This window comes from Furipterus horrens, unplaced genomic scaffold, assembly GCF_987537825.1.
Source record: "Furipterus horrens unplaced genomic scaffold, mFurHor1.1.pri manual_scaffold_5, whole genome shotgun sequence".
In the NCBI taxonomy this organism is placed as follows: Eukaryota; Metazoa; Chordata; class Mammalia; order Chiroptera; family Furipteridae; genus Furipterus; species Furipterus horrens.
Window position 1 is genome coordinate 76,481,815 of NW_028327175.1, and position 72,089 is coordinate 76,553,903.

Genomic DNA, 72,089 nt, shown 5'->3' on the forward strand with positions numbered 1-72,089 from the left:
TAATACCTACCCTACTAGTTATCTATTTTAGATAAATATCAACAGATGTATACAATGAGGATTAATCAATAGTATTTGATCAATCTTTGTAACAGCAAAAATCAAAAAGAACCTCCTAGCCTTGAGATTGGGAAACATCAGTGAAGATGGTGAGAAGTGGACAAATTCACAGTTTGGTTCGATGAGCATCATTAGCAAGATGTGCTGACTGATGAGCTAAGGGTGGAAGATAAGATGCAGAGTCCTGGATGTCTCAAGCACCTTTGGCCTATGAAACTTGAAGAATGGAACTACCATTTACTGATGGGGAAATCTGTGGTTAGAGCTGATTTGAGAGTAGTCATGGCAGATGGGAGGAATTGAGAACTACTTTTTGAACAAGCTAAGTTTGAGATGCCTATTAGAAACATGCATTGACATGTCAAGTAGGTAATTTTATATGAGTCGAGTTGAAAAGAGAAGTTTAGGCTAATGGCATAAATTGTGGAGCAATCAACAAATAGATAGTATATATAGGCACGTGATTGAATGAGTTTATACAGTAAATGTAGAAAAGAATCTCAGAAATTTAGACAAGAGAAAGATAAGCTGAATCTAACAAGAAGGAGAAAAAACAGCCAGGTAAGATGCAGAAGTTATTATCTTGGAAGGCAAGTAAAGAGTGAAGTACAGGAGGGAGCTATCAACTGTATGAAATCTTGAAAAGGCTAAACTGGTGTTAAAAGCTGTGTTAAATTTTAAAAACAGCTTCTTTGTTGTTTAAGATAAAAAATTTTTTAAAGTTCAGTCTTAGGTAAAGAATATGAAAAATGTAAAGTATTAAGGAGTGTAGACAGTTAATCTGTGTGACTCATGGCCTTAGAAACTTCCCTATTTTCAAAGCAAAGTGTGTTGCTGGAATTTTATTAGGACACTTACAAAGTTCATAATTTACTATGAAGAAAAGACAATTTTCTTCATAGCTTTTCATGTGATTATAGTTTTGTAACTACAGATTTAAGTTTCCTATTCAGTTGTTCAGAACGGTTACATAAATGAAATTCTGATATCTTGAAGCATGTCTGACATGTATAAACCTGCTTTTTTAGGTAGCTGGGCGAGCTTTCAGTATCAGGAGCTGCAGAGATATTTCAAAAGCTTCCAGTTTACCTGTATTGCATATAGGTTTACACGTGTCAACAGGGAGTCAGTGGTGTGTGTGTGTGTGTGTGTGTGTGTGTGTGTGTGCATGTGTGTGCGCGTGTGTGTGTGTGCATGTGAGAGAGAGAGAGAGAGAGAGTTTTGTTTTTTTCCTTCATATTTTGGTCCTATAGCAACTACTTATTTGCTTATTGATATGGGAGGAAACTGCAAAACTATGTAGCTTAAGGGCACTATAAATTTATATTCCCCAACTATAACTCAATTTTTGATGCTGCATAAGAATTCTTCTGGGTTTCCCAAGTAAATTATTGTTCCCATTTTCTGTAGTTTTCATTTGACTCAAATCTTTAATCCCTTTATAGCTCCCCTATTACTCTTCAAAAAAATCATCATATGCAGACTTCCTTCCTCACTAATTCTACACTTTTACTTGCATTTTTATCATCCTTTCTTTCTTCTCTCCTGAATGTGGAAATGATATCACCTTTCTATGTAATGTGCACTCTGACAACTATATTCTGGATGCCCCCTCACTCAGAGACCTCAGTTTACTGATTTTTACTTTTCTTCCCTGAATCTTCAACATTTTCTCTTTATTGGTTTACTTCTGTCAACATTTAAATATGCTGAAGTTCAAACCTCATTTCTTATTAGATGATTTGTTTTAGGCTCAGATAGCTTTAGAATGTTTTCTTTTTTTTAATCTTCAGTGCTCTGAAATTTTGTGAAGTTCTAAAATTTAGATAAGTGCATTCTAAGTACTGATTACTTTTTTAAATTATGGCATTTTTAACTTTTACAAACACTTTATTTTCTTATGTTTCTCCTTCTGGAAACAGATTTTTAAAAATATGGCTGCAATATCTTTTTACATCTTTTATAGCGTGCTGGGTATAATTATTTATAAGTTCTCTTCTGTTTTCCAGCATGTATCTACTTTCTACAGTGTTATTAATCTAATCTATCTATCTGTTCACATTGAACTTTATAATTTGTGCTGTATTTTTTTTCCAAGTAACTCATGGCCCTTGTTTTGCTGTTTTGCTAATAATGAAGGACTAGGTTTATCAATTGTGTTCCCTCTGTAAGTCTGTCTGTCGGCTCCAACAGCAGGCCTCTACCTGATTGAGAATCCTGGCTTTGAATTTGTGTTTGTGGATGGAGTTTATTTCTGTATCAGTCAGGGTCCAATCAGGAGACAAAAACAGCTCCACTTATTTTTAACAAAGAGTAATTAAATATAGAGAACTATTAACCAGATATTAGGGAACCAAAAATGCAAAAGTAAAACATTGAGTTATCACAAAGGTAATGACTTCAGTAAGCAATTATGACACCGAAGTTTGGGGAGAAGGGAAGCAGTTGAAATTGTCACGACTTCAAAGCTTGCAGGGCAGAGCCTGTGGCACTAAGGATTACACCTCTCACAGAAGGGCACTGCCCAGTTAGCACTGGTGCCTGGGGAGTTCAGAAGTTCCTAGGAGCCGGCATCCAGACCTCTGAGGAGGAAGCACTCCTCACCTTGTCCTGGGGTTTTGAAGCCAAAACCCAAAGTCTCTGAGGAGGGGATTTTCCACAGCTGGTGTCGAAATCTAAGGGGACACAATCAACCTCATTGCGTGAGTGCTGGAAAACCTGCCAGTGAAAACCAACAGCTACTACTGGAAGGAACTGCCGCTGTCCAGGTGAAGCAGTGCTGCTGCTGATGTCACCAGAAAGCCTTCCCGTCTCCCTCTACTGTCCCCTGTTGGCAGATCCTAACAGGGAAACATGCCAACAAAGAAGTTTGTAGTGTCTCAGTCCCAGAATCACAAAACGGAGGAGCATGGTTGGGTGGAGCTGAAACCAAGAGATCATAGCTTAATAGCCTGGATAGTTTAGAGAAGCTGTTTCTTAGCAACACTCATCCACCTTGATGCGAAAGTAAAGGGACTTCATTTTAGGTTCCATCACCCACATTAGGTAGCCTATCCCTCTTTAATCTGTTGTTCTGTTATTTTTACTCCTAGGTTATAGCGACATTTGTCTTCTCTGTAGTCACGGGAATGGAAGTGGTGGACTGTATGCAGGACTTTGCAGTTCAGTATATCGTTTTTGAAATAACCCCAATTATTATCACTGTCCCACACACAATCCCACTCTTCACATCTGTTAATTCCTTATGGTCCCCCAAGATACAGATGGGTTTTCATTCCTGCTCGCATAAGGCACACCTACTTAGGTTGCTTTACGCCTTCAAACTCTCCTGCCTATACTTCCTGTTCTCGATTCCCTTATTATTTGTTTCCTTCAGGACATTTTCATGTTCATCTCTGGGTCCAGGAGGGAGGATCAGCAAATGCATGTGCTCCATTTGTCATGGAGAATTAGAATCCAAAGGAATGCCATTTCAAGGGCATACACACTGAACTGTTGCACAAAAATATTTGCTCATGGTTGCTTATTTTATCATTTGTCATTTCAATGAGGTCTATTAGGAAAATTTTTAAATGCTATTGAAATTCTGAAAATCAATATCATACAATACTATATTGTTGTAATAAGACAGGCCAGATCATAAAAGACACCACACCTAGTTCTTCATTTTTGGTTTTTTGCTTTTAGCTTTACAAATAAAGGATAGCATGGGTAAGTAGGTCTATGTTTATCAACGAATTATTTATGTTTTTATTTGAAGGTCATAACAGAATGTTTCACCCAGTTTTTTACTTGATCCCACTGTACAATAGGTCCTCAAATAACATCTTTTGTTCAACATTGTTATAACATTGGTGAGAAAATAAAATCAATTCCCAGCCAGAACCATTGTCTGTGTGGAGTGTGTACCTTCTCCCCATGTTTGTGAGGGTTTTCTCTGCATACTCCAGTTTCCTCCCACACCCCAAAGCTGAGCACATTAGGTTCATTGGAACATCTAAATTGCCCCATTCTGAGGAAGTGTGGTTGTCTGTGAGTGGCCCTGCAATGGAAGAGCCTCCTCTCCAGGGTTGTTCCCCACCTGGCCCCCTGAGCTGCCGGGACAGGCTCCCACCACCAGCAACCATGAACTGAAATAAGAAAGTTGAAAAAGAATGACTTTATGCATATTTATTAATGTTTTTTAAATGTATGTATAGTTGACATTTATTTCAATGTTTAATACCAGAAGTGTTTGGGGTCTTTGTTTAGAAGTTTGGTAATGTTTTTGTGACCAGAAAATGTCATAGAAATGTAACTCTTATTTATATCAATTACCTTATGGTGAAATTTGTTTTGTTATACATTGTTTCATTTAAAGTTCCAGTTCAGAGGCTCTACTGACAATGTAAAATGAGGACTCACTGTAATTTGAGCAAATGAGTCCAAATCGGAAAATGAAACTGAGACAAAATTGAATGAAACAGGATAAAGTATGAAATGTGTTCCTCTTACCCGATTATGGCAGATATGTCATTTGGAATGTTTTCTGAAAACCAGACACATAAATATAACTGGAATTTATTGAAACTGTTGGTTGACTTTTCTGTTATTTGAGTCCTTCCAAAGAGATTTCAGGGTTTTATTATTGATCTGTAAGAGTAATATGGAGATTAAATAATTTCAATAGATAAATTTTGATGCAAGTTATAAAATTCAGCCCACATCACTGTAGTCTCAGAAATTTTAACTCTTATTTGTCTACGATTACATAAAACTTCTATAAATGGTTATTTTCACTTTGCCTTAATCAACATAATTTTAAACATTAATTACAGCTTTATTCTTCAACAAAGTACAATAAATTTAAGCAACTGGGCGATTCAGGTTGCCGTGTTAGAAGATAAATATCTGACTCCAACTTTTCCTTAGTAAGACAAAGGCAAAAACTAATATTAAAAGGTCTAGTTTATGATCAGTAATGATTACTGTAATAGAAGTAGAAACCAATGATGATATCTACTAAAGAAATAAGTATATTTCCATGAGTTCTCCTCGAGTTATTTTAAAGTTCCTAAGTCCCTATACTAAATGACTTGATTTTGCATTGCAACTTTGCCATTGCTAGTTAAGTGTCCTTAAGCAAATTACTTAACATCCCTCTGTTGAGTATCTTCATCTTTAAAATGAGAATAATAATAATACCTAAGTCATAAGGCTATTGCGATGGTTGTTTGAGGTAATAAATGTAAGCACTTAAAACAATGTTTGGAAGATAGTGAGTGTGGGGTAAATATCAGATCGCTATACTGCTGATGCTGATGTTAAATACCAACCCACTAAACATTACAGTACTACATGGTAAGTATATTGAAAGAGGCTTAAATCATTGGATATCTTTTTTGAATTTAACTGATACTAAAATGTTAAAAGAAAAGTTGACAATTGTGTCTATGAGTACTGTGTAGGCTGCCCTGACCATTCATTACATTGGTCACAATCCAGGCTGGAAAATACTTTGTTTGTTTGCTTGTTTGTTTGTTTCACTCTTCCAAGAGCCCCATCTTATTTAAGCATTTAACTGCCAGTTTAGTTCTGGCAGAATGACAAAAAGAATTGCAAAGAACACATTGTAGAAAAGTGAATTTTAAGATAATGAGGGTTTGTTGAACTATTTAAGAAGTTCAAACATCAATATTTCAACTTTAGAGTATTCCCTCACTTATCACAGGTATTACATTCCAGACCGCCCCCCACCCCGTGAAGTAGGGACCTTACATTTATTCTACACTCTTAAACCTACATAACTTTAACAACATACGTATACAGTACCAAAAAATCCCACAATATAGCAAAAAATCCGTGATAAATAATTAAATAGAATATTTTTAAAAATCCTGCAATACAGTGAGACCATGATAAGTGAACCACAACACAGAGAGGGACTACTGTATATACACAAGATGAGGATGTGAATTACACTGACCCCACTTTGGCTATTAATTTTTTTTCAAGTTATCTTTCTAAATGTAGCTATAAATTGAAAACCAGTCTTTGCCTAAGAGTGTTGGGAAATTGGTACTTTACTTAAAAATTTACAGATTATAAAGTACTTGTGCTTAGGGATTTGGTATTACTCTTTTACCGAGTACCAGGTACTCTGTGTAAATGGTTTTCCTAACATAGAGAAACAGTCTAAATGATATAGATTCAGAGAAAAGGGGAGTCAACATGGACTGCTAAGGCCAGAAAAGAGGAGGAATGAAGTTTGATTTGTTCTCTGAAGGGTGGGTAAAATTTATTAGTTGTACATGGAGACTGAATTTGAGATCTTGAGACCAGAATTAGCAAAGATCTGAATGAGTATGAGGAACAGTGAGAAGGCCAGGAAGAGTGTGGGATGGTGTAGAGGTAAGGTGATGAGCAGTCACTGAGATTCTGGATCTAATTTTACAGGCATGTCAGAGGTCCTCCAGCAAGGAAATAAGGAGAGGAAATAAACCATTTAAAATCATTCATTTGGTTAATTCGATAAGCAGGAAATTGAAGACAAAAAGCCCAAGAATGTGAATTAATCAAAAGTGTGATATTTTAAACACTTTGGATAGGGTAGAAAGGGAGGGATAGAGAGTTTGCAGGAGGAAATAAATAAACACTGATTAACTAAATATATGTTATCATAAAGCAGGAAGAAAGGAATCATTGAGATTTGAACATGGTTGTTATAAACAGAAGTGGGACAATTTAAGAGCAATAGACAATTTGTTTCTTATTAAATCTGTGCCTGTTGAAATATGGATACACTGAAGAGAAAGGGGTTTTTATCTTACCCTTCTCGGCATCTAGTTTAGTGCTATAAACACAAAAAATTACTTACATAGTATTTATTAAATATACTAATTTGAAGATTTTTATTTTTATTTGAATTGTGACATTCTATCATTATGTGTATAACATTTTGTATCAACAATAAAAGGATTTCATTTTACTGTATATGAAATTGGGTGGCTTACAAAATAATACGCCACTCAGGAATCATACATTTAAACTCCATATTTTATCAGATTGAGTTTCTTCATCGACACTCTTCATATGAAGCAATTTCCAGAGATATCACAATTTATACCAAATGAAAGGTTCTAAGATTTCATCCTAATCATTTTATTTCTGACCATGCAAGAGTAACTGGGAAGTGCTGGACTCAACTCACAACTATAACATTTTATTGAACAATTCACTAAACAATTTATGACATGTCTTAATTGTATACACATAAGATTGTTGTAGTGACAGTTTTTTTTTATTGCAGCTTATTTTCCTATAAACACATATTGGAATATGGTTTTTAATAACAAGCTTCAGATGAGATAGAAATCAGGCTGTGAAGAGGTTGCAGTGATTTGAGACAGGATGCAGCATTTGAACTCCATTTAAAGTTTCCTGGAAAAGAAAATTTCTTCAGCAAGCATCCTATCATCTTTCCACCATGATGATGTTATGTATTATTAGTGGTCTAACATTCTTGCAGTACATGAATCCTTTGATCTTTTTATAGGTAGTTAGTTATGTAGTGCCAAAGAGTATGCAAAAAAAACCCAAACCCATAAGCTGCAACCTAAAACTTGTCACTGCATGTGAGGAAAACTGTGTTTAAACAATTAATATGCCATGATTTTATTAGTTGAGCTGGCATAAATCTCTCAGTGGTGCAGTGTCATATGAAGACAAATGACAAGATTTTCTATTGCTGATATTAAGAAATTGATAAATTATGCTAATACATCTCAAATTAAAGGCTCAAGTACAAAGTCATAAAAACCACTGCTTTAAAAAATTATCCGATTAGAACATTCAATCTGACCTTACTTAAGTGCTTAAGCAGATAGAAATTAGAGGATGATTCATATCTGTGGACATTATGACCAAATAATATATGGTCAATACTAACCCTCAGGGCATGAATATCCTTCTGGATGATGTTTTTAAATGAAGTGTATTCCTGGTTCTTTTTTTTTTTTTTTAATTGTTTTTCTGTTACAGTTGTCCCACTTTTTCCCTCATTGATACCCCCTACCCAGCCCACCCCTTCTCCCATGGTCCATTCTGACCCCATTGTCCAAGTTCATGGGTTATTTATATTAGTTCCTTTGCTAAACCCTTCCCTTACTTACCCCCTTCCCTCCCTCCCCACTCCCCCCTGATAAATGTTACAATTTCTTGTTCAATTTTGTTCATTTCTTTGTGTTCTTCATTAGTCTCCTGTATTGGGTGATAGCATATGGTATTTTTCTTTCATTGCCTGGCTTATTTCACTAAGCACAATTCTCTCTAGTTCCATCCATGTTGTTGAAAACAGCAGCAGTTCCTTCTTTCTTTCTGCTGCATAGTATCCCATTGTGTAAATGTACCACAATTTTTTAGTCCACTCATCTACAGATGCGCACTTGGGTTGTTTCTAGCACTTGGCTATTGTAAACAGTGCTGCTATGAACATAGGGGTGTATAAGTTCTTTTGAATTGGGGTTTCAGGATTCTTCAGGTATAATCCTAGTAGTGGAATCATTGGTTAAAGAGGCAGTTTCATTTTTAGTTTTCTGCGGAAATTCCATACTGTTTTCCATAGTGGCTGCACCAGTCTGCATTCCCACCAACAGTGCACTAGGGTTCCCGTTTCTCCACATCCTCGCCAGCACTTGTTGTTTGTTGATTTGTTGATGATGGCCATTCTGACTGGTGTAAAGTGATATCTCATTGAGGTTTTTATTTGCATCTCTGATGGCTAGTAATGTTGAGCATTTTTTCATATGCCTCTGGACCCTCTGTATATGCTGCTTGATGAAGTGATTGTTCAGATTATTTGCCCATTTTTTAATTGGGCTGTCTGTCTTCTTTGTGTTGAGATGTGTAAGTTCTTTACATATTTTGGAGATCAATCCCTTGTCTGTGATGTCATTGGCAAATATGTTTTCCCATATGGTTGGTTTCCTTTTCATCTTGCTGATGTTTTCTTTTGTTTTCCAGAAACTCATTTGTTTATTTTTTCCTTTATTTCCCTTGCCTTAGGAGATGTATCAGTGAAAATCTTGTTATGTGGGATATCTGAAATTTTCCTGCATATTTTCCTCTAGAATTTTTATGGTGTCACGTCTTACATTTAAGTCTTTGGTCCATCTTGAGTTTTTTCTGGTGTGTGGCATAAGTTGGTGGTCTACTTTCATTTTTTTAGTACATCCCTGTCCAGTTCTCTCTACACCATTTGTTGAAGAGGCTCTTCTCAATCCATTTTATGATTCTTCCCCCCTTGCCAAACATTAGTTGACCATAGAAACCTGGGTTTATTTCTGGGCTCTCTATTCTGTTCCATTGATCTTTATGTCTGTTCTTATGCCAGTACCAGGCTATTTCGATTACAGTGGCTGTGTAGTATAGTTTGATATCAGGTATTGTGAGTCTTCCTATTGCGTTCTTCTGTCTCAAGATTGCTGTGGCTATTTGGCTCTTTTTTGGTTCCATATAAATTTTTGAAGTACTTGTTCTAGATCTGTGAAATACGTTGCTGGTATTTTAATAAGGATTGCATTTAATCTATAAATTGCTTTGTGTAGTATGAACATTTTAATGATGTCGATTCTTCTCATCCATGAACATGGTATATGCTTCCATTTATTTGTATCTTCCTTAATTTCTTTCTTCAGGGTTATGTAGTTTTCTGAGTACAGGTCTTCTACCTCTTTGGTTAAATTTATTCCTAGGTACTTTATTTTTCTTGTTGCTATACTAAATGGAATTTTTTTCTAGTTTCTATCTCTGGTATTTTATTGTTGGTGTATAAAAATGCCTTTGATTTCTGAATATTGACTTTGTACCCAGTTATTTTGCCAAATTCACCTATTAGGTCAAGTAGGTTTTTGGTGGAGTCTATAGGGTTTTCTATGTACACTATCATGTAATCTGCAAATAATGACAGTTTTAGCTCCTCTTTTCCAATTTGGATGCCTTTTATTTCTCTTTCTTGTCTGATTGCTGTGGCTAGAACTTCCAATACTATGTTCAATAGGAGTGGAGAAGGTGGACATCCTTGTCTTGTTCCTGATCTCGGGGGGAATGCTTTCAGTTTTTCTCCATTGAGTATGATGTTGGCTTCAGGTTTCTCATATATGGCCTTTATTATGTTAAGGTATGCTCCCTCTATTCCCAGTTTGCTGAGTGTTTTCATCATAAATGGGTATTGTACTTTATCAAATGCTTTTTCTGCATCTATTGATATGATCATGTGATTTTTCCCTTTCATTTTGTTTAGGTGCTGTATTATATTTATTGATTGTGAATATTAAACCATCCTTGCATCCTTGGGATGAATCCCACTTGATCATAATGTATGATCTTTTAATGTACTGCCAGATCTGGTTTGCCAATATTCTGTTGAGGATTTTAGCATCTATGTTCATCAGTGATATTGGCCTGTAGTTTTCTTTCTTTGTTGTGTCTTGATCTGGTTTTGGAATTAGGTTAATACTGGTTTCATAGAAAGAGTTTGGGAGTATTCCCTCTTCTTGGATTTTTTGGAATAGTTTGAGATGAGTAGGTGTTAGTTCTTTCCTAAATTTTTTGTAAAATTCACCTGTGAAGCCATCTTGTCCAGGGCTTTTGTGCACTGGGAGTGTTTTTTATTACTGTTTCAATTTCACTCGTTGTTATCAGTCTGTTCAGGTTTTCTGCTTCTTTTTGATTTAGTTTTGGAAGATTATATGTTTCTAGAAATTTGTCCATTTCATCTAGGTTGTCAAGTTTCTTGCCATATAGTTGTTTGTAGTAATTTCTTACAATCTTTTGTATTTCTGTGATATCGGTCGTGATATCTCCTTTTTTGTTTCTGATTTTGTTCATTTGGGTTCTCTCTTTTTTTCTTGGTGAGCCTAGCTAAAGGCTTGTCAATTTTATCTTTTCAAAGAACCAGCTCCTACTTTTGTTGATCTTTTGAATTGTTTGTTTAGTCTCTATGTCATTTAATTCTGCTCTAATCTTGATGATTTCCTTCCTTCTACTCACTCTGAGCTTTGTTGTTCTTGTTCTAGTTCTTGTAGCTGTAGGGTTAGATTTTTTATTTGAGATTCTTCTATTCTTTTCAGGAAGACCTGTATTGCTATAAAATTTCCTCTCAGGATCTCTTTGGCTGTGTCCCATAGGTTTTGGGCTGTTGTGTGTTCATTATCATTTGTTTCCAGAAAATTCTTAATTTCTTCCTTGATGTCATTGTTAAGCCATTCATTATTTAATAGCATGTTATTCATTCTGCATGAGTTTGAATGTTTTTGAGTTTTTCCCTTGAGGCTGGTTTCTGGTTTCAGGGCATTGTGGTCTGAGAAGATACTTGATATAATTTCAATTTTCTTGAATTTGTTGAGGCTTGTTTTGTGTCCTACCATGTGGTCTATCTTTGGAAATGTCCATGTGCATTTGAAAAGAATGTATATTTTGTTTCCTTGGGTTAAAAAGTTCTATATATATCAATTAAGTCCATTTTGTCTAGAGTGTTGTTTAATTACTCAATATCCCTGGTGTTTCTTTGCTTTGAAAATCTGTCCATTGTTGACAATGGGGTATTAAAATCCCCTTCTATGAGTGTGTTACTGTTGATATATTTTTTGTAGCCTTCCAATATTTTCCTTATATATTTTGGTGCACCTATGTTGGCTGCATATATGTTTACAAGGGTTATATCTTCTTGATGGATTGTTCCCTTAAGTATTATAAAATGTCTTTCTTTGTCTCTTTTTATGGCCTTTGCTGTGAAATCTGTTTTGTCTGATATAAGTATTGCTATCTTAGCTTTTTTTTTCATGTCCATTTCTTTGGAATACCTTTTTTCATCCCTTCACTTTCAATCTGTGTAGATCTTTTGTTTTGAGGTGTGTCTCTTATAGACAGCATATATGTGGGTCATGTTTTCATATCCATTCTGCTACTGTATATCTTTTGATTGGAGCATTGAATCCATTTACATTTAAGGTTATTATTGACAGGTATTTATTCATTTCTCTTTGTTCCTGTGTTCCTCTCCCTCTCTCTTTTTCTTACCACATTCCCTTTAACATCTCTTGCAATGCTGGTTTGGTGGAGATGTATTCTTTTAGTCTTCCTTTGTCTGGGAAACTCCTTATTTCACCTTCCATTTTGAATGAGAGCCTTGCTGGGTAGAGTATTCTTGGTTGTAGGCCTTTGTTTTTCATTGCTTGATATATATTTTTGCCATTCCCTTCTGGCTTGTAGTGTTTCTGCTGAGAAATCTGATGATAGCCTTATTGGAGCTCCCTTGTATGTTATTTGCTGTTTTTCTCTTGCTGATTTTAGGATTTTCTCTTTGTCTTTCAATGTTGCCATTTTAATTATGATGTGCCTTGGGGTAGGCCTTTTTGGATTCATTTTCATTGGGACCCTCTGTGCTTCCTGGACTTGGATGGCTTTTTCTCTCATCAAGTTAGGAAAATTTTCTGTCATTACTATCCCATGCTCCTCTTCTTCTTCTTCTTACATCCCTATGATTTGAATGTTGTTTTGTCTCATATTTTCCTGGAGTTCTCTTAAAGCCTCTTCATTGCTTTTCAGCCTTTTTTCACTTTGTTGCATTGTTTGGGAATTTTTTCCTACATGGTCCTCTAACTCACTGAGCCAGTCCTCTGCTTCATTTAGCTTGTTTTTGATTGATCTACTGCATTCTTCAGTTCAGAAATTGTATTCTTCATTTCTTCCTGGTTTTTTTTTTTTTTTTTTTGTTTGTTTGTTTGTTTGTTTATAGTTTCTATGTCTTTTTTTATGCTGGTGTAGTTTTTAGTAAGTTCCTTATAGCTTCTCTGGAGCTCTTTATAGTTCCCCTGGAGTTTGTTATAATTTTCTTTGAGTTTGTCGAGTTCATTGAGCTTCCTCGTTACTGTTGTTTTGAATTCCATGTCTGATAGCTTGCTTGCTTCTATGTCGTCTATCCTTCCTTCTGGGAATTCCTCTTTTTGGTGGAGTGTTGTTTCTGTTTGGTGGGATATATTCTGCCTCCCCATTTTGAGCACTGGTCTTGTTTCCACTTCTTAGATTGATCTGCTTTTATTTTCTGCCTTTATGGTGTGAACTTCTTGTATACGGTTGTTGAGCTGCTGTCTCTAGTTGACACCACTGGGAGGGGACCAGTCTGCTTAAGTGATTTCTCCTGTAGCACTTGGGATACTTCTGTACTGGGACCTAGTCTGCTGCTCTCCCAGCTCTTTCTCAAGAGCCAGCACCCAAAACTTATTACAAAGTGCCTCCAGTTCATTTCACTGTCCTTTGTCCTCAGCCAGAGGTGAGTGCCTTCCCTCGTGAAGTCCAGGTGTGGATTGACCCTTTGTGCACTTGGGCGGTGGGTCTAAGACAGAGCGATTGCTCTCCTGTTCCAGCAGAGGGGGAGGCCTTTACTCACTGGTGGGCAGGTTTCTTGTGGGCCTATTGGGGTGGGTGGTGCATTGGTTTCATGCCCATTGGGGAGGGTCTGGGTGGCACCTGTGCCCGTGTGTGGTGGCTGGTGAGTTGGTTTTGTGTCCGTTGGGGCCAGGCCACGGGCACCTGTGTGCAGTGGTGGTGGGTGCCTATGTTCAGCGGCCGGCCCATTGGTCTTGTGCCCACTGGGGCATGCCCAGGTTGCAACTGGGTACAGCAGCCAGCGCATTGGTTTGGTGCCTTTGAGGCAAGCCAGAGGTTCCTGGGTGCGGGGCAGTGGTGTGCGCCTGCATGCAGCGTTGGGTGTGCTGGCCTCGTGACCACTGGGTTGTGCAGCCATGTGGCACCTGTGCACGGTGGCTGGCGCATTCATTTGGCACCTATTGGAGTGAGCGGGGGTGCTTGCGCACAGTGGCCTGTGTGCTAGCCTCGCGTTAGCTTAGCTGCACCTGGGGAGTTGGTTTTTTGCCCATTGGGGCGGGCCCTGGACACCTGTGCATGGTAGAGTTGGGCGTTTGTGAGCTGCTGTGGCCATCTGTTGTTCTTGTGCCCGCTGGGGCATGTGTGAGTAGCACCTGGACAACTGGCAGGAGCATTGGTTTGACACCTATTGGGGTGGACCAGGGGTGCCTGTGCATGGTGGCCTGTGTGCCCAGTGAGTTGATTTTGTGCCCGTTGGTGCGGGGCTGCAGGCACCTGAGCACAGTGGAGGTGAGCATCTGTTCCTGGTGGCTTGCGTGTTGATTTTGTGTCTGTTGGGATGGGCCTGGGGGGCACTTGGGCGCGGCAGCCAGCAAGTTGGTTGTGCACCTGGGCCAGCTTATGGGGGCACCACCCTGTCTGTGCTTGAGCAACCCAGGGGGAGGGTTGGGGAGTGGCTGAGTGTGCTTCTGCACCTGTGCTCCTCAAGGATCTAGTCCCACCCCTAACCTCTCCTCCCCTCTACGCAAAAAACAGAAGAGAAAAAGAAAAAGGAAAAACACATTTATACATACACGCAGTACGCTGTTTCTTGCCTCTCAGCACCAGATGCCACCTGGCCCACTGCTGGCTCTGCCAGCGGGCAGAGCCCTGCTCTCCTCCTGATTCTTCTCTGGGGAAGCCTGTGGTCACTAGAAAGTCTTTGTGTACTTCCAGCCGCAGCTTGGGAAGCCAATCCAGTCAGAAATCCCGTCTCGTCCCTTTCTCCTCCACTATCCTCACCAAACATGTCGCTCCCAGATGATCTTCTCTGATCCAGCAGTGTCAAGGCTCAACTCCTGCCAGTACCCAGATGTTAACTGAGATGTTCTTTCTACAATTAGTCCAAACTACAGACGGGTCTTGGGAGCAAGAAAGCGCAGCCTCCCCTCACTCCTCTGCCATCTTCTCGTATTCCTGGTTCTTTAGGAGGAATATTTTTTCATTTGTAGATTTAATAAAGCATTTTAATTAATGCATATTTTCGGTCTGTAGCAATTCTTAAATCGATTATTTTTATTTTATCAGTATTTGAGACAAATAGCACTTACTTTCATTAATCAAAATTTACCTCACTCAAGTTCCAAATACTGTTTCTTTGAGTCATCTGAAAAACTTTCTATTTGCCTTATTTGTCTTATTAAGGTGTCTAAGTTTCTGCTATTGATACCCTTCTCCTATTATGGCTACTTTAGCAGGGCTGGACAGTATGAAGAAAAATTCAGGTGGAGACTTCCGGCCAAGATGGAGGCTTAGACGGACACGCTAGGTCTCCCTCTACAACTAGAGAGGAATACAACTACTTCAAAACAAAGGATAACTAGAAATTCCAGAAAATAAAACTACACGGAAGTCCAACATATGAAGTTATAAACCAGCGGTGCCATTTGGGCAGGTAAGAGTTAAAGTGGGCAGTGCTGTTTGCGGTGGCACCCGGAGCCGCAGGCGGCGAGGAATCCGGGCTGCGCAAGCCCCTGGCGGTGCACGACTCCGGAGCTGGGGAGAGCGGCCGCCGCATCGCCTTGAACAGTGAGGCCCAGGGGGGCGGGAGGATGGATCCCGGTCTCCTAGCTGAATAACTGTGTGAATCCATCTTGGACCCCCGCCCCCAAAGAAAGCACCACAGGGCTGCGAAATAGGTCGCGGACAGGCAGGCGCCGGCCGGTCGCTGATTTGTGACGCATACACAGGCACTGCCCCCGACAGCCAGCCCAAGAAAACAAAACGCATCTGTCAAAATGAGGCAGGCAACTTTAGAAATACCGGTAACACAACTCACCAGGCAGCAGATAGAGAACCTGACAGATGAACAGATAAGAAACCTGTCAGAGGCTCAGTTCTGGGCCATTGTTATCAGGTGGCTTACAGAATTCACAAAAGAGCAGGAAAAAGATATGAAAGAAGCGAAAAACTTTCATAACGAAAGGAACAAAACAGCATACGAGACAGAAGGAAAGGAAATAAAATCCAGAGTTCATTTCAACAAACTGGAATATGGAGAAGGAACAAGCAGTCAACCAATGCAGAGAGAGGAAATGGGAAGCAACAATGAGAGGATCAGAAACCTCTGGGACAGCTATAAAAGGCCCAACATAAGAATCATTGGTTTGCCAGAGAATGAGGAAGATGAACTAGAACTTGAAAAATTGAGTGAAAATATAATAAAGGAGAACTTCCCAGACTTGGGGAAGGGAATAGACTTGCAGGTCCAGGAAGCAAGGAGAGTTCCCAAGAGACTGGACCCAGGGAGAACCACTCCAAGACACATTATAATCAAAATGTCAAAAATTAAAGATAAAGAGAGAATCTTAAAAGCAGCAAGAGAGAAGAAAAGAATTATGTACAAAGGGGTCCCAATTAGACTATCAGCTGACTTCTCAAGGGAGACCCTACAGGCAAGAAGGGACTGGCAAGAAATATTCAAAGTAATGAAAATCCAAAACCTACAACCACGAATACTCTATCCAGCGAAATTGACATTCAGAATAGAAGGACAGAGAAAGTGTTTCCAGGACAAAATAAAACTGAAAGAGTTCATTAGATCCAAACCACTGTTATATGAGATGTTAAAGGGACTGGTTTAAAAAAAAAAACAGAAGCCAGGGAGATGAAACAAAGGCAAACTAAATAGGCAACGAGAGTGGAAGAGGAACTGTGGGTACGGGAAGCATATTGGGGGGAGGTCAACAGGGAGGAGGAATGGGGAAAGGGAGGGAGATGATATAGGAATTGGGGATCAAGGTAGGAGGGAATGGAATAGACGGAGAGAGGTTGGGAGGAACTGTATGCACAACTAATGGACATAATCTAAAAGGGGGGACAACTGGAGGGAGGGGGGCCACCGGGTGGAGGGGAGCAGAGGGAAGGGAAATTGGCACAAATGTAATAATTTAATCAATAAAACACATTAAATCTGAAAAAAAAATTCAGGTGGATTATTTAGCCACAAAACATATTCTTCCCTGTTTTCATGGTAGAAAACCAGCCCTATGTCAGGGTCAATATTTCAGTATAAATAACCCTTGTCAGAATGAGGTCTCCTTCAATTGCCAACATTCTTCGTCAGTAGCTTGAAATGTCAATGAGGCATGAGCTTTGCAACTTACTTTGAAATAATTTCAGAAAAAAATTATAGTTTTCCCTTTGGTAAAGTTGTGATTGCTTTACACACATACTATAAAATCAAATGTGAATGTCTTGCAGCTGCTTTTATTTTTTGGAAGTTTGCATAAGGCTGTTATTTCTTTCTTAAAATTTGTGTAAGCTTCTTATTATTTCTTCCTTAATATTTGTGAAAACTTGTTATTATGTAACAAAATTCAACAGTAAAACTATCAGAGCCTGGAGGTTACTTCTGAGTAAGGTTATTGGTTTTTAATTTAATTTTTCTTCATTGAATTTAATTTCTTTAATAAATATAGAGCTTTTCAGATTATATATTTCATATTGTGTCAGTTTTGGTTGCTGTTTCTCAAATAACGTATTTGATTCATCTAAGTTTCAAAATATATTGGCAGCAATATTAATAGTCTGCAGTGATATCATTTTGTTCATTACTGATATTTCTCATTTGTGCCTTTTCTCTGTGTAAGTAAGGGTACAGTCACAAAACAAAACCACAAGGAATCTTATAGAATAAGTGATTTATCCTCTAGCACAATTTCAGTGGATTGGAGAAATAAAAGTCCTAAAAGTTCTGTTAGTGGGTCAGAGAGGACTCAACTTGTTCATCTTCCTATAGAAATGTCATGACTAGAAAATTTGGAGCTAGCAAGGGAATTTAATGAGCTGGGCACTTTCAGCTGCTGGATCTGATGACCTTCAGAAAGTAATCACTATTGCTTCATTTCTGCTTTCCAAACTTTGTGCAAAATTCTCATTTGGCCAACTCTAACTCAAAGACACATATAGAAATAAATTATGGGGAATTATGTTGTAGATTTCATTGTGTCACCCTAATGAAAGCATGCACATAAAACACTTAACAAATGTTCATGACACCTGGTAAGTGCCTCAGTACTTGTAAGCTGTCATTACAATTTGTTGGGGCTGACTTTCACATAAGGATACATCTGTATGAGAGGAGAAAGAAATTTTATTCAAGTTAAAGGAAACTAGGGAGCACAGGGACTCACAAGGTGACAGATACTATAGAGTCCTTGAATATCTAAGGATGTCATATGTCGAATGTTATAAAAGGGCCTAGTATCACCTCACACTACCACCTGAATCTTTTCCCCAACCCAGCCATTTCATTCATGGCTGCATAATACTTGAACTTCCACATAAATAGGAATAGAAGAAAGTAGGGTATAGTTCGGCAGCCGTCCGTCTCGAGAGACGATGGTGTAGCTTCTTAAGAGTCTATCTGCACCGCCGAGAATGGCTGTGCAGTCCGACTCAGGAGTGACACGGTATCTGTCTCCTCCCGTGTTGAATCGACATCTGGAGTGTCCTCTCCAGTGAAGCTGAAGCTACAGAGCCTGGGCAGGGTGATATGGAGGGTCTGCTGTTGCCCATGCAGCACACCCCCCCCTCTCTTCGCAGCTGAAGGGTCCAAGGGAAAGATGGAGTCGATACAGCTTGGCTTCAGGTGCGCCGCAGGAGTTGCCGGTGTTGACTACAACATCAAACCGCCTTAGGGACTCCGGCTCCGGATTTTCTGTCGGGGTTTACTCCCTTAGCCTTTCCCCTGAAGAGGTATGCCGCAAGGCAGCGGAGGATTTTTGGAGTCAGAGTTTTCCTTCTCTGATGTGCCCTGACTGGAAGATCGAACCAGCGACACTTAGCTCGCAGGCCGACGCTCAATCCACTGAGCCAAACCAGCCAGGGTCTGTAGGGTATAGTATATCTCCTGAAAAGGGGTGAAAGTGAGTATAATCAAGAATGCTTCCACAGAAGGGATGAAAAACATTACAGAACAAAAACTTTCAAAACTTATGCTGATAAACAAAAATAATAATGATGAATTAAGACTGGCTATTAAAATACATGGGTATGTGTCAGGGCAGAGTTAGGCTATATACATATATAAGAAGAGAATATATAAGAGAGAGAAAAATGAGGGTATATAATCTGCTTTAGGCTATTAATGAGAATTTATTTTTTCAAAGGAACTAATGTAAAAGATCATAATTATGGCAGAGGTGGCTCACACACCCTAGGCTCAGTAGGAAGTTGCTCTGTCTAGCAGAGGCTTCGTGACCACAGTGGAACAAATTTTTACCTGGGACACTTTATGTCTGGGGAAAGGAAGGTGACTGCCTCTCTAGTGGAGAACAGCAGCTAGACCTTTGTCCCTTATGCTTTTTATTGAGAAGGATCCCATGGGAGATACAAGATCAACATTCATAAATCATCAATAACTTTCAGGTACCTAGGTTACAATAAACAATAACTGATTACAAGTTCCAGTACAGCAGATACAACTAATAATCTGTGCCAGGGTCTATTAAACATTTTGACCCCACATTGGCACTAGGTACAAGGTTTCAAATACTCCCTGCTAGAGATGGTTTATACTTAATTATAAGATAAAGGAAAGCAGAGCAAGTTCTAAAGCATATTAATATTCTTTGAATCCAATCTCCACAGAAACCCTCTGAATGGTTTTCGGGTATGTCTCCTATGCAGCCATTGTTAAGCCTTAAAGACAAGCACAGCTGGGGTGCCAGCGGCAGGTCATATTCAGGCGGGGGCTACAATTCCCTAAACCACAAGGAGCAGTTCCCCACACATAATAAATACAGTAGCTACATAGATTATTAAACAATATCGCATGGCCCTTTTACACATCAACAAAGAAAGCTCCATACAAGCATAGGGTTAGGAAAAGTACTATCAATGTTCCTCCACACCAGCAAGCAAATTGTGATAGAGATACTGGTCCATCAACCATTTTTTGTGTTTGTTTGTTTTGTGTTTTTTTTTAAATAAGCAATTCAATTTTAAATCAATTGCAATCTGCCCTAAGGTCAAGTTGGCTGTCAGCTAATGATTTTCAACATAACTTATAATTGTTTTCATTTCCTTTGGGTATCAACTAGAAGAGGAATTGCTAAATCATATAGTTATTCTATTTTTAATTTTTTGAGGAACCTCCATTCTGTTTTCCATAAGGGTTGAACTGATGTATATCCCCCAAAATCAACAGCACAAAACAGATCATATATCATGATCAAGTGGGATTTATCCTTGGGATGCAAGGATATTTAACATATGCAAATTAGTTGTCTATTCTGATCTGTTTGTCTACCCTACATCAATACTATTTTAATTAATATATCTTTATATGTATCTTGATATTCAATAGGACATGATGCTCAAAACTTTCCATATCAAATTTAAGTTCATCTTATATTTCATGAAAAATAATATTTGATTAAAATTAGAGGTAAATTTAGTGAAAGTTCATGTTGTTACACTGTTGAGTCTTCCTATTTATAAGCATTTTATCTCTTTCCATTTACTTAGGTTTTCTTTTACATATTCCATACATTTTCAGATGGTATATCTGCATATAAAGGATTTTCTTCACTTGTCTTTGGTTAGTTTTATTTCACACATATGATATATATGATATAAGAGAGTATATAATCTAATAGTTATAGAAAGCTGCTGTTCCACATTGACCTGGTACATAACATTACTGAATACTTTCTTAAAATGAAATAGTTTAGCTTAGACCTCTCTGAGGTTATTTTTATCTGTTTTTAATAATCTTATTATGTCTTCACTGAGTTTTTATAGCTCTTATTTCTGCAGTTTTCAGAAAGAATATTGACTTTATTGGGAAATATTTGTATTTTTCATATACTTCATTTTTACAGTTTGTATTCTTCATCTTCCTTTTGTTTGGCATGTCTCTTCTTTCTTTTTTCTTTTTGATTCCTTTCTGCTTATTACTCATGTTAAAATGTTATCCATTCTTTTTTTATTATTATTGTTCATGCAGTTAACATTTTCCCCATGTTTTCCTTCCTTTCCCCACCTCCACCCAGTCCCACCTTTTCCCCTCCCCAAGCCAATTCCCATACTGTTGTCTGTGTCCATGGGTTGTGCATACATGGTCTTTCATCCCATTGCTTCACTCCTTTCCGGCAACTGTCAATCTGTTTTATGTATCTAAGCTTCTGTTACTACTTCATTTGTCAATTTATTTTGTTCATTTGATTCCATGTATAAGTGTGATCATGTGATATTTGTCTTTCACTGACTGGTTTAAATCACTTAGCATAATTTTCTCCAGGTCCATCTGTGGTGTTGCAAAAGGTAAGTTTCTTCTTTTTTATTGTTGCATAGTATTCCATTGTGTAAATGTACCACTGCTTTTTGATTCACTCATCTACTGATGAGCACTTAGGCTGTTTCCAAATCTTGGCTATTGTAAATAGTGCTGTTATAAACACAGAGGTGCATATATCTTCTTGTATTGGTGTTTCAGTATTCTTAGGGTATATTCCTTGAAGTGGACTTGCTGTAACCCATTCTTAATTGACCAGTTATCTGTAGAAGGATAGTATAGAAACGGTGCTAAAGAACTGAGGTAAGCCAATATGCTTGAATAGTATTATAGATAATATTATCCCATGGGTATATCTATACTCTCAAAATTCAGGTATTCTTTCTGACTGGGAGTTAAATTTCATATGTTAAGAGTTTTTAATAAGACAATTTTGTATTTATTCCAAAAATCATCAGCCAAAGAGCTATTTCACTTGTTACATTTTACATTTCCACATTAAAAAAACTACTTTTTACAAATATTATAGGCTTATCTATATATATTTACAGTTTCTGCTATTCTTTGGCATCACGTGTGAGACAACCATACTTTTTCAGGCTCCATACCCTCCCAGATCTTGACTTGTTGAACAAGAGATCACTGGTTCAAACCCTCAGAAGGGCTATTTTCAGAAGAATCTGTACTTTACCCAAGACCTACACAGCTTAAATTTTCTGTTCCTTTCTTTCCAATTTTCTACTATTACCAGCTCTTCTGCATAGCTTTGATACTGTCTTACTGCTATATGTTATAGTTTTATTTTCTAATTTTTTTCTAGTTAACTATATTAGTATTTAGTGAGAATACTGAGGTGCTAAATTTATTAATATATAAGTTTAAATAATGTCAAAAATGTTTCTTCTAAGGAATTATGAAGTAATTATGGAGTTAATACTGTATATGTGTTATAGGTTGCTACTTTAAGAACAATATCTTTTCTTATAATGTTAAGTAAATACTAAAATTTGCTTCATTTTTAATAAGTAATGAAACCCTATTTTTATGGTGAAATGCATTTTGGGTTAAGTGTAAGTACGTGGTCATTTCTCCTATGTACAAATGTGTAATATTCTTGCCCCACCATCACACATACACTTTGCCTTTTATAACATTCAGAATATATAAATATTAAGAAGTTTGAAGATAGGTGCTAATCCAGTAAAGAGAAAACAACCTTTGATTGCATGGTTGTAATCATTTTGAGAAATTTCTGTTTCTATGATAGGAGATACTTGCTGAGTTTTTCTGATAGGACATACTTACTCCTATCAAAAAGATATCTGCACTCCTATGTTTATTGCACATTATCCACAATAGCCAAGATATGGAAACAACTTAAGTGTTCATTAATGGATGAATAAATAAAGAAAAATAAATAAGTGTGTGTGTATAGTCAGTCCAAAATGTATCTAGCCATGATGTAATATGAAAAATAGAGATATTTATTGAAGAAGATACAAGAAACAAGAAACATTGTACATAGACAATGATGCCTCAGTCCCCTTCAAAGTAAGCACCTTAGGATCTCACAAGTTCTCCAAATCACCATCAGCTGCCACATCATATTTTCCCAAATATCATCAGTGGTCTGAAATCTCTTCCCTTTCAAAGGTGATTTTAGTTTTGGGAAAATCCAGAAGTCACAGGGAGCCAAGTCTGGGCTGTAGAGGGGCTGAGTCACCTGGGTGTTGTGATGTTTCACCAAAAATCTCTGCATGAGACGTGATGCATGAGTAGGTGTGTTCTGTGATAAAGTTGCCAATCACCTGTTGCCCACAGCTGTGGCCTTCTGAATCATCCAAATAGTTTTCATGAAGAAATGTTCAAGCTTCACTCAAAATTTGATGCATATTTGTTGCTCTATTTTCTCAGTCATTTTGAATGTGACAGCCACACAGTACACATGTTCACTCAACCATGTCTACCACCCCTGCTGACTAGTACAGTGAAATCATCATTGTTCACATACGCACATTCCAGTCTACTCTCCTTGGCTGCCAGGCTACACACACACACACACACACACACACACACACACACACACACACACAATTAAATGTCATTAAGCCATAAAAAAAAGAAAATCTTGTCATTTGAGATAACATGGATAGACCTTAGACCTTCAGGGCATTATGCTAAATGTAATAAGTGAGACAGAAAAAGACAAATAACATGATCTTAATTATATGTATAATTTTAAAAAGCCAAACTCACAGAAACAGAGAATAGAATGATGATTATCAGGGGCTGGAGTGGGGGACATAGGGAAATGTTGATCCAAGTGTACAAACTGGCAGTTAGAAGATAAATAGTTCTGGAGATTTAATGCACAGCATTGTGATATTGTAATGTACACTTCAAAGTTTTCAAAAGACTACATCTTAAGAGTACTCACAATAAAAAAGAAACGATAATTATGAGTAGTGATGGAGGTGTTACCTAACACTATGCTGGTAATGATATAATGATAATATGCTGGTAATGATATAATGATAAATGTATCAAATTAACACATTGTACACTTTAAACTTACACAATGTTATATGTTAATTATACAACAGTTAAAAAAATAAGACTCAAAAATCTCTAAATCATAAAAAGACCAATAAGTTTATTTACTATATTTTAAATTTCTGAATGACAAACAATACTACAAATAAAAGGAAAAAGCAAGTCATTAACTACAATAGATCTTTAAAAATATATAACTGTCAAAGAATTATTATTAAAGTACATTTTTAAAATAATAAAAAGCGAACTATCTAAACTAAATGATCAACATATATAAAAAGATAACTCGCAATAGAAAAAAACAAATGGCCAACTAAAAAAAAATTATGAATCACCCACAGACATGAACACTGGTGTGGGAATTGACTGTAGGTGAGGGGGCAAGAGGGTGGGATGGGAGGAGGAGGGCAAAGGGGGAAAAATTGGCAACTGTAATAGAATAACAATATGAAATGATTTAATAAAAATAAAAACAAAAATGTTTTCCATATGATTTTATTCATATGTGGAATCTATCAAACAAACTCAACTAACAAGCAAAATAGAGACAGACCCATAGAGAGAAGGCTGGTAGCTCTGGGGGAGGAGTGGTTAGTGGGTGGAGCAACAGAGCAAAAAGGAAAAAGGACTCATGGACATGGATAACAGTACAGTGATTGCAGTGGGGGAGGGGGAACAAAGGGCGACAAAGTGTAATGGAAAAAATAAGTTTAAAAAAGCAAGCTTCCATACAAACAAAAAGAACCTTAAGTGTTCAAAATCAGTCATACAAATCATGTCCACATTGAAATTCTATTCCACACCAATCAGAATTGATTAAAATAAATATATCTACTAACAAGTATCAGTAAGGATATGAAGAAAGAGAATCTCATTTCCTGATGATGAAAATGTAAGTTGGTATAAGCCCTTTGGAGAATTATTTGGTTACACTTACCAGAGTTGATAAGTGCAGAACCTATGATCCAGAAATACCTCTTCTAGGAATCTACTCTTAGAAAAACTCTCACACAAAAACATTACTAGGACATTCAAAGTAACACAGTTTCTAAAAGCCAAAAAACTCCTAAATCCTAATTGTCCTTCTAAGGGTACAAAATAAATAACCTTTTATTTTTTTTACAATGAAAAACTATGCAGTAGTTAAAATACACTAAGTGATTCTACATGTATCATCATAAGTAACAATTTCAAAGTAATTTGATTTTAAAAAGTCAACTTGTTGAAAGAATCAATATAATACTATTTTTGAAATTCTTGATTCAAAAAACAATTAGCCTATCTTGCCTATGAAGAGAAATATTATTGTCATAGTTCAAAAACATACAAGGACAAATAATATCAGGATAGGAAATAACTTGAAAAGCACAGAGAAAAAATAAATGTATTGTTAACATTTAATTTCTCAAGAATAACTGTAAAAGGAATATGTCAAAATGTTAATAGGTCATTTAAGTGTTGAATATATAGTCACTAATATATTAGTTTCTGTGTTTATGTACTTTGTTGTATGTTTATAATTTATTTATTAATTTGTGTTTACAATTTCAAATAAGCTTTTAAAAGATTCTGCAACAAAACAGTCAAAATCTTGACCAAATAGATCTTTCTGGAATCAAAGAACTTAAATAATATGTGTTATATTCTTTGATTTATGAAAAGAGAGGTATATGGGCTTAGGAAAGAAGTGATGGGTTAATAGAAGAGGATTAAAAAAGACATCTTAAAATCAAATGCAATAAGAATGCAAAGAAATGTAAATTTTTTAAATCATGAAAATGTAAAATGCATATGTTATTGGGAAGTCAAAGAAATCAATTAGTACATATAAAGCAACACCACTCAACAGAAATATAACGTGATTTAAAGAACAACAAGCAAAGCCCATAGTGAGTAGAAGGAAGAAAATCATAAAAATCAGAGCAGAATTAAATGACATAGAGACTAAACAAATGATTCAAAAGATCAACAAAAGTAGGAGCTGATTCTTTGAAAAGATAAACAAAATCGACAAGCTTTTAACCAGGCTCATCAAGAAAAAAAGAGGACCTAAATAAATAAAACCAGAAATGAAAGAGGAGAAATCACAACTGACACCACAGAAATACAAAGGATTATAAGATATTATTACAAACAACAGTATCATAAGAAATTTGACAACCTAGATGAAATGGAGAAATTTCTGAAAACATATAATCTTCCAAAACTAAATCAAGAAGAAGCAGAAAGCCTGAATAGACCAATAACAACGAGTGAAATTGAAACAGTAATCAAAAAATCTCCCGGCACACAAAAGTGCTGGACTGGATGGCTACACAGGTGAATTTTACAAAACATTTAGGAAAGAACTAACTTCTATCCTCCTCAGACTATTCCAAAAAATCCAAGAAGAGAAAACACTCCCAAACTCGTTCTATGAAGCCAGTATTATCCTAACTCCAAAACCAGATCAAGACACAACAAAGAAAGAATACTACAGGTCAATATCGTTGATGAACATAGATGCTAAAATCCTCAACAAAATATTGGCAAACTGGATACAGAAACACATTAGAAAGATCATACACCACAATCAAGTGAGATTCATTCCAGGGATGCAAAGATGGTTTAATATTCACAAATCAATAAACATAATACACCACATAAACAAAATGAAAGTCAAAAACCATATGATCATATCAATAGATGCAGAAAAAGCATTTGATAAAGTACAACACCCATTTATGATGAAAACACTCAGCAAACTGGGAATAGAGAAGGCATACCTCAACATAATAAAGGCCATATATGAGAAACCTGAAGCCAACATCATACTCAATGGACAAAAACTGAATACATTCCTCCTAAGGTCAGGAACAAGACAAGGATGTACACTCTCTCCACTCCTATTCAACATAGTATTGGAAGTTCTAGCCACAGCAATCAGACAAGAAAGAGAAATAAAAGGCATTCAAATTGGAAAAGAAAAAGTAAAACTGTCAATATTTGCAGACGACATGATAGTATACATAGAAAACCCTATAGACTCCACTAAAAAACTACTTGACATAATAAGTGAATTTCGAAATATAGCAGGGTACAAAGTCAATATTCAGAAACTGAAGGCATTTCTGTACACCAACAATAAAATATCAGACATAGAAAATAAAAGAAACATCCCATTTACCATAGCAGCAAGAAAAATAAAGTACTTAGGAATAAATTTAACCAAGGAGGTAAAAGACCTATACACAGAAAACTACATAACACTGAAGAAAGAAATTAAGGAAGATACAAATAAATGGAAGCATATTCCATGTTCATGTATGGGAAGAATCAACATCATTAAAATGTCCATATTACCCAAAGCAATTTATAGATTCAATGCAATCCCTATTACAATACCAATGACATATTTCATAGACCTAGAAAAATACTTTAAAAATTTATGTGAAACCAAAAATGAGCCTGAATAGCCACCACAATCTCGAGGAGAAGAACACAGAATGAGGAATCCCAATATCAGACATCAAACTATACTACAAGGCCACGGTAATCAAAACAGTCTGGTACTTGCTTAAGAACAGACATATAGATCAATGGAACAGAATGTAGAGCCCAGAAATAAACCCAGGTCTATATGGTCAACTAATGTTTGACAAAGGGGGAAGGAACATCAAATGGAGTGAAAAGAGACTCTTCGACAAATGGTGTTGGGATAACTGGGCAGAGACATACAAGAAAATGAAACTAGACCACCAACTTACACCACTCACAAGAATAAACTCAAGATGGATCAAAGACTTAAATGTAAGATGTGACACCATAAAAGTCCTAGAGGAAAACATAGGCAGGAAAATTTCAAATATTCCGCGTAGCAACATTTTCACTGATATATCTCCTAAGGCAACGGAAATAAAAGAAAGAATAAACAAAAGAGACTACATCAAACTAAAGAATTTCTGCTCAGCAAAAGAAAACATCAGCAATATGAAAAAGAAACCAACCATATGGGAAAAAGATTTTCCAATGATACCTCAGACAAGGAATTGATCTCCAAAATATATAAAGAACTTATATGACTCAACACCAAGAAGACAGACAACCCAATTAAGAAATGGGCAAAGGACCTGAACAAATGCTTCTCCAAAGAGGACATACAGAGGGTCCATAGACATATGAAAGAATGTTCAACATACTAGCCATCAGAGAAATGCAAATAAAAACCACAATGAGATACCACCTCACACAAGTCAGAATGATCATCATCAACAAATCAACAAACAACTTGTGCTGGCGAGGATGTGGAGAAAAGAGACCCCTGGTGCACTGCTGATGGGAATGCAGATTGGTGCAGCCACTATGGGAAACAGTATGGAATTACCTCAAAAAAATAAAAATGGAACTGCCTTTTGAACCAGCAATCCCATTGCTAGGATTATACCCAAAGAATCTTGAAACACCAATTCGAACCTATGCACCCCTATGTTCAGAGCAGCACTATTTATAGTAGCCAAGTGCTGAAAATGACCTGAGTGCCCATCTGTAGATGAGTGGATCAAAAAACTGTGTTACATTTACACAATGGAGTACTTACTATGTAGAAGAAAGAAGGAAGAAACTTCTACCATTTGCAACATCATGGATGGAACTAGAGAGAATTATTCTCAGCAAAATAAGCCAGGCAATGAAAGAATAATACCTTATGCTGTCACCTATTAGAGGAGACTAATGAGCAACACAAACAAATGAGAAAAATTGAATCAAAGTTATGTAAACAAGGAGTAGACTAACAGTGACAAGGGGGGAGGAGGGAGGGAGAGAAGGGAGTAAGAAGGGGAAGGGTCTAGTCAAAGAACGTGTATAAACAACCCACGGGCATGGACAACTGAGTGGGGACTGACTATGGGAGAAGGGGTGGGGAGGGTGCAAGGAAGCAATAGGGAAAAAAGTAGACAACTGTAATAGAAAAACAAACAAAAAATTTTAGTGGGGGGAAAAAACAAAAATATAAAGAATGGAAATGCAATTTTAGTGAATATTAGAAGGGCAAGAATTTTCCTTCACACTGTATCTTTTTCTCCCTACCTGATCCCTCCAAAATTTTGCATTCTGAAGAAGTAAGTAATGATATAAGGTTCTTTGCATAAAACTAATAAAACCAGTTGTTAATAGAGAGTTTGTTGACCAAGACTTTGACAGGAATGTCATGTTAAAGGAAACATGCTTGGGCTCTGGCTGTTACCAAAAAGCCCTGAGGAACTGGGATTGACTTTCGAAGGTAATAGAAACCCATGAGAAAAAAGGCCTGGTACCTTGGTTGGTTGTGCGGTCCATTGCAATCTCTCCAGGGAAGGAACAAAGGTTACTTTCCTGCAAGATGGCTAGAAGGGACATTAAGGCACAATGGAAAACCTGAAGGACTTGGAAAAGACAGTTGTTTGCAGGCAAGGCTGAATGGCAGGTATGTGGCTCAGCATCTGTGCCCTGAAGGGCAGACTGAAAGCCACCCTAAATGTTCTTATGTAAGTTACAGCAAAGCAGAACTAAAGATCAGAAGTGATCATTTGCTGCTCTTGTTGTGTTTATGCAAATGAACAGGATAAATTAAAAATGGACCTAATGCAGTCCCTTTAATGACAAGGGTAATCTTAAGGAGAAAAATCATGATTCAGGGAAAATCACAATATTGAGTGGTAGACTATAAAGTAGTACAGCTAACCATCTTTAAAGTTCCTTTTCATTTAAAGTCTGTTTTCTTTTGAAAGTTAAACTAAGTCTGTGGCATCATCCAAGATGCTTAATTTACAGGCAAGAAGAATATCAAATGCCTTGCAATTGGATGTCTTTCCAATAAGACAGTCTTACAGATTTAGAGAAAGGTTTGTGAGTTATGTTGCATAAATTAACATGTGTTTTCTGTTTTCAAAGGGCATAAGCCTATAATCTCATTACCTGAGTGATTGTCTGTATGTATAGGCCTCACTTAATCCTGTCTGCATCACTGCCTCCTGAGATCCAATGGTTTGGCTGAACTAAGTGGCTGGGTTGGTGAAGAATGGGATGGTCTGTGAGCTTCACTTTAAAACTGGTTTCTCTTTTCTATCCTAATGACTTGAACAGAACTGGCCCAGGGGTCAGAGAGTGGGGAAACCTAAAATATTTCCCTCAGCCCAAACTAAGTATAATGGGCAAAAGGGTTTTGGACAGGTGTGACATGCCTCGCACACCTTCCTCCAAAGAAGCCATTTTTCCCCTAGTATAGAACATTGAAAAATTAATATCTGCCTTTTTGTCATCTAGCGGTTGTGGATCGAATGATGTCTTTTAACCCTGTTGCCAAATTTGTTGCCCCCAGAATACAACAAGGATGGCAGCCTGCTAAATCAAGCATGCCATTCCCTGAGGACAGCCAACTGACCTGGAGTCTGCAAGATCCTTCCCCATGTGGGAAGGCCACCCTCCCCTCCACACCCCCACTTGTATTAGGGATTTCCAGGCCCAAGGGTAGGTAGGACGATGACCATGCCCAGCTTGAAGCAGCTAGAGGAGCATGAGACCTTTGTCCATTGTCCTCTATAAAATTATAAAGAGTCTTAATTCTGAGAGGGTTTTTTTTATTTTTTATTGTTATTAAAATTAATTAATTAGTTAAAAAATGAATAATATATGAAAGGGTGAAGCCAGAGAACTTGTATACAGGACCCATGGGCATGGACTAGGGGTGTAGGATTGCTAGGGGAGGTGGTGTGCTGGGCAGAGAGGAGCAAAGGGGAAAAAGTTGGAACTATTGTAACAATATAATCAATAAAATATACTTTTAAAAAAAGAAAAATGAAATATAATGTGATTTAAAATTTTTAGTAGTCACATTAAAAAGTAAAAAGAAACTGATGAGATCAATTTTAGTGATATGTTTTACTTAGCCCCATCTATCCAAAATATTATCACTTCACCATATAATCAATATTAAATTTTTGAATAAATTATTTCATTTATTTTCTCTGTCTTTGAAATCTAAGGTAAATTTAGCATTCAGAGCACATCACTAGACCATTTCAAGCACAGTATGAGAATTATATTAGCAACCAATAAGTGTTCTAAAAAATGGAAACAAAAAATGTCATGTTTTCACTTAGCTGTTGAGATTTTGTATTACATTCGTGTTCTTAATAGTTATCCAATATAAAATGTGTGTAAAAAATTTTCTTTTTATTTATTTGAATTATAATTTTGTTTTCTAAAAAGGTTCTTAGGCTTTTTTAGGGTATTTTTTATTTTAGGGGTGTGACAGCAAACATTCAAGAACGCATGGAACCCATTATATCATAAACTACATTTATTACACTTAAAGTGGGTATATTTTTATTACATGTTAATAATATCTTACTTGAAAAAAGTGTTTAAATAATAGAAAAATAAAGGAAGAATTAACACCTTGAAAGTATCAATACATCTCTTTAAGATCTTTTGCATTTGCAACTCCTTAGGCCTAGAATGTGTTTCTTTCACTTCCTTCTGGTTTTTACTCAAGAGTAGTCTTCATATAGAGCAATTTTTCCTTGGCTACCTAATCCAAAGTGGCAATTCTCCCAACCAGCCTTGTCCTCTGTGTCTTCTTCATTTCTTTATTACTTACTATTTTTATGTAACATATTATACATTTTGTGATTTATCTGTTATAATGTCTGTTATCCCTCATGAATGTATCCTTTGTAAGGGCCAGGATTTTACTTTTTGGCCTCTTTAATTTACCATTGTATCTCTAGAGCCTAGAAATGTGTCCTGTGTCTGATACAGAATGTGTACTTGTTAAACTTGTGAATGAATTTTTATATTTATTCTATCATTTTATTTTAGTAATTTATTTATTCATTTAGTAAACCTGAATTATCTGCCTGTTAAGCCTTGTATTAGGTTCTGGAGAATGGGGTCTTGAATGTGAATATAAGAATAATTTAAACCAGGAGTTAGCAATCTATAGCTCACTTGCCAAATTCAGACCGAAACCTGATTTGTAAATGAAGTTCTATTGTTGAGTAGCCACACTCATTCATTTATGTGTTATACATGACTGCTTCTTCACTACAATAAGAGAGCTGAATAGTTGTGGGGGAAACCAATGGCCCTCAAGGCTGAAAATATTTGATACTTGGCCCTTTCTAGAAAAAATATGATCAGAGCCTGATGATTCCTGCCCTGGAAAGAAAATACTTCTCAACTCTTAAAACCTTTCTGTTTGCAGATTAAATTTTGAAGGCCCTGATTACTCTGATGGCATTTTTAGCAAATAAATATATTGGGTTTACTATGAAACCAAGCTTTGAATACATCAAACTAGAAGTCACACACTTTCTTGTTGACTGTACTCTAAGTAAGTATGTAGTCAAACACTTGTCTAAAACTGCCTGGAACTCAGCTAAAAGTGAATACTAACAGCTAAAAGTGAATGACTCATAAAGTAATTATTTATCAAAATTATTTAATAAGTCATGATTCATTTCCATAACATTATGTATAACTATAACATTCTGGGAGATAATTTTGTGGAGTCAAAAGGAACTTAATCTAATAAAGAGGAGCAGAACATATTTTTTAAAAGACGTGTACTTCTTTTTCCTAGTTGCTGACCACATCTGTTGTTTACTTTTTCTCTACTCAAAGAAATTTTGGATGGCTTATTCATCAGCAGTAAGTATATGCCATTAGTTGAACCTGACCTTCGCTCTAGCTGGGGCCTCCCACTGTTGAAAAGCAAAATTTCAAAACAGCATTTCTTAAATTCCGATAGAAGTATTACCATTGCCAATTTTAAACTTGTAATATAAAAAGAAATACCCTGACTTTCACATTTAATCATTCAAATTTTCTGCTATTAAGAATATTTCTGTATAGGAGTTTGGGGAATAAATTGCATTTGCAGTGTGATAAAGCAATTGTAATGAAACAAAATAAAATTTTTTTAAAAGAAGGAAATTATCTCTTCAAGTGTTTATTTCTATCATGTAACAGTCCCTATTTTGCTATTATTACTCTTTCTTTCTCTCTCTCTTTTGTTTGTGTTTGTGTGTGCTTCCTCATGGAAAACTTAAGAATGAATCAGTTATTGGGCGACACAGCTAGATGAATGAACATAAGTTTACATTCAGCCACTTGACCCTGTAAAGTGAGAAAAATTATCCCGGCATCTGTGGCAGAAATGAATCAGCTAGTTAACTGGAGCTCTGACTAAACAGTGATTTGAAACTTGCTCTGAGCATATACACAATCTTTTCACTCTAGAAAAAGCTTTGTAAGAGAAACTTTTTTTATTTTCACAAAAAGGTATATTTAAAAAAAGTGATAGAAGAAACACATTTACACCTACAGCTGCTATGAATCATTCATGTTTCCTTTTTATAAACTAGGGTAATGAATAAGTCAGGACTTCTGGCCAAGATGGAGGTGTAGACAGACACTCTGCATCTCTCTCCATAACTAAGAAGGAATACAACTACCTCAAAACTAGAGACAAACAGAAGTTCCAGAAAATAGAGCTGCATAGTAGTCCAACACACAAATATATAATGAAGAAATATTCATCCAGACAGGTAGCGTGGCAGAGCCGGGACGGAGAGGATGTGGAGTGGTGGTGACAGCAGTGGTGACATGGCAGGCCAGCCGAAAGTGTAGTCACACATTTTAAAAAGTCAGGAGGGACACCTGGGGAGTGCTCCCAACACCAGACCAGACCGCACAGCTCACGAGCCCAGTGCCAGGGAATATAGACCATCATTGCTTCTGACTGTGCAAACCAGTGGGGGTTGGGGCAGAGGAAGAAACTGCCAGTCTCTCAGCAGAGTCTGCTTGTTTAAAGGGCCCCCACAGTCCTAGAATGTCTGCAGACCCACCCACTCTGGGAACCACGGCCAGGGCAACAGCTAGGGTGGTGTCAGTCCCATACAGAAGTGGGAGAAGTATTTGGAAAAGGGGCAAGTGCTGAGCAAGCAGCATTGTTCCCTCTCAGACTCCTCCCCACACACATCACCACAACGCGGTGAAACAAATCACCATGTACTGACAAATACCTAAGGCTCCACCCCTTGCAATGTAACAGGTGCAACACCTCTACCTAAGACTCAGAGGTGAACAAACACAGGAGGCTGTCAAGATTAGGAGACAGAGAAGTATGGCCCAAAAGAGGGAACAGAGCAAGGTTCCAGTGGGAGAACTAACTGATAAGGAAATAGCCAACCTAACAAATGAAGAGATAACTGACCTATCAGACCCAGAGTTCAAAACACTAGTGATAAAGATGCTCACGGGCTTGACAGATATGCTTAAGTATGGCAAACGCATAAGAGAAGAAGTGGGGGCTATGCTAAATGAAACAAAGGAAAATCCACACAAAACCAATGGTGAAGAGAAAGAAACCTGGGTTCAAATCAATGTTTTGGAACATAAGGAAGAAAAAACGTAGTCCACCAGTACAGAATGAGGAAACAAGAATTGAGAAAAATGAGCAGAGGCTTAGAAACCTCTGAGACAACTTTAAACATGCCAATATCCAAATTATAGGGGTGCCAGAAGGAGAAGAGGAAGAAGAAGAAATTAAAAGCTTCTGTCAAAAAATAATGAAAGAACACTCCCCAAATTTGGTGAAGGAAATAGACATACAAGTCCAAGAGCACAGAGAGTCCCAAACAAGCTAGACCCAAAAAGGACCACACCAAGACCCATCATCATTAAAATGCCAAAGGTTTAAAATAAAGAGAGAATCTTAAAAGCAACAAGAGAAAAGCAGAGAGTTACCTACAAAGGGGTGTCTATAAGACTTTCAGATGATTTCTCAAAAGAAGTTTTGCAGGCAAGAGGGGGCTGGCAAGAAGTATTCAAGATGATGAAAAGCAAGGACTTATGCCCAAGATTACTCTATTCAACAAAGGTATCATTTAGAATGGAAGGGCAGATAAAGTGCTTCCCAGACAAGGTAAAGCTAAAGGAGTTCATCATCACCAAGCTATTATTATATGAAATATCAAAGGGACTTACTTAAGAAAAAGAAGATCAAAACTATGAACATTAAAATGACAACAAACTCATAACTATCAACAACTATATTTAAAAAATGAAAACAAAATTCAACCAAGTAAACCAAAATAGAAACAGAATCATAGGTTCAGGAATCATTTGAAGGGTTATCAGCTGGGAGGGGAAAGTGGGGAGGAATGGGGAAATGGTGCAGGAATTAAGAAGCATAATTGGTTGGTACAAAATAGACAGGGGGAAGTTAAGAATAATTTAAGAAAGGATGAAGCCAAAGAACTATATGCACAGCCAATCAACATGAACTAAGGGGGGTGAGATTGCTGGAAGGAAGGAGGGCACTGGGCAGAGGGGAGCAAAGGGGAAAATTGGGACTACTGTAACAACATAATCAATAAAATATACTTTAAAAAAAAGAATAAGTCAATCACCAAAGTTACGGAATTATTTTTTTTTTCTGCTAATGAACAAGACTTGCTTCAAATTTTTTCAAGGGCTTAATTTTTGAAGGGGGTTTCAGAGAGAGCTTAAGAAAAGGTTTAAAAGTTTAGAAATACTCTTAATTGTTCTGAGCTAAAACTGTTTAGTTGGGGAGAATTGTTCTTTCAGTTAAAAAATAATAAACACCTGACATAACAGTAAAAATAACAATATTACTAATAAAACTTTTATTAAAGTACAATAAAAGGTGGAATGGGCAAGTTAGCATGCTAATCCTTCTTACAAATTTTTTTGTCTGTGTTCTTGTTTACTATTGGAAGCTAATAAGTTTTGCTAAATGCTGTCTCATATTTATAAGATTTTATAATTTTAATTATGAAGTGGTAATTAGCAATGAAGAAATAATTTTTCAACTCAATGAAAAACTGAACTTATACAAAATCGCTCTCCCAAAAACCAAAAGCTTCCTGAATTTTCATTGTCAGAAATTCATTCTTTGCCATCTGATTTATCTTACAAACATAATTAATAATGTTTCCCTCAAAGTTCCTCCTTCAGAATCCTGTTTCAGTCAATTGAAATCATCTACCCATTTAGCTATAAACCTGTGTGTTTTTAAAAATCATTTCACCTTTACCATATACAATAGTTCCAAACTCTGCTAATTATTTTCTCTTCTCCATCACAATTGTCATTACCCAGTTCCAGGCCCCTTAAAAAAATCAGCTGGATAGCTACCATTATCTCATAACTATTCTCACTCTTGCCAGACCGCCTCTCTCTAATACCTTATGCTACTTCCAGACTATCCACCTACCATGGACCTGATCAGGACATCTTAACCTAAAGGAAAAAAAAAAAAAAGGTGGTTTCTGATGTTATATTTAGAATAACTATAAAAACTCCTCCTGGAGTAGCTGCAGTTGATATAAAGATGGGGAGATCATTGGTTTTACATAGTTGTTATAGAATTTATTAGCTGTTTAATCTTAGCGAAATTACTTTAATGCTCTGGGCCCTGATTTCTTCAAACAAGCTAGTAATGTCTATCTACAAAAGATGCTGTGATAGTAAAATGAGACTATTCACATGAGACTGCTTAGCAAAGCAGGAAATCCTGTAGTCAGCATTTCTTCTTTTTTTGCTCAATATATTCTCAAACCGCATTTTAGATTATCTGCTATCATGCCCATCACCATGCAATCTGAGCTCTAGCATTGCCATTTCTGGCAAACACACACACCTGAAGTCTTGGCTTTCTTCACTCAGCCAACTTCTGCTCATCCTTTAAGACCCAATCCTGGTATAACCTCTACTGGAACAATTTCCCTAAGCCACTGCCATTCTCCAGTCAGAAGAGTTTTCTCTGTTCTGTGGGCTGCCAATAGCCTATTTCAGTGTTTTCATGTGCTCTTTGTCAAGAGTGGTAAATGACATGAATTTTCATTTACTCTCAAGCTATTAAGATATCACATGACAGTTTCATGCTGGCAGAAGACAATCAAATCCTGGATGAAAGACAATGGGCTTTATTACAGAATAGCAGGTAGCGTGAGCTTTATATTTGAGTTGGTTCTTCTTGCTCCCCAACCCTCAAGGTGTTGATGCAGAGGGGGCCCAGGTGGACACAGAGCATGAAGTGGAATCCTGAGCTTAGAAAACCTGTATCTATTAACAGACTGAGAGTAAATCTGTCAATCTTTGCCCCAAAGGGAAATATTATCTTTATTATACTGGACAATAAACAAACCTGTTGTTTGCTCTGCAAGGAAAGACTAACTCTATCTTCAAGGATTTCACTCTTCAACCATCTATGAGAAGGTAAACTAGCATGAAAGGGCAGTCAGTACTGCTTGTGAATTTTGCAGAAACATAGATCCATGGAGGGATTTTCCCAACAAGTTTGGTTGGGGAAGGTAATGCATTAAACTGTGTCCTCTTCTCAGGAGAACCCCCATGCTAACAAAATGAATATCTGATGTCTGTTTCAAAATAGAAAATATCCAAAGAAAATAAATTAAGATGAAAATCTAAAGTGAGCTCAAGTTCTGGGATAGTTCCAAATGAACATTTCTTTTTTCTTTAACACAGATGATTCTAAAATTATTTAACTACACATTTTTGGGCTTTTGTAAGGTTTATATTATAAATGAAATCACAAATCCCTAAAAGGTTTATTTTTGGGTAAAGAAGTACAGGCTTCAAAGATACCAAAAGTTCAGCTAAAAACTGTCAGTAGAAATTGTATCTTAATGGATATCTACCATGAGCCTTGCCCCTTATCCATATCATCTTTAATCTGCATAGCAACCAGGAGAGAAAATTTCCACATTCCAAATTTTAGAATGAGTAAGGTGGCTTACCCAAAGTGACAGAACTAAAAAGTAGGTGGCATATTTTTTTCAACCAAGCCTATTTGGTTCCAAAGTTTATAAGCTAAAACTGCTCATGAGAATTCTCCTCTGAGTTGACTTTTCTTCCATGACCACCAGCTAAGACCTCAGAACTAAGGGAAGTGGAGTTAATTCTGGAGATTGGTCCAGACTGTTCAGGTAGTGACCACATGGATATTGCAAAACGGGAACCACCAAATAGAGATGGAAAAGACCTTAAGTCTCACTTCACCTACCTTTGCATTCTGACTGACATCCATCCTAATTGCAGATAACATGGATCACAGTGTTTCTCTTTTTGCTTCATGTGGAGGTTGAATCACAGTGTTTCTCTTTTTGCTTCATGTGGAGGTTGAACCGGCCTTTCTATGGCAGAAGAGACAGGGCTATTCAAAATTTGAACCAATTTTTTTAGCATTATAAGTGTATTAGCATTTCTATTTCTCAAATTATCATTGTCATAAAGCCTCAGATGATTTCTCTTCATTATGTATCCATTTATCCCTTTTTTTAGTCAACAAATATTGTGCCAAGCCAATGAAGTACCAGATAACTTTGAAGAATAAAGAGATGAATTATTGTAATAGGAGGAATCTGAACTTTGAAATCCGATGGAGCTTATTTGAATTCTTGTCCCTGCCACTTATAAAGATAAATTTTCTAACCTAGCTGAGCCTCTACTTCATTGCATGAAAAGAGAAAATAATAATCCCTGTCTCTAAGACTGTATAAGGATAAAACCAAAGAAGTATGTTAGTTGACTGAACCAAGAACAGTGTTCCCTTCCTTTCTAATTCAGACATTAACAGGCTATGATGCAATATGTGCTACTCCTAGAAGACTTGCAGACATCACAGATAAGGAAAAATTGGTCTCAGGTAACTCAGATATTTAATTTTAGATGAAGCTGATTGCATGCTGGATACAGATTTTGGATCAGAAATGAAAAAGCTAATCTTTTGCTTATAAATGTCATCAGAAGAACCTCAAACAATTAGGCTCAGTGCAGTTTTCCAGGGGAAGTTCAAAGTTTGACTGGGGCATTTTAAAAGCTGAATTATTTGTTTGTGGCTGTTGGACAAGTGAGTGGAGTATGTAGAGGTATTCAGCAGACTCTTAAGTTGGCTAGTATTCAAAAGGAGAAAAACTTGAAGAAATTCTGCAAAACATAGATAATTTAAGAAACAATGATCCTTTTTGAAATTAAGAAAAAAGCATATTTTATTGCAATTTTTTTTTGTCTAGAAAACATGGCAACTACACATATTCATGGTGATCTGGAGGACAGAAAGCTAGAGCAAGAGAGAGAGAGAGAGAGAGAGGAGAGAGAGAGAGAGAGAGAGAGAGAGAGAGAGAGAGAGAGAGAGAGAGCACTTGGGGATTTTCACTGCAATTGGTGCCCAGCTCTTATAGCTACTTCGGTAGCTGCTGGACAGCTGGGTATTGAAAATGTTTGATATATTATCAGTTTTGACATATTTTCTACTATTGATGAATGTGTTAAGTTCAGTATACTGGTCATGGTGGGAACACTGGCAGGGCTATTTCTTTTCTTGCTGCTGAATCTGATAACCATTCTGCACAGCATCTAATGAAGCTACCATCAGATGCTCAACATGATTCCCCTGTATGGTTGGAAGAAATTGCTTCTAGCACATATGTTTTTGGCTTTAGTAACAGTACAAGAGGAAATGTGTTTGCTTAAGTTGATACTCAAATGAATTATAAGGTTAAGAGCACTTTAAACATAGAAGGTTTTCTTCACAAACTCCCAGTCTGATAGATTATGAGTCATGGGATTAAAGCTAAAACATTCAAATTTGTGGCACAGTTTTGTTGCAGAGAAGAAAATAGTTTGATTTTTGAGTTTTTAATGCAAATGTGAAACCTGATACGTCTTGTGTTTCCAGTCCTCTTGTTCCAACTTCTAGCCTTGAAAAAGTAAATCCTTACTGACTATATATGTGAGATGCTAAAAGTTACAGTGCTGTAGTTACTAATACAAATTGTTTTAATTGGAAAGATTAAAGCATTCCAATTATTCTGCAAAAATAAAAAAAAAAGTACTTTAAGAAGCTTACAGTTTGAGTGGAGAAACTTCTGGTCAAGATGGAGGCATAGGTAAACACAGCTGTCGTCCTGGCAAAAGTACATCAAAATTACAATTAAACTATAGAAAAACCATCACTCAGGACCATTAGAAATAGAGTTGAATGGAAGTCTGACAACTATGGAATTGAAGAAACCACATCCATCCAGATTGGTAGGAGGGACAGAGATGCAAAATAGGCTGGCCCCACATCCACGTGTAGTGGATAAAAATTTGGGAGGGATATCTCAGGAATGAAGAGTCCTAGCCCAACACCAGGTGCCCTGGCCCAGGGTTCCAGTGCCAGGAAGATAAGTCACCATAACTTCTGGCTGCAAAAACAAGCAGGGATTGAATTAGTGGAAAAAAACTTCTAGAGTCCCAAGCAGTTCCTTTTAAAGAACCCACATATGGACTTACTCAAACTCACTTCCTCTGAGCTCTAGCACCAGAGTAGCAGCTTAAAAGGCATCATTACCATATGGGAAGTAACTGAAGTGTCTAGCATCAAGGCAAGAGCTGGGAGACAGCCTTCTCCAAGACAAAAGAGCAGGCAGGGCCATTGCTCCTTTTCTTAACCCTCCTCCAACAGACCCACAGAGCCTATAGGTGGTGCCATATCTGATATTCCATCCACCTGGCTAACACTGCTTGCCCTGCCCTGAAGATCTCCTGAGGCTCAGTCCCACCCAAATTATGGGCCTACCCAAGCTGTTAATAGTGGCTTACATATGAATGGTTGATCTTGGTTCATGATTAACAACTTCCTAAATCCTCTCAAATAAGCAACAGCTGGCCTCAGTGAGCCCCCAGGCTCCAAACCTCTTGCTAAGTAGCTCCAGGCCCAGCAATAGCAATAGCCAGCATAGGTTCACAGCTTGGATTTGCCTGGGAATTTCCAAAGCCAGCACAAATAGCAACCATCTACAGATTGCTTTATAACTTATACAGAGTATCCCCATATAGAACAGAGGTGGGGGCTGACCTTGGCCTGCACCATATTGGAAACTCCAGAACCTAAACAGCCAGCAGACAGCTACAGACTGCAACAGAGCACCACCACACTGCCCCTGCACAGCTGATCCTCCATGGAAGGAGGAAGCTGGTGGTTAGTGGTATAGATAGTCCTTGCAGCCGACTAGCCTGGGCAAATCCCTCCCATTGATCTTCCAACAGCAATCAAAGCTCAACTACATGAGGATGGTGTACTCAGACCACACAAAGGATGCAGCTCCAGTACCCACCTTGGGTAAGAGGGGAGGCTGTTTCATTGGACCCTATGAGACACCTACTACATTAGGCCATATTACCAAAAGAAGGAGTCATAGCAGCTCTACCTAATACATAGAAACAAACACAGGGAGACTGCCAAAACAAGGAGACAAAGAAACATGGCCCAAATGAAAGACCAGAACAAAACTCCAGAAAAAGAACTAAAAAAATGGAGGTAAGCAATCTATCAGATGTAGAGTTCAAAACACTGGTTATAAGGATTCTCAAGGTACTTAGTGAAAAAAGATCCAGTCAGAAATAAAGGGTACACTAACTGAAATAAAGAACAATTACAGGGAAACAACAGAAAAGTGGATGAAGCTGAGACTTGAGTTAATAATTTGGAACATAAAAAAGCAAAAAAGAAAGCAAAACAACCAATCATAACAACAAGAGAGAGAAAAAAAAAAGAATCCAAAAAACAAGGATAGTGTAAACAGCCTCTGGGATTTCAAACACACCAACATTCACATCATAGGATATCAGAAGAAGAAGAGAAAGAACAAGAAATCGGAATTCTATTTGAAAAAACAATGAAAGAAAACTTCTCTAATTTGGTGAAGAAAATGGACACACAAGTCCAGGAAGCACAGAGAGTCCCAAAATGATGGATGCAAAGAGAGGCACCCCAAGATACATCCTAATTAAAATGCCAATAGTTAAAGATAAAGACAGAATTTTAAAAGCAGAAAGAGAAATGCAGTTAGTTACCTATAGGGGAGTTCCCATAACACTGTCAGCTGATTTCTCAGAAGAAACTTTGCAGGCTAGAAGGGACTGGCAAGAAGTATTCAAAGTCATGAAGCAGGGACCTACAGTCAAGTTTGCTCTGTGCAGGAAACCTATCATTTAGAATCAAAGGGCAGATGAAGAGCTTCCCAAACAAAAAAAAATACTAAAGGAGTTCATCTCCAAATCATTATTATATAAAATGTTAAAGGGACATTTTTAAGAAAAAGAAGATCAAAACTATAAACAATAAAATGGCAGTAAATGCATATCTACAAAAATTAAATCTAAAAAACAAACTAAGCAAACAAGAATAGAGACAGAATCGTAGATACAGAGAGCATTTTGATGATTGCCAGATGAGAAGGGGATGTAAGAGAATGAGTGAAGAGGTGAGAGAATTAAGAACTATGAATGGGTAGTTACAGAATAACTATGAGGATGTAAATAAAGTATAATATAAGAAATGAAGTAGCCAAATAACTTATAGCATGACCCATGGACATAAACAATGGTGTGAGAATGGCCTGAGGGAGTGGAGGGTGCTGGGTAGAGGAAACAAAGGGGGAAAAATTGGGACAACTGTAATAACATAATCAATAAAATATAATTAAAAAATAAAAGCAATAGATAAAAGCTTACAATGTAAATTGTAAAAGGAACAGAATAAAGGATAAAGAATAGCCAGAATAGATGGCAAAATACTCTTAAGGCCATAAAATGGAAAATTTGGTGCAATGAGAATAAAAAGAGCTTATTTCCATCCCATGAGACAGAGAATTTCATTAATATAAATATGCTCCTCCTAAATCAATAGTAATGGCCTATGGACATGTCCTTCCCACTGTCTGATTTAATTGTCCTCTTGTCCTCTTCATTAACTGCAGTGTAATGAGAGGAAGAAAAAGGAAATAGTCAGATGAAAACAAGAATAGGCACCACTCAAGAGAATCAAGCTTTGTTGCCCTTTCCAGAGAGGAAGGTAATTTCTTCAGTCTTCACCCAAATTTCTGCCCTGTGATTTTGCTCAATCTATATGTGATATTTGCCAGATTTTTCTTTCATGCATCTTTCCTTTTTGAGGAAGCAGAATTTTATTTTACCCTTTTATTTTATAATAATTATAGCTTCACAAGTAGTTGCAACATAACCTTAACCCAGTTCTCCCCAGTGGGTCCACTTTCATAATTATAATTACAAATACCAGAATTTTGACATTGGCAAAATATATATGTAAAGGCAGATTTTTGCTTTCCTTACTGCTTTTTTTAAAATGCTTCTTGTAAGAATTAGAATTTCTTTTTGTGATTAATCTCAAAGTTTGGTTGAGGGTGTGCAGAAGGCACAGTGTTGCCAAGTGTATCCTGTGCCAGTTTTTCTGTGGGCATAGACTTTCCAAGATAAACATGTCCCCAAGATCAGGAATCCTTTCTATGTAAACTTTGTCAAGACAGTTGAAACACACACAGTGCAAGCAAACCAAAAAGGAAAAAAAAAGTGCATTGCTTAGGAAAATCTCATAAGATATTTGGTAAGCTTCCATGTATTTTCATTGCTATCATAGGCAATAACTATGTAATATAATAAAATTTATTTTGCTTCATTGTGGTAACTTTAAGTCAGTTTTGTGGAATTCTTTGCAATTAACAAATTGCTAGTATATCCATTTTCTCTTTCATTTTCACCATTACATTATGTTGAAAAGTATATTGTTTCTTTTCTATTTAACAAATGTAAAACTGTGTGGCTTACAGATAGTGAGGAAAGTAGATGGAATGGGGAGAGGACATTCTGTGCTGTAATAAGTCTTGTCCTACCCAGGATAAGAGCATTTAACAATTCTATTTTTATCTGAATATAAGCAATCTGGTTAGAAATTGAGTTAAAGTAAACCAGCTTCTCCCTCCCACTCTTCTCACACTATGGTAGCAACTTTTGGCCTGTGGGTAAAATTCTCAGACTCTAGATGAATACTAAGAAGTAATAAAGAAAGACCTCTAGATTGACTGTTTTCTCTGGGCTGACTCGTTCATTGTTTCCTTTGGACCGCCTGGCTCATCAGCTGTTTCCCACAGAGAGCATCAATGACTGTCAGCTCTCTGGTCAACTCTCTACTTGGAGTGACTTAGTCATCAACTGATTTCCCTGGAATGAGGGATCTCCCTCCCTTCTGACCATCAGTTGTTTTCCCTAGACCAACTCTGTCATAGACTCTGTTCCTTCAGCTGACTCAGTCATATCACTGTCCTTCCTGCAGTGATGCAGGCATCCACTGTGCTCCCTGGAGTAATGTCATCAATGGGCTTCCCTTGCTGAGGCAATCACTTCTTATCATCTCCTTATCAACTGATTTAAAAAAAAAGAGAGAGAGAGAGAAAGAAAGAAAGAAAGAAAGAAAGAAAGAAAGAAAGAAAGAAAGAAAGAAAGAAAGAAAGAAAGAAAGACCTCTGTTATGGACTGAATGCTTGTATGGCTTCAAAAGATTCATATGTTGAAGCCATAACCTCTAACGTAATGGTATTTGGAGGTGGGACTTTGGGAGGTAATTAAGATTAGATGAGATCATAAGGGTAGGCCCCTCCCAATGCAATTAGTGTCCTTTTAAGAGGAGACACTCTCTCCTCTTCCCTACACCCTACCAGGTGAAGACTCAGTCAGAAGGCACCATCTACAAACCAAGAAGAGAGCCCTTACAAAAGAGTCCTTACTAGAACCCAACCATGCAGGCACCCGATCTCAGACTTACAGCCTCCAGAATGGTGAGGAAATAAGGTCTTATTGTTTACGCCACCCCAGTACATGGCATTTTGTCATGGCAGCCCACCCTGACTAAAATAATCTCTGAGGCTTTGGAATAGTTGTCTCCAAATTGGTATACTCTAAAGCCCAATGAAAAGCTCATGGATTTACCTGCTTATTGATGTCTATGGTAGTCACAATTCTAAATATTTTTGGTTTCTTGACTTTGGGATATCACAGCTGCTGGGTGATACTATGATGCCAATTGAAATGACCCCAAAATTGCTTTCTTTAGAGAACAGCATTATAAGTAATGTTCTCTGACAAAAGTAAGAAAAATTAAGCTACAGATTTGAGTTTCCATTCTTAAAAAAGAAAGCATTCTTTAATTGAAAATTTTATTTACATGAATATTTTATTTCTTAATAATGTCAGATGAATAATTTGTTTTTACATCTTTATGTTTACATTGCACAGCCTATTACATAGAAAATAGTGTCATGATGGCAACAGGGAAGAGGGAGTGGTAACTGGGAGGAGAGTGCAAAGGGAGGAAATTGGAGACATCTGCAATCCTGTCAATAAAAATAAAGAAAGAAAGAAAAGAAAATACAGTCACATTTTTTTTCTGGCCCTGCAGTATTTCTTATTAAGATTTAAAGTATCATATAAGATTGATGTATCTATTTTTCAACACTCAAGAAATTATTTTTATATTCCATTCCATCAAACAAGAAAATATGCTTGGGATTTTAGAAAAATAAAAACTGAAGAGAATAGCCCTGACACTAATATGCTGGTCTTAAGATTTGGTCTTTTTGCATTTCAGTTTCTTCATCTGTACAATATAAATAACAGTATCTATCCTACAGGGTTATTATGAGGAGTAAGTTAATTGTAAAGTCAGGCATGTAGGACAATGTCTGCAATGTGGAAAAATGCTGATGATATAGCAGTTATTTTGAGGTACACTCAGGTAACAAGTGAGTGGGCAAGAGCTACAACTAAAGATAAAACTGGAAAGATAGAATGAGCCTGGGTTCCTCACGGCCTTGTGAATCTCCCTACTAGTCTTGAAATTTTTATTATTTGATGAAAATAAATGCTCATTTGGTTAAGTCATTTATTTTGGATACTAACAATTAAAATGAAATCCTAACTCATACACACAATTTAATCTACATATATGATTTATATTAGAGTGAAATAAAGTAGGAAAACAAAAGTCTATGTAAAATGGACTGAATAGATGGCCAGCAAACTTGGGAGTGTGGTTACTTTTGAGAAAGAAATCAGGTCTGAGAAGGAAAATGCAAGTAGACATAAAAGGGAAAAGGGTCTCATTATGTTCAGTATACTTTGTATTTGAATCTTTACTAGTGAAGGTATTTATGTAATTTAACACAAAAATAGTATTTTTTCAATTCCTTTATTTTCATGTGTTTGATGGTGCATTTTGTTTTTCAAGTTGTGACAGGAAAACTAGGGGAACAAGTTTAGAAATTTAGGCCACAAACTTCATACGATTTCCAAGGTAGCTACTCAAGCCAAAAATATTGCCTTAGTTTTCCTTACCCGCAAGCCATCACCATTAAAAAACCCACCAAGCAAGCCCACTCTCTCACTCAGCCCCCTTCTGTTATCTATGCTGCTCTGACCATTGTGATTATATTTAGGGCCATCTGCGGAAGATTGCAGGGTCTGGGAAAAGTCACCCTGTACTCCTTTCCAACATTTTTATTGAGAATAAATATTTGTAAATCATTGTCAAGAACAGTGCTCAAGAGTAAAACCAAGCTAAATAAGATAGTGTAAATAAGAGGACTATACAGATATGAGTCCTGAGTTGTAGAGCCCAGCAGGCAGCCCCAGGTCTAAATTGGAATGCCATCAGTAATTTTTAGGATCATTGACATCTCTTTCACAGCTGTGAAGTTGCTGCAACAACACAGGCTAAGAGTACAGTCAGCTTCAGCTTACAAAGAAAATTGTTCTTTTTCTAAATCATTTTCATGTGTTTAACAATTCAACAAACATATATTGAGTGTCTGTGATGTCCCAGGCACTGGACTAGGCTTTGGGTGAAAAACATGGAACAAGGAGAAGAGGACACAGTCTAATGATGGATCTAGACACATTTCTCCACTGATCTCTCTCATATGGGAAGCTGGCAAATTATTTGTTCGATAGGCATCCATGAGTGGAAAAATAAGAGTGTGAAAAGAGCAGGCAGATATCAACAGTCAGAGGCCAGCTAAGTGTCAAAAGCAGAACTATGAGTGTAAGTCATAGAAAATCCAAGGCATTTGTTCATCTAGCCTCCTGTCTATTTCTGTGAGCACTAACCAAAGTCTGCTTAGCACAGGCATCATGGTAGTTGTTGTGGGGTGTACACAGATATGTAAATCATCAGTCCTGCCCTCTAGGGACTTACAGACTAATAAAAGAGAATAAGTATAATCAAATAATTTTGACACAAATAAGTATGCATTAAATGTCATAACAGACATTCAAGTTAAAAACCAAGAACCTCTTGGAAGGGAGAGAAAATTTCTGGTGGGGAAATCTGAGAAGTCTTCATGGAAGAAGTAGTCATTTGAAGAACCATTTTAACAGAACTAAACAGCGATGGAAGAAGCAGAGAAAAGGCATATTTGGTTGTACCATGGGCAGAAACAAGTACATAACAGTCAGCCAAGAAAAAAATAGAGCCACTCTGTTCCCTAAGACCAGTGAATAGTCCACTGACCCAGAAATGGGTATTCAGATGACCTCCAACAGGGCCTGCATGAGGATAGAGAAAGAAGAAAATAAAGGAATTGTCACAGGATATTTGTGTCAGTAAGTAAGAGGCAGGCTAATAATTTAGACTTCATTTAATATTTATTTAATACTAATATTTGCAAGTGGTACCTACATATATTTTAATAGACTTTCAGATTTATAGAAAAATTTCAAAGATAGTACAGAGAGATTCCATATACCCTATTAACATCTAGTGTTAGAATAGTCCATTTTTATAATTAATAAACCACTGTTGATATGTTATCATTAACTGAAGTCTATACTGTATTCATATGCATAATTGCAACGATAGTTTCCATATTCTCTTCACCCAGTTTTCCATAAGTTACATAGCCATAATACATTTATCCAAACTAAGAAATTAACATTGTTATAATACTATTAACTAAGCTGCAGATTTTATTCTGATTTTTCTCTATTTCCACTAACGTTCTTTTTCTGTGTTAGGATGCAATCCAGGACTATCACTGCATTTTGTCACCATGCCTCCTTATCTCCTCTCACCAGGAGAGTTTCTTGGTCTCTCCTTGTCATTCATACCCTTGACAATTAGGGGAAGTACTGGTCTTTCCCCAATTGGTGTTTGTCTGATGTTTTTCCATGATTAAACTTGGGATATGGGTTTCAGGGAAGAATACGTAAGAAGAGAAGTGCTCCTCTCATTCTATCATTTCAGGGGGTATAATATTCATATGACATGATACCAGGTGATGTTAATTTTGATTATTTGATTAAGGTGGTGAGCACCACGTTTCCTTCATTCTACAGTTATTATCTTTTTTTTTTCATATTATATTAATTTGAAAAGAGTCACTAAATCCAACCTACCCTCAAGAGGAGGGAAATCAATTCCATTCACTGGAGAGAACAACATCAAATAATTTGTGGGCATTATTATAACCAATCAATATACTAATAAATATTTGCAGGAAAGATTTGGAGGCTATGCAAATATCCTCTTTTTTCTTAAAGTTTGTTTACTAATACTAGCATTCACCAGTGGATACTGCCTGCAGCAATTAGTACTATAGTATTCTAATGGTGATTTTCTATTTCCCTAATATCTTTTACATTTATTAATTGTAATTCATCTATAAGGAACATTAATCCCCTCTTCCTTATATAGTTTTCATTATTTATGAACTCATTTATTTATGTAAATATGGACTTAGGCATGTTTATTTTATTTCTCTGGGTTATAACTCCATACCAGTTTTATTTATTATGCTCAAATTATTTCAGCTTTAGCCATTCCAGCCATTTCATATTGGTTCCTGTGACCTTTTGACATGCCCCTATCCTTTTTTTTTTTTTTTGTCTTTTTCTCTGTTATTTTTAGCACTGCCTTACTTTTTGTCACTATAAGATGCTCCAGAATGTTGTCTTTTTTTTTTTTACCCTAGAGCTAGACTCAGCCATTTCCCCAAGGAGCCATGGTTCCTTTCATTGGAGCATGGTATATAAAAACCAAGATTTGAGCCCTATATGTTTGTTGCTACTGAAGTATCAGTCTTTCTAGGTCCTCTTACTAGATAGGCCTAAGAAATACATGTATGTATACTACCCCAAATATACACACATATTACGTTTATTTCTGTACTTGTATGTCTGTACATCTGTTAAAATTAATGATATCACCAACTCTAATACAGCAACACAAGGTTCATTTTAGCCTTTTCCCTGCCCTCTCTAACTCATTTATAATTTCTTTCTCTGACAGGAATCTGGCTCTCATTATATAAAATATATTTATTTCTTCATTCATATGCAGTATACAAATAAGGTAGCTTCAGAATTGCTATCACACACTGCTATAAGAAACAAATTTACCAGCCTGAGTACTGTGTTTGTGATTAGTTATTTTTTGTCTTTAGACTTATATTATCCAATTAAAATGCTGTTTTCCAAAGTTCTTTAAGTAAGCTCATTTTATTCTTGGTCCTTTCAAAGAAAGTATGTCATAAATTTGTGATACAGTTAAATTAATTCATCACAGTCTGGGTTCTCCAAATATCTGAGGTTCTCCCAAGATTCTGATGGATATTTTTATAATTTATATAGAGTAAGGCTTACTATTCATGGTGTACAATTCTGCGAGTTTTCACAAAAGCGGGAAGTAATCTACCCACCTCCGCAGTATCGTACAGGTAAGTTTCACCACACCAAAAATCCCCTGAGCAGTGGTGAAGCCAACCCAATGTCAAAAACCTCTAATAGTTCCAGCCTTTTTCTTGGACACAGTTTGCTAGCAGCTTAGATCTCTTAGAGTTCTAGAGTAGCAAGCATGCTCCACAAGAGTAAAGTAAAACAAAAATGAAAAAACAAAAATATTTTACAGAAATAATGACCAAGTTTGCTAGAAGATGAGCTAAAAATCATTTCAAAAGATTGTATCAGCATTGTTCTTCTTTATCTGCACAGTGAAGAATGCAACTGCTAAACGGGACATTGAATCACCAGAGAGAACAATTTTGATCATTATCAGCTTTACAAATTAATGTGTCTGATTGAGTTACAATGAAGTGACTCATAAAATCAAACTCCTTAATTTTCCTTTGTTTCCCATGCTTATTGCTTTGATTCAGCTCCTTATTATTTCTCATCTAAACTATTAGAACAATTTGCTAAAACTGGTTTTGTTCAGACAAGTGTCTCCTAAATGCAAACCTGCCCACATATCAAACTTACCTTTTTAAAATCCAAATCTGATTATGTGTCTCCCTTAATTAGAAACTAGATCGCTAGTTTGCCATCAGGAAGATCCCCAAACCCCTTAGCATGGCACACACATGGTCCACTCACCCTTCTAGTCAAACCCGTGCACTTCACAAACACACAAAACTCTTACTCATTCCACACACAGATTGTCTGACTTCTCCTTCAAACCTCTCCCCTATTCTTCTCCCTTTGCAAACACTAACACATTCTTCAAAACCCAATCAGATATTGCTGTCTCTGGAATTTTTCTCTTCTCAAAGTGAATTAAGGTTTTGACTTCTTTTTTTTTCTGTTTGATGTGTTCCCAATGTCCTTCATAGCACATTGTATTGTGTAGTACTATTTATATCTCTTTTTCATAAATTTGGAACTCCTTAAAGGAAGGACGCTGCCTTCACCTTTAACACCATCCCTAAGACCTAGAAAGTCTTGGCTTATTAACTCCCATTTGGTAGCTATTTGTGGCATAAGTGAATGATTGATAAGCTAGAATATGTACTTAGACAATCATACCAAAAAGTAAAATAACGGAGTTGAAAGCTTTCACTGGCCTGTTAGTTTATTTTCTTCCCTAATGTTATTTGTTGAATCACAGAAATGAGAACTACGTTTTTTGTTTGTTTGTTTGCTTGCTTGTTTGTTTTGGGGGAGGGAGAGTATAAAGACTTAAAAGGGGAAGAATAGAAGACTTCCGGCCAAGATGGAGGCTTAGATGGACATGCTTGGCCTCCCTCTACAACTAGAGAGGAATACAACTACTTCAAAACAAAAGATAACTAGAAATTCCAGAAAATAAAACTACACGGAAGCCCAACGTATGAAGTTATAAACCAGCGGCGCTTTTTGGGCAGGTAAGAGCAAAAGTGGGCGGTGCTGTTTGTGGTCCCACCTGGGACAGCGGCGGGGAGAACAATCCCGGCTGCAGTCAAACCCCGGCGGCTCGCAACCCCAACGCTGGGAGAAGCAGCCACCACGTCGCCTCGAACAGTGAGGCCCAGGGGGCGGGAGGACGGATCCCGGTCTCCTAGCGGAATAACTGTGTGAATCCATCTTGGACCCCCACCCCCACACAAAGCCCCACAGGGCTGTGAAATAGGTTGCGGATCGCCACTGGTCGCTGGGCTGTGACGAGTACACAGGCACTGCCCCCTATAGCCGGCCCCAAAAAACAAAACGCATCTGTCAAAATGAGGCAGACAACTATAGAAATCCCGGTGGTGCAGCTCACCAGGCAACACATGAAGAATCTGACAGATGAACAAATAAGAAATCTGTCAGAGGCTCAGTTCAGGGTCATTGTTATCAGGTGGCTTACAGAATTAACAAAAGATCTGGAAAAAGATGAGAAAGAATCGAAAAACACTCATACTGAAAGGAACAAAACCACATACGAGACAGATGGTGAGGAAATAAAATCCAGAGTTCAAATCAACAAAACAGAACACAAAGAAGGAACAAACAGTCAACCAGTGCAGAGAGAAAAAACGGGAAGCAAGGATGAGAGGATCAGAAACCTCTGGGACAGCTATAAAAGGCCCAACATAAGAATCATTGGTTTGCCAGAGGGCGAAGAAGATGAACTAGAAATTGAAAAATTAAGTGAAAATATAATAAAGCAGAACTTCCCAAACTTGGGGAAGGAAATAGACTTACAGGTCCAGGAAGCACAGAGAGTTCCAAAAAAACTGGACCCAGGGATAACCACTCCAAGACATTATAATCAAAATGTCAAAAGTTAAAGATAAAGAGAGAATCTTAAAAGCAGCAAGAGAGAAGAAAAGAATTATGTACAAAGGGGTCCCAATTAGACTATCAGCTGACTTCTCAAGGGAGACCCTGCAGGCAAGAAGGGACTGGCAAGAAATATTCAAAGTAATGAAAATCCAAATCCTACAACCACGAATACTCTATCCAGCGAAATTGTCATTCAGAATAGAAGGGCAGAGAAAGTGTTTCCAGGACAAAATAAAACTGAAAGAGTTCATTAGATCCAAACCACTGTTATATGAGATGTTAAAGGGACTGGTTTACAAAAAGGAGGATCAAAACTATGAACACTAAAATGAAAACTGCATCACAAGAAACAACAACAGAAGCTAGGGAATTGAAACAAAGGCAAACTAAACAGGCAACGAGAGTGGAAAAAGAACTATAGGTATGGGAAACATACTGGGGGGAGGTCAGCAGGGAGGGGGAATGGGGAGAGGGAGGGAGATGATATAGGAATTAAGGATCATGGTAGGAGGGAATGGAATAGACAGAGAGCTTGAGAAGAACTATATTCACAACTAATGGACATGGTCTAAAAGGGGGGGACAACTGGAGGGAGGGGGGCCACCGGGTGGAGGGGAGAAGAGGGAAGGGAAGTTGGGTCAAATGTAACATTATAATCAATGAAACACATTTTAAAAAAGGGGGGGGAAGAATATAGGTGAAAGTGAAGTTCCATGATCCATAATCTTGGGAAAAGCTGTCTATTTCATGAGGTCATCTGCTGCCAGAGCCTGGCCATTAGCCCTGAAAATCCTTACTCTAAGGTCACCTGTAGAGATAGTCTTCCAAGTGTCTTGGGAAGGATGATCTGGGTCTAATTTGGTGTGACTCATGTGAACTCAGGAGGCTCTATCTTTTATTTTGATAGTAGTGTAGGTGGTTAGCAGTACTTTATAAGAGCCTTTACAGCGAGGTGACAGTGACTGCCTTCTTCCAAAGATTTGATGTATACCTGATCTCCTGGTAGAAAGGAACAGCAAGATTTGTCAGTCAGTGGGGACCATGACATTTTTATCTGTTAGTGATGTGCTTCAAGTATACTAGTTTGTTCCTGCATACAACTGGTCATAGCAGAAAGCTGTCCACTTTAGTCCCCATAACGTTCACTCAGTCCTGGAGTAGAAAGTTTAGATATGTCAGTCAGCATGGGATGACCAAATACTATTTCATGTCTACTATTATTAAATATTAACCCATGTCTACTGTTTGGAGTATTCTGGGCCTTTATAAGGCCAGGGGTAATGCTTTTATTCATGTAAGTCCAATTTCTTGATAGATTTTTCCCCTAAAGTCTTTTTCATATCTAGATTTATGCATTCCATTTGAGGATGTTATGGAGTGTGAAATTTTGAGGAGTACACCAGAGTTTGTACAAACAAGTAGTTTATTTCTGCTGTAAAATGAATTCCTTGGTCTGATTCAATTCATTAAGGAATGCAAAAATGAAGAATAATCTGTTGTTAATTTCTTTACCACTGTTGTGGTATCAGCACATCTAGTTGGATAGCATCCAGTCCATTTACTAAACATGCATACAGTCACCAAACAGTGGGAACAGCCAAAGGCTGGAGGAAAATCCATAAAACCCAGTTGAGGTGCTATTAGGAGAAGTATGAACCTTGAAGAAGTTCCTGAGGTATGCTGGTTTCCTCCAGAATTTAGAGAGAATTTTAATAGTGCACTGGGAAATAACCTGGCTGGAAATTTAGTGGGTGCCAGGGAAGAGCAAACTATCTTAGTTCCTTTATTATCCCCTGTCTGCACATATGTCTTATTTGATGGGAGGTAGATGCAAGCCAAAAGGTCAAAAGAAAGGGGGCTACAGAAAATCCATTTGGCCTGTTAAAAAACAAAGTTCAGTCAAGTAAATTTGATTATCTAATTGGCTTTATCAAGTTATTCATGAATTGGGCAGCATCCCAAATAGCAGCCAGAGGAGCACTATGAGCTATTGTACAAAGTGGAAGTTTTTTATAGGAAGAGTGAGATGGGGAAGCTATTAGCAAAAGAAAAGGAAAAAGGAAAAGGAAAGGAAATGGAAGAGAAGAAAAAGGAGAGGAAAGGAAAGGGAAGGGAAGGGAAGGAGAGGAAAGAAAAAAAAAGAGAAAAGAAAAGAAAAAAGGAGAGGAAAAAGATTGTTTTGGGGTTGGGACAGCTTTCTTTTGTGGGAAAAGAATAAAAGGGTTTTTATCAAACAGATTGCTTCATCTTTCTATGGGGGGTTAGAGGGCTCACATGAGAGATTATTTTGATGGTGCTTAACTAGAAAATTCCAGACTGGTGTTTAAAATTATGTTTCTAGGAGAGGTTGAAACTGCATTTAGGTCAGGTATTAAATGTAAGTTTGGTATCATGGCCTTTTAGCACAAATGATGTCATTTTTGGCTTATGGTTTTCTCTTTAATAGGTCCAATGTATAATCTTTCTGATAATTATTTGACATTCTTTTGTATCCATTGTGGTTTTTTTTTTTTTTTTTTTGGATTATGGGGTTTTGTTTGATAGTTAATAGTATCAGTCAGGGATAAAGACAGGTTTATAAATTGAGTAGAAAAAAGGATAGAGAGATCCACATTTAGCTGTATATTTATCAGCTTTGTCAGATCATTATTGCTATGGCAGTATAGGTGAAAAGACTTATCAAAATTAGGTAGTGGACAATGTTAATTTCAGGCTTCAAAGGACCTCAATGCCTTTGAGGGCCAGGAAATGGGATCTAGAGTGGCATAAGGGAAGAGGAGATATAGAGGGTCAGGAAGAGCAACAAAATTAGGAGTCCACTGGTGGTAATAGCCAACCGCCCCTAAAAATTTACATAGCTCTTATTTGGGGGGAGATGGACAAAATTGACTCAAGGTGTTTTGGGGTGAGCTTTTGAATGTCTTGAGATATCTCATGTCCTAAATAGGTAACAGTTGTTTGCACACATTGAAGTTCAGATCAGTAGTCTTTATGACCTCCTCAGCTAGTCCCTTGAGGAGAATGAGGTGGTCTATAAGAACATTCTGCTTAGTTTGCCTCCAAAGTAAAAGATCAACAACATATTGATCAAGAGTGGAGACTTGGGTAAATGGTACAGAATCTGAATTGGTTTTAAGGATTTGAAAAAATATTAAGGGATACTGCAAGTCTATGTGAATTATCTCTCTATTCAGTTCTTTAAGGATTGAATAAAGCCATTTTTTTTGCATAGTCTGCCAATTCAAACATTCATCTCAACCAGAAACACTGTCTCAGACACACCTAGAATAGTGTTGAACCAAATATCAGGGGACTCTGTGTCCCAGTCAAGTTGACACAATTAAAATTAACCTTCACAACATCTCGTTAGGTCTTCTGGCCATCTTCTGTCCCTACTTCACCCCCAGGCCATGCACATTTCTCTCTTTGCAGATTAAATAGATTACCTTAAAAGATTTAAATTATTTCTGCTAAACTTGACTTAGTTTATTTCATCCTATAGTCCTAACTTCTGTAGATCCTTTTGGATTCTAATGCTTTCATGTATTATATTAGGTTGCCTATAAAGCTTTGTATAATCAGAATATCTGATTCTAAATATCTGAATTTTATATCTTCTAAATCAATGATACATTTTTTGAGAAGCACAGAGCAAAGTATAAAGCCTTGTAAAACATATCTGGTGATGTTTTTCAAACCATTAATGGACATTCTTTAAACTATAGTATAACTACATAACCATAATGAACTTATATAAACCAGTAGTCTTCAAAGAGTAAGGAAAGGGTGATGTTTCATATGTGGCTCGTGGGTGCATGCATATATTTTAATGGGAAGTGAGGGGATGTGTGGATATTTAAACCCTTAAAGTAATTCTGATATATAAATCCAACTTCCAGTCCACTTCACTTTAATAAGACTAGCAAGTTCATAGTAATTGTTCAGAACAAAGCAGATTCTAAACTGTTTCATAAACTGGATCATTTATATTATTAGAAATCTTCACTCAATTTCTGGATCACAAATACTACCTAAGACATTTGTTCCATAGATGAAACATTCTACAAACTGAATTTTGTGAGTATTTACTTTAAATAAATGTTCAATCACATGTACATTTATAATATTAACGTGGTTGTTAAGCCTCTGTGTTCTCCAAGCACTAAACACAATATATTAGAGTCCCTAGTTTTGGAGAACAGTTCAGACACTCCAGAGAGGAACTTAAGCTCTAGAAAAGAGGCTTATTGGACTACAGAATCTGCAAAGGGACTAGTACAGAAGGGAAATAAAAAGTGCCGTAATCCATCCAGTGACTTTGCATAAAGAAATGATGTGCCTGGCTCTAGGACTTTTGAAATTGTTTGGGACAAGTACAATGTCACTATTGCTTCTAATGGAGGATGCTATACACACACACCCCCCCCAAAAAAAAAGCTTTATATGAGAAAATGAAAATATCTGAGAACTGAATTAAAATACAAATTATGCAATTCATTTAAAAACTAACAAATAATATTACATGTTTATGTATCACCTGGACACTGTTTTTCAGAAATTGGAGACATTCAATTTGAAGGTGAGAAACTCTCCCTTGTGCTTTCACCTGATCTCCATCCTACTTCTCATCTTCAACACACACACTAATGGGGGAATAAAAGTCTTTCCTTTTCCAGTTGAATTTCATCAACATCCACCAAAAGCCAAGACAAAAGTCAAATACTGCTCTTCCTTGTGGGTTACAATTTCACTAAAAAGAAGCTACCACCAAACTAGTGGTTCTTCCTGATGACCATGGGAAATAGCTCTTAGATTTGGCAATGGTGCAATTTTTAGGTCCTTTCACTCAACCTTAGAAAGAGCACTACATAATCCCAGTTTCTTCTGCTTCCTGTGCTAGTAATCTCTTCTAAGAGTTACTGTTAGCCAGTTATAACTTTAGAACACTGCTATATTAAAAACTGCTGTCAAATTTTTAATAAGGCTTCCCAAAGTGGTCCAGCCATCCATAAACTCCTCCAATTCCTCACCATTTAATAATAATGATATGACATTTTTTTACAGAAAAAAAATCATAAAATTTATATGAAATCACAAAGGATCCCAAGTAGTCAAACAGAGAACAAAGCTTGAGGCATCACACTTCCAATTTTAAACTACATTACAAAGCTATTGTAGTCAAAACTGTATGGTACTGACATAAAAGCAGACACATAAACCAATAGAACAAAATAAGTAGCCTAGAAATAAATTCATGCATATATAGTAATTTAACCTATGACAAAGTTGCCACAAATACACAAAGGAGAAAAGGTAGTCTCTCCAGAAATGATGTTAGGAAAGCTGGATATCTACATGCAGAGGAATAAAATTGGGCCCTTATCTCACACCATATGTAAAAATGAATGCCAAATGAATTAAAAACTTAAACATAAGAACTGAAACCATAAACCTTCTAAAAAAAGAAGAAAAAACTCTTTGACACTGGTCTCGTCAATGTATCTTGGCTATAACACCAAAAGTACAGGCAACAGAAGTAAAATAAACAAGCTTATGCACAGCAAAAGAAACTAACAACAAAATTTAAAAAACAACTTATGAAATTGGAGAAAATATTTACAAACCATATATCTGATAAGGGGTTAATATTCAAAATATATAAGGAATTCTTACAACTCAATAGCAAAAGAACAAATAACCTGATTAAAACATAGGCAGCCTAAACTGACATTTTTCCAAAGACATACAAATGGCCAACAGGTACATGAAAAAGTTCTAAACATTACTGATCACCAGGAAGATGCAAATTAAAACCACAATAATATATCACTTCATACCTGTTAGGATGGCTATTACAAAAGACAAGTGATAAGTATCAGCAAGGGTGTGGAGAAAAGGGAATTAGTGGGAATGTAAATTGGTACAGTCATTATGAAAAACAATATGGGTGTTACTCAAAAACTTAAAAAGAGAGCTATCATACAACCCAGCAATCCCACTAGAGGGTATTTATCCAAGGGAAATTAAATCAGGATCTTAAAGAGATATCTGCACTGTCGTGTTAATTGCAGCATTAGTCACAATAGCCTAGATATGGAAACAACCTATGTGTCCACCAACAGATAAATGGAGAAAGAAAATGCAGTGTCTGTGTGTGTGTATATATATATATATTATGGTATATTCTTTGTGTTTCATGTCTTTTAATGTTTAAGTGGTGTGAGGTCAGACTGGAACACTCACTCCTCAAAAAGAGAAATTAATAAAATGTCCCTGGCAAACCTGGGAAAATAAAAGAGAACAAAGAAATAAAAAGATGGCTTTTTTGATTCCAAAAAAGTTGAAGCCTTTAAGTTATATTACCTAACCTGATAGAAGAAAATTAGGGAAACAAAGAATTTGAAACCAGAAATCATCAGCTAAAAAATTTGCTCATTAAAATTAACATACAACATAAATTACTTCTTTTATTCTGGCTTTATTAACGTGTAATTGACTAATGAAATTGTATATATTTAAGGTATAGATGTAATAGTTTTATATATGTATATTTCTTTATATATATTATATAAATAATGGAATGTTATATAACCATAAAAAGAAGAAATATTGCCATTTATGACAACTTGGATAAACCTTGAGGATATTATACTAAGTGAAATTAGACAGGAAAAGACAAATACTGTATCATTTACTTACATGTGAAATTTAAAAACATCAAACTCATAGAACCAGAATGTAGAATAGTGGTTACCGGGAGCTAGCAAGTGGATAAAATGAGGATATGTTGGTGAAAGGGTAGAAACTTTCAGTTATAAGATAAATAACTTCTAGGAACCTAATTACAGCATGGTGAATGTAGTTAATAATACTCCACTGTATTTGCTATGAGAGTAGATCTTAAATGTTCTCATCAACCTCCAACCCCAAATAATAACCATGAAGGGTGATGAATGTGTTAATTAGCTTGATTATGAGAATCAGTTTATCATGTATAATTTTCATGTGTCAATTACACCTCAATAATGTCAAGATACAAGAAGTTATTTATGTTGTCGTTTATTAATTTTCAGTGGGAAAAATTTCTAGTTGGTGATTTCTGGTTTTAATTTATTTTTCCCCCAATTTTTCTATCAGATTATGTAACCTATAAAAACTGTAATTTTCTTGGAATCAAAAAAGCCATTTTTCAGCCCTTGCTGGGTAGCTCAGTTGGTTAAAGCATAGTCCTATTATATCAAAAAAGCCGTTTTTCCATTTATGTCTTCTTTTTGATTTTCTGTGATTGCCAGAGGGCTTTTAATTTTTCCTCTTGAGGAGTGAGTGTTCAAATCTCACACTTAAACACTAAAAGGCATGAAAAACATAGAATACACCATGTAATAAATTAATCTCCTCTTATCTGACTTCTATAATCCAAATTCATGATAAACAGGAAAAGTCACCTTTGCCAAAAAAAAAAAAAATAATAATAATACATTTAGTGTACATGTTTAATAGAGGAACAAGTAGCCTCCAGTGGGATTGACCATCTAATCCCTCTCTTGTTTTGAAAATTGCTCCCTCTTCCCTACTCATATGTTTACAGAAGTAGCCAACTTAATGCTTTACCCTTGCATTAACTGAGTATTGGGTATTGGTCTGGATATTACCTTCTTACCCAAGTTGAGCCAGTAAGACATCTACTGTGAGACTTCGCAACTGCCTTTGAATTTGATCATATCATGTACTCTGTCAATTTACTTTCCAACTTATTGTTATCTATGTCTATGTGCAATGAGATTATCTCATATCTTTCTGTATTGTCCACACAGCTATTACATCACAGACCACACTGTGGTCTACTTCCAAACTCCTAGCTCCTCCATAAGAAAACTTCACATCACTGATGATCACTTGCTGTGTTCTAGGACATAGTCACTTCAACAGCTTACAGCTCTCTGTGCACTGTTACAAAAAGTTTACTCTGTTTCAGGACACATTTCCTGTACTGCCCATTCTTTAACTCCATAAAGTCCCCTGCCAAAAGGTTGAACATCTGTTTCAGTTACTAAAGAAGTAATGAGGTAACTAAAGGAAATTACAATATAAAAATGGAGAAAACAAAACTAATGAAGTGTTTTACAAGCTCACGTGGAAAAGATGTCCAGGCCATGGACTATAAAAAGATGATCACCCAGAAGTATGAATAGTTTATTATATTATAAATGAATTTTTTTTGGCCAAACGTGTTCTGTTGAGTTAAATGTGTTTAAACACATCTTGTTTAACTGTAAGTACTAATGCGCTTCTGACTCACACTTAAGAAAGGGGTATAGACAATGGCATAGTAAAGTGAGAGGTAATTCCTCAGACTGGTAGAAACCCACGCTGGGTCTTTCATTCTGTATATCTGATGAAATATGTGTCTGTTGGCTTGTGAATCTCTGTGGGACCATGGAATATGTGGGGATGGTCTCTGTACCCTGTACCTATGCTGATACCACACTGTCTTGTTTCTTCTCTAGACAGATATTTTTAAGGCTAGGTAGCTTTCTGTGATGATATATTTGTTGTTTGCCATCTGTTGGGTATACCACCTAAAAGAAAAGCAACCAAGAAGTTAAAAAAAGTGTAAAGTAGTGTCAGGAACAAAAGTAAATTTTCTTCTGCCCTTCTCTGTTCTTCTAGCTGGATTAATAATCAAATTAACATGAGACAGTTTAACAGAAAAAAATAACCAAATTTATTACATATATACACGTGGGGGTAAGAACATGGGGGCCTGGGACAGATTAGGCAATTAAGGCTCATATGCCATCTTGAGCTAAGGAGAAGAGGGTGGGGAGTTTTGGTTTGTGACTTCACATCGCAGAAAGGCAATTCACATGATGATAGAAAAACAAATGTTTGGTAAATAGATGGTTGCTGGGCTGGGTTGTCTTTAACTACGGGACAGAGGGAGGACATTGATCAAACAATTCTTCTTCAGTTCCCCGCTGTCTATCACACCTCGTTCATATTTCATTACAATCATACATGATAATAGCTTATTTCCTGGTGCAGATCCTCTGTCCAATTTCTTTTAACAGTTGGGAGAAAGCCTTTCTGAGTCTTATAGTTCTTGGCAATAACCTGTTTAAAATAATATCTCTGACTGGGAGGAAGATAGCAGAGGAGTGAGTGGAGGCTGTGCTTGCTTACTCCTGAAAACAGTCTGGAGTTTCAGCTAATTGTGGACAAAGCATCTCAGTTACCATGTGGATACTGGCGGGAGTTGAGCCTTGGGGTGGCTTGTGGCAGAGGAGACCACCTCCAAGCGGCCTATCTAGTGAGAATTGTGGAGGAGACACAGGAGAAAGTGGGGTTCTGCCTGACTTGGCTCCCAGGACTGTGGCTGGCTGTGCAGGGAGATTTTTCAATCTCCTTAGGCTTTCCCTGAGAGGAGTCATGGGTAGAGATTGAGGCTGTACCCACTGGAATAGAAAAGGTGAGGCGCAGTGTATATTTTTGTGTGTTTTTTTTGTTTTTTGTTTTTGTTGTTGTTGTTGTTTTTTGGTTTTTGTTGGTTTTTGGTTTGATTATTTTTTTGCTGACCAGGAAGGAAAGGCTAGGGGTGGGGAGAGATTCTTGAGGAGTGCATGCACAGGAGTGCATCCCAGCCTGCCCAGACCTGGCTGCGCATGTGAGTAGGGGAACATTTGGCCCACCACCATGCCCCAAGCTGAGCGCATGAGTAGGAGTGCATTTGGCTCACCTGCCCACCCCTGGGCTATGCACTCTCAGGGGCCCATTTGGCCCACCTGGCCTGGGCTATGCTTGTGCAGGGGCACATGCAGCCTGCCCTCCCCAGGCTGCAGTCAAAGGAGGGTGAAATGAACTAGAGGCACTTTGGAAAAGTTTTGGGTGCTAATTTTGGAGAAAGAGCTGGGGGAGCAGTGGACTGCATCCCAGTGCAGACTCATTACCAGTGTGACTGGAGAAATCTCTTAAGCAGACTACTCCCCTCCAAGTGGCATCCACTGGAGGGTGAGCAGCTGCCCCTACCAGAGAAATTACTCAGCCCCATGCCCCATGGTGCTTAAGGCTGACTGCACATTTCAGAGTGACTAGAGCAAAAAACAACCAAAAGGGATAGACACAGACAGTAGAACACTGGTAGGCTTGAATGAACTGCCTAGATCCAGAGTGGAACATCAGGGACAGACCAAGAAAGAGAAGAAAGTGGGGGGGGGGGGAAACAGATACTACAGAGACCAATTTCATTGAGATCTTCTACAGGAGATTTCTGTCTCTTGCTCTCTATACATCCTTATTAATACTGGATCATTTGCAATTGACACAGTGATTGAGGGTGGGGGATATCTTTGGGGGTATAGGATTCTTACCTGGACTCATGGCTCTGTTTTAGCAGCAGCTCAACAACTGTTTACAAGACGAGGTGGGTGGAGTGATTCTTGGTCTGCTAATTGGAGGAAAAGACCCACCAAAGAACAACACAACAACCAAAACCAAAATACCATCAGAGAGTCCAAATAAAAGGCATAAAAAGCATCCCAAAAGCATCAAGTTCAGGAGATTAAGGAGCCTGCACCACTGAATCCCACAGGATTTCTACCACAGAAGATCACACTACAAAGGCAGGAAATAAAGGCAGATCAACTTAAGAAGCAGAAACAAATAAAAAGAACCACCAAAAATGGGGAGACAAAGAAACAACACCACGTTGAAAGGAAATGAGGAATTCCTAGAAGGAGGGATAGATAAAATAGAGGCAAGCAAACTATCAGACAAGGAATTCAAAACAATAATAATGAGGAAACTCAATGAACTTGACAAACTCAGAGAAAACTACAACTCCATAGGACCTACAAAGAACTCAAGGGGAACTACAAAGAACTCCAGGGAAACTACAAAGAACCCCAATGAAACTACAAGAAACTTACTGAGAACCACACCAGTATTAAAAAGGACATAGAAACTATCAATAAGAGCCAGGAAGAAATGAAGAATACAATTTATGAACTGAAAAACACAGTAGAAGGTATCAAAAGCAGGCTAGAGGAAGCAGAAGATCAGATCAGTGAGCTGGAGGACAATGTAAAAAAAAAAAAATTCCCACACAGTGCAACAAAATGAAAGACTGAAAAAGAATAAAGAGGGTTTAAGAAAGTTGCAGGACATAAAATGTAATAATATCCATATCATCGGGATACCAGAAGAAGAGGAGCAAGGGACAGAAAACCTGATTGAGAGGATCCAAGATGACAGAGGAGTAACTGGAAATACACTAACCTCCTCCCACGACCAATCTGGAATTACACCTTAATTGTGGAAAAATTATCTGGAATAACCAACTGAACACTAGCTGGAGAGAAGTCTTATAACCACAGAGAGACAGAAAAGGCCGCTTCATCACAACGTGACAAGTAGGAAGTGCAGAGACGTGAAAGGGTTGGCTGGGCTCCCATGTGTGGCAGCTGAAGGGACAGAGAAACAGCTCAGCAACTCGGGGTTCCCCCTGAGTAGGGCAGGGTCTAAACCCCCAGCTGAGCTTCACAGCCTACAGGAACAGAGCAGAAAGTTAAATAGCATCCAGCTATGAAAAGCGAAAAGCCACAGGGTTTTTTGCTGACCTGAAAGAAACAGCTGGAGTAAAAGAGCTCTTAAGTCGACCATGTACAAAAATATTTCATCACCCACTTACCCTGGGCTCAAGCAGAGGAAGGGTAGTGAGGACTAGAGACACTTGGGGAGAATTTGGAGTGGTGGTTTTGAGGACAGAACTGAGGGAGCAGCTGTCCAGGTCCAAGTGCTGACTCATTCCCCATACTGCAGGCAGACCAGTCCCCTATAAGCGGTGTCAGCCCGAGGGGAAGCAAAAACCCTGCTTGCAGAAATTAATCTGCCCACCCTTGGTGCTTAAGCCTGATGGCTGATCACAGATTGTATAGATTAACAACTAAAGGAGACAGACAAAGACTATAGATCTCTGGTAGTCTCCAACAGGCTGCCTAGGCCAGATTGGTACATGATCTGATGGCACAAGGGGCAGATTCAGGAAGTGCAGATCAATCTAAGAAGCAAAAACAAATAAGAAGAGTCACAAAAATGGGGAGACAGTGAAACAACCCCCCATCGAAAGGAAAGAAGAGATCCCCAGAAGAAGTGATAATGAAATAGACGAAAGCAAACTATTAGGCATGGAATTCAAAAGATGGATTATAGAGAAGCTCAATGAGATCAGTGAGCTAAAAAAAAAAAAACTACAAAGAACTCCAGGGAAACTATAAGGAACTCCAGGGAAACTACAAGGAACTTACTGAGAATTACACCAGCATGAAAAAGGACATAGAAGCTATCAATAAGAGCCAGGAGGAAATGAAGAATACAATTTCTGAATTGAAGAACACAGTAGAAGGAATTAAAAGCAGGCTAGAGGAAGTAGAAGATCAGATCAGCGAGCTGGAGGACAACATAGAAAAAAGTTCTCAGACATTGCAACAAAATGAAAAAGACTGAGCAAGAATGAAGAGGTTCTAAGACAGCTGCAGGACAACATGAAATGTAATAATATCCGTATCATAGGAATTCCAGAAGGAGAAGAAGAAGAGCAAGAGATAGAAAACCTCTTTGAAAAACTAATGACAGAAAACTTCCTTAACATGAGGAGAGAAAGAGTCACACAAGTCCAGGAAACACAGAGGGTCCCAATGAAGATGAACCTCAACAGGCCAACTTCAAGTCACATCATAATTAAAATGGCAACATTCAAAGACAAAGAGAGAATCCTAAAAGCAGCAAGAGAGAAACAACTAATAACATACAAGGGAGTTCTCATAAGGCTATCATCAGAATCCTCAACAGAAACAATACAAGCCAGAAGGGAATGGCAAATAATATTTCAAGTAATGAAAAACAAAGGCCTACAGCCAAGACTACTCTACCTGTCAAGGCTCTCATTCAAAATGAACGGTGAAATAAGGAGTTTCCCAGACAAAAGAAGGCTAAAAGAATACATCTCCACCAAACCAGCATTGCAGGACATCCTAAAGGGCCTGCCTTAAGAAGATAAAGAAACAGAGAGAGACAGAGAGGAACACAAGTACAAAGGGGGAAAATGATAATGAATAGTACCTATCAATAATAACCTTAAATGTAAATGGATTAAATGCATCAATCAAAAGACATAGGGTAGCTGAATGGATTAGAAAGCATGACCCAAATATATGCTGTCTACAAGAGACACACCTTAAAAGGAAAGATCTATGCAGACTGAAAGTGAAGTGATGGAAAAAAATATTTCAAGGAAATGAACATGAAAAAATGCTGGGGTAACAATACTCATATCAGATAAAACAGATTTCACAGCAAAGGCCATAAAAAGAGACAACAAAGAACATTTCATAACACTTAAGGGCAAAATCCATCAAAATGATATAACCTTGGTAAGCATACATGCACCCAACTTAGGAGCACCCAAATATGTAAGGTAAATTTTGAAAGACTCCAGGAAAGATATAGACAGCAACACACTCATAGTAGGGAACCTTAACACCCCATTGTCAACAATGGACAGATCTTTGAAGCAAAGAAACACAAAGGATATTGAGGCATTGAACAACATTCTAGATCAAATGGACTTAGTTGATATATATAGAAGTTTTCACCCCAAAGAAGCAAAATATATATTCTTTTCAAGTGCACATGGAACATTTTCAAAGATAGACCACATGGTAGGACACAAAACAAGCATCAACAAATTCAAGAAAATTGAAATTATATCAAGCATCTTCTCAGACCACAATGGCTTGAAACTGGAAATCAACCTCAAGGAAAAAAATCAAAAATATTCAAATACACGGAGAATGAATAACATGCTATTAAATAATGAATGCGTTAACAATGACATCAAGAAAGAAATCAAGAAGTTTCTGGAAACAAATGATAATTAACATGCAACAGCCCAAAACCTATGGGACACAGCTAAAGCAGTCTTGAGAGAAAAGTTCATAGCAATATAGGCCTAATTGAAAAGGATAGAAGAATCTCAAATAAAAAATCTAACCCTACCGCTACAAGAACTAGAACAACAAGAACAAACAAAACCCAGGGCGAGCAGAAGGAAGGAAATCATCAAGATCAGAGCAGAGTTAAATGACATAGAGACTAAAGAAACAATTCAAAAGATCAACAAATGTAGGAACGGGTTCTTTGAAAAAATAAACAAAATCAACAAGCCTTTAGCCAGGCTGGTAAAAAAAGGGGGGGGGGGAAGGACCCAAATAAACAAAATCAGAAATGAAAGAGGAGAAATTATGACTGATATCACAGAAATAGAAAGGATTATAAGACATTACTACAAACAACTGTATGGCAAGAAACTTGACAACCTAGGTGAAATGGACAAATTTCTAGAAACATATAATCTTCCAAAACTAAATCAAGAAGAAGCAGAAAGCCTGAACAGACCAATAACAAAGAATAAAATTGTAACAGAAATCAAAATTCTCCTGGCACACAAAAGCCCTAGGCTGAATGGCTTCACAGGCAAATTTTACAAAAAATTTAGGGAAGAACTAACTCCTACCCTTCTCAAACTATTCCAAAAAATCCAAGAAGAGGGAAAAATCCCAAACTTTTTCTATGAAGCCTGTATTATCTAATCCCAAAACCAGATCAAGACACAACAAAGAAAGAATACTACAGGCCAATATCACTGATGAACATAGATGCTAAAATCCTGAACAAAATATTGGCAAACAGGATTCAGCAACACATTAAAAAGATCATACACCACGGTCAAGTGGGATTCATCCCACGGATGCAAGAATGGTTAATATTAGCAAATCAATAAACATAATACACCACATAAACAAAATGAAAGTTAAAAATCACATGATCATAATAATAGATTCTGAAAAAGCATTTGGTAAAGTACAATACCCATTTACAATAAAAACACTCAGCAAACTGGGACTACAGGGAGCATACCTCAACATAATAAAGGACGTATATGAGAAACCTGAAGCCAACATCATACTCAATGGACAAAAAGTGAAAGCATTCCCCCTAAGATCAGGAACGAGACAAGGATGTCCACTCTCCACTCCCATTCAACATAGTCTTGGAAGTTCTAACCACAGCAATCAGACAAGAAAGAGAAATAAAAGGCATCCAAATTGGGAAGGAAGAAGTAAAACTGTCATTAATTTGCAGATGACATGATAGTGTACATAGAAAACGCTATAGACTCCACTAAAAAAACTGCTCGACATAATAAGTAAATTTGGAAAATAGCATGTACAAAGTCAATATTTAGAAATCAAAGGCATTTCTGTATACCAACAATGAAATATCAGAGATAGAAACTAGAGAAAAAATTCCATTTACTATAGGAACAAGAAAAATAAAGTACCTAGGAATAAACTTAACCAAGGAGGTAAAAGACCAGTACTTGGAAAACTACATAACCCTGAAGAAAGAAATTAAGGAAGATACAAATAAATGGAAGCACATACCATGTTCATGGATGGGAAGAATCAACATTATTAAAATGTCCATACTTCCTAAAGCAATATAAATGTGGAGGATGTGGAGAAAATCGAACCCTAGTGCATTGTTGGTGGGAATGCAGAATGGTGCAGGCGCTATAGAAAACAGTATGGAATTTCCTCAAAAAACCAAAAATGGAAATGCCTTTCGACCCAGAAATTCCATTGTTAGGATTATACTCGAAGAATCCTGAAACACCAATTCCAAAGAACCTATGTACTGCTATGTTCATATCAATGCTATTTACAATAGCCAAGTGCTGGAAATAGTCTAAGTGCCCATCTGTAGATGAGTGGATCAAAAAACTGTCATACATTTACACAATGGGATACTCTGCAGTAGAAAAAAAGAAGGAACTTCTAGCATTTGCGACAACATGGATGGAACTAGAGAGAATTATGCTTAGTGAAATAAGCCAAGAAACAAAAGACAAATACTATATGATATCACCTAATACAGGAAACTAATGAACACAAGTAAGCCAAACTGAACTAGAGGCATGTAAACAAGGAGCAGAGTAACAGTGACCAGGGGGGAGTGGGGAGAGAGAAAAAGTTAGTAAGAAGGGGAAGGGTCTAGTCAAGAAACTAGTATAAATGACCCATGGACATGGACAAGAGGTTGGGGATTGACTGTGGAAGAAGGAGTGGGCAGGGTATGGGGGAGAAATGGGGGAAAATGTGGGACAGCTGTAATAAAAAAACAATAAAAAATAAAAATAAAACAATATCTCAAAAGGCCTATTTTTGGTTAGCAAACTCCTCTTCCCCTCAAAGGCACTCACAGATGTCTCTTATCACTAACTTTATGCCCTTCTTCTCAGGTCTGTTTCTCTCTGTAATTCTCTGTGTGCTTTTTGGGAAACTATGCCAACAATGACAAGAAACTATTTTGGTTTACAATGCATTTGACTTCTCCCTGCAGTGTATTTTTACATATCTGAGTTATTCAGTCTAAAAATCCAACCCGGGGGTTCTAAAATTCTCTTCACCAGAAGTTGTCATAGAACTTGTCTACTTAGTCTTTAATTTTCCTCTTTTCAGCAGTTAGCAGTAGAAACACATACACACTCCTCCAAAGTATAAATATCAATTCTTATAAAAAAGTATAATCTCAACTGATAGGCAGAAGATAAATATTTTCCTTATCAGCCACAGACTTTGCAAGGCCAGCAATCTCATGACAAAATGTTTAATATTCTTTGTAGCTCAGTGTTAACTCCTTCCTTTCACCCCCCCCGACTTACACTTTCAATCTTACTCCACCAAAAATTGCTAGAACTTAAAAATAAACTCATTGTCAATACATAGCATTTATAGCTGCTTCTTTTGCTGTACAAAGACTATATAAGCTCTGAAATTTGTTCTTGTAAGGTCTAAACTAAAATATTGGCCAAAAGATATCCTACTTCAATTGTCTTTTCTTCTTCTCCTTCTTCTTTTTTCTTCCTTCTTTCTTCTTCTTCTTCTTCTTCTTCTTCTTCTTCTTCTTCTTCTTCTTCTTCTTCTTCTTCTTCTTCTTCTTCTTCTTCTTCTTCTTCTTCTTCTTCTTCTCCTTTTTCTTCTTCTTCTTCTTCTCCTTTTTCTTCTTCTTCTTCTTCTTCTTCTTCTTCTTCTTCTTTCTTCTTCAAGGGAATAAAGACTCAGTTTCAATTATAGTTACATGTAGGTGTCAGTGAGTGGTCATGTTTCCTACCACATGGAGAAAACCAGTCCATAGACATGGAGCAAATGGTCAATGGGCAAAGGGAGAGCTCAAAGACCCTGCAAAGCCTGGAGCGGGCTGTTCCAAAGGCCCAGCTGAATTCTTTCCCTTCTTATTTTAGGTTGTTCTCTTCCTTTTATTTCAGCAGATATTTTCATATCTCTCCAATCAATTTCCTTACTCACTAAGGCTAATTCAAATTTGCTTTATATCATTTACAAGAAAAGGAAATAACAATACTAGGCCAAACTAACAACAACAACAAAAATGCTTTCTTTTCTCAGAGTACCTTGCCCTGTTTAAGACAAGGCAGACATTTACTCCAACTTTATTATCTGCATAGGTGTTGTAGAGCATTAGCTCAAAATATTAGTATGGTTACTTTCCATGTATTTCACTCCCCCTTTTCACTTACTCTTACTCAAGAGCTAGTTTTTCCTCCTCCGGCCTACAACATAATGGAAGCAGTTAAATCTAGGAGAAAGATTCAGAAATCTAGGCTTACAGAACCAGCTTTCTTGTTTGATATGAAAGGAATCGGGGGGTGGTAGGAGAGGAAGCAAAGGGTAGATACAAGATAGGACAGGGATGGAGGGGAGAGAAAAACCGCCTTTGAGGAGAGAAGAAACACCTTTTGTCTCAAATACCAGGAAGCAGAATAGAAAAGATAATGACCAACCACCTCTTGTCATCCACCTAAGGACATTCCACAGTTCAACAGTCCTGGAAACTCCCTAGTCCCTGACAGGAGAAGGAACATTTGGACATCTTGTGTGGGATGGAGGCATGAAGGGAGCATCTTGCCCCTGACCAGTGGGGAACAGAACATACCAATTGGGGATATCTCTGTGTGGAACATCTGTAAATGTGTTGCCCCAGTACAGAGGAAAGCCAGTGCCACTCCAATAAAGAAACTAATATTTCAGCCACTTCTCTGAAACTAGAACCTGATACAAGAGAAACTTCAGGGTTTACCCTTGAAACATTATAACTTTCTAGAAAAAGATGGAACCAAGTAGTAGTTGGTTTCAAAACACAAAGCCCAGAAAGCTTAATAATTGATTTCTTCTTTTTATTTATCTGCTTTCCCAATTGCCTTTATCATCTACCATTTTATAAGACTCAACTGTATTAACAAGTTTTTTAGGAGTTAATAGTCATCTGCTACTTCCTTCCTTCATCCTGCCTTTCCTGGGATTTTCTAAGGGCTCTTTCTTGTTCATTTGTCATGTTGAGGATGGTTAACACAAACATAGTTTTTTTAGAACATTCTTAGCCCATCTTCACATTCACACCCCAAGAGCAACAAAACCACATGGAATCTCCCTATTTTAAAAATACAAACTTACACTTATCTATGACCCATGTAATATGTATATACAATAAACAAGAGATATGAAAGCAAAGTTCAACCTTGTCAACACAACTGAAAGGCTTGTGTTTCAACAAGTTAATTCAGTAGTGGTGAGTTCCTTGGAGGTCAAGAACTTACAATGAACAACTCTTCCTTCTTTTCCATAGAAGACATCTGAACTCCTTTATTTGACTTTTTGGTTTTTTTTTGTCATTTATTTTTCTCTACCACCTTCCCTTTAACATAGACCCCTGGAGCTTATTATACTCTGTCAGCAGTCTAAAGACCATGTTTCTGCTGTGTTCCAAGATATTTAGGATGGTGGCAAGAAAAGTGAAATGCATTAATTCACCAGATTCTTTAATATGGGAAAGTAACAGGAAAGATGGCAGTGCATGTCATTATTCCCCTGTTGTTAGACGGGCATATGGGGAACCAAACTGCTCTCCAAGCCAGGAGGTATGTCTTCTCCTCCTGAGTCTGCTACTGAATAGCTGTGTGGCCTCTAGAGAAAGGTTCATCACAGAATCAAACACATTTTTAGCTAAAATAACCACTAATCTCTCATTCTATCATTGAGATCGAGAAGTCCAAGCAGTAGACAAAGGTAAAATAAATTTTTTCAGAAATGCTTAAAGATAAGACAGTATAACTCATTTTGAAAACAAAATTATTGTCATTCCAGAAAGAGTCTGGTGCCCGTAGTTAGTTTAGGTATGAAAGCCAATCTTTCCAGGTATAAAATTAGTGATAACTGTATTGCTGCATGTGGTGATAGACACAAGGAAGGAACTTAATTCTCTTATATGTTTAGTTTTAGCTAGAAAATTAACATTTGAGTAAAATCTTCTGAAGGAAATGAGAAATTCTAGGTTTTATGTACTGATGAGAAAACTGAAAGACCAATACAAATATCACAAATTTAGTGATTAGAATAAAATAGAAAAATGAGCCATTAAAGAAAAGATATCAAGTCCAAGGTGATCTGAATTTTGATAGACAAAAACATAAAATTATCTATAAAACTAGAAGTAATGAAATAATATAAAAGCTGGATCTGGAGCTTATAGATCCAAAGAGAAAGGTGAAATGTGCATTTGCTGAGCATTTAACTAGTGTCAAGTACTATGCTCTGCACTTTATGTTCCTCATTTAAATTCAAAGCAACCTAGAGGTAAATATTGTTAATCTCATTTTACAAATTAGAAACTTATAGTTCAGAAAAGTAAAGTGATTTAACTTAGGTCAGGGTTCACTTATGTTATAACCATTGTTGAAATTCAGATTCATCTGTTTGACCCAAACGCCTGTAGGCTTTGTATCCTGATACTTGGCTGAATTCATTTATTAGCTCTAGTAGATTTTTAGTGAAGCCTTTAGGATTTTCTATGTATAACACCATGTCATCTGTGGATAGTGACAGTTTTACTTCTTAATTTCCAATTTGGATGCTTTTTACTGCTTCTTCTTGTCTGATTGCTGTAGCCAGGACTTCCAGTACTATATTAACTGAGAGTGGTAAAACTGGACATCCATGTCTTGTTTCTGATATTTGGAAATGAGTGGCATTTCTATACACCAATAATGAACTATCATAAAGGAAAGCTAAGAAAACAATCCCATTTACTATTGAAACAAAAAATAATAATAATAAGGTACCTAAGAGTGAATTTAACCCAGGAGATAAAAGACTTGTATTGGAAAAATATAGGACACTGAAGAAAGAAATTGAGGAAGATACAAACAAGGGGAGGTATGTACTGTGTTCATTAATTGAATGAATTAGCATTGTTAAAATGTCCATAACACCCAAAG

The 72,089-nt window shown here is 37.1% G+C and overlaps 1 pseudogene; it reads left to right on the forward strand.

Annotated features, from left to right (window-relative positions):
- Positions 1-14,001: 14,001 nt before the first annotated feature.
- Positions 14,002-39,399, forward strand: LOC150008809 (putative ATP-dependent RNA helicase DDX4 pseudogene; annotated as a pseudogene).
- Positions 39,400-72,089: the final 32,690 nt, after the last annotated feature.